General features: G+C 52.7%; 8 protein-coding genes across 13 annotated transcripts; 3 read left to right on the top strand and 5 right to left on the bottom strand.

Annotated features, from left to right (window-relative positions):
• Positions 1 to 2,866: 2,866 nt before the first annotated feature.
• On the bottom strand, positions 2,867 to 4,876 carry LBX2 (ladybird homeobox 2). The gene is made up of 2 exons (XM_012658176.1): positions 4,670 to 4,876; positions 2,867 to 3,323 (listed from the first exon to the last, which is right to left on the bottom strand). Exons 1-2 carry the CDS (start codon positions 4,872 to 4,874, stop codon positions 2,920 to 2,922), a joined length of 609 nt encoding a protein of 202 aa, XP_012513630.1. The 5' UTR covers positions 4,875 to 4,876; the 3' UTR covers positions 2,867 to 2,919.
• Positions 4,877 to 10,808: 5,932 nt separating this feature from the next.
• PCGF1 (polycomb group ring finger 1) lies at positions 10,809 to 13,128 on the bottom strand. 3 transcript variants are annotated; one of them, XM_012658201.1, is made up of 9 exons: positions 13,013 to 13,128; positions 12,477 to 12,582; positions 12,163 to 12,315; positions 11,917 to 11,988; positions 11,686 to 11,791; positions 11,471 to 11,504; positions 11,280 to 11,366; positions 11,056 to 11,136; positions 10,809 to 10,951 (listed from the first exon to the last, which is right to left on the bottom strand). In XM_012658201.1, the coding sequence occupies exons 1-9, from the start codon at positions 13,103 to 13,105 to the stop codon at positions 10,904 to 10,906; spliced, it is 780 nt and encodes a 259-aa protein (XP_012513655.1). In that variant the 5' UTR covers positions 13,106 to 13,128; the 3' UTR covers positions 10,809 to 10,903. The 3 variants fall into 3 exon arrangements, with proteins under 3 accessions (XP_012513655.1, XP_012513653.1, XP_012513654.1); XM_012658199.1 differs by having other exon boundaries at positions 12,974 to 13,116; XM_012658200.1 differs by lacking the exon at positions 10,809 to 10,951 and having other exon boundaries at positions 10,992 to 11,136.
• Positions 13,129 to 19,446: 6,318 nt separating this feature from the next.
• On the top strand, positions 19,447 to 20,896 carry TLX2 (T-cell leukemia homeobox 2). The gene is made up of 3 exons (XM_012658197.1): positions 19,447 to 19,846; positions 20,309 to 20,546; positions 20,660 to 20,896. The coding sequence occupies exons 1-3, from the start codon at positions 19,447 to 19,449 to the stop codon at positions 20,874 to 20,876; spliced, it is 855 nt and encodes a 284-aa protein (XP_012513651.1). The 3' UTR covers positions 20,877 to 20,896.
• A 1,647-nt stretch (positions 20,897 to 22,543) lies between these two features.
• DQX1 (DEAQ box RNA-dependent ATPase 1) lies at positions 22,544 to 29,325 on the bottom strand. Of its 2 annotated transcripts, none has more exons than XM_012658195.1 (12): positions 29,178 to 29,325; positions 28,565 to 28,820; positions 28,114 to 28,307; positions 27,334 to 27,718; positions 26,753 to 26,986; positions 26,562 to 26,661; positions 26,298 to 26,456; positions 26,022 to 26,213; positions 24,143 to 24,262; positions 23,784 to 23,974; positions 23,240 to 23,430; positions 22,544 to 23,023 (listed from the first exon to the last, which is right to left on the bottom strand). In XM_012658195.1, exons 2-12 carry the CDS (start codon positions 28,799 to 28,801, stop codon positions 22,867 to 22,869), a joined length of 2,160 nt encoding a protein of 719 aa, XP_012513649.1. In that variant the 5' UTR covers positions 28,802 to 28,820; positions 29,178 to 29,325; the 3' UTR covers positions 22,544 to 22,866. The 2 variants fall into 2 exon arrangements, with proteins under 2 accessions (XP_012513649.1, XP_012513650.1); XM_012658196.1 differs by having other exon boundaries at positions 29,182 to 29,225.
• A 368-nt stretch (positions 29,326 to 29,693) lies between these two features.
• AUP1 (ancient ubiquitous protein 1) lies at positions 29,694 to 32,982 on the bottom strand. 2 transcript variants are annotated; one of them, XR_001138069.1, is made up of 12 exons: positions 32,597 to 32,982; positions 32,379 to 32,516; positions 32,145 to 32,295; positions 31,766 to 31,950; positions 31,438 to 31,510; positions 31,269 to 31,342; positions 30,986 to 31,052; positions 30,783 to 30,885; positions 30,523 to 30,642; positions 30,294 to 30,409; positions 29,985 to 30,165; positions 29,694 to 29,880 (listed from the first exon to the last, which is right to left on the bottom strand). XR_001138069.1 is itself a non-coding variant. In XM_012658194.1 (12 exons), exons 1-12 carry the CDS (start codon positions 32,644 to 32,646, stop codon positions 29,844 to 29,846), a joined length of 1,233 nt encoding a protein of 410 aa, XP_012513648.1. In that variant the 5' UTR covers positions 32,647 to 32,981; the 3' UTR covers positions 29,694 to 29,843. The 2 variants fall into 2 exon arrangements, 1 of the variants encoding a protein (XP_012513648.1); XM_012658194.1 differs by having other exon boundaries at positions 29,985 to 30,103; positions 32,597 to 32,981.
• HTRA2 (HtrA serine peptidase 2) lies at positions 32,597 to 36,543 on the top strand. Its single transcript, XM_012658193.1, has 8 exons — positions 32,597 to 33,525; positions 33,628 to 33,832; positions 33,922 to 34,116; positions 34,354 to 34,386; positions 34,948 to 35,053; positions 35,211 to 35,280; positions 35,979 to 36,074; positions 36,176 to 36,543. The coding sequence occupies exons 1-8, from the start codon at positions 33,020 to 33,022 to the stop codon at positions 36,339 to 36,341; spliced, it is 1,377 nt and encodes a 458-aa protein (XP_012513647.1). The 5' UTR covers positions 32,597 to 33,019; the 3' UTR covers positions 36,342 to 36,543.
• On the bottom strand, positions 35,801 to 55,266 carry LOXL3 (lysyl oxidase-like 3). 2 transcript variants are annotated; one of them, XM_012658191.1, is made up of 14 exons: positions 55,219 to 55,266; positions 53,531 to 53,855; positions 51,811 to 51,974; positions 50,999 to 51,213; positions 39,768 to 39,987; positions 39,348 to 39,528; positions 39,050 to 39,204; positions 38,636 to 38,803; positions 38,338 to 38,500; positions 37,890 to 38,133; positions 37,672 to 37,787; positions 37,456 to 37,592; positions 37,239 to 37,350; positions 35,801 to 37,036 (listed from the first exon to the last, which is right to left on the bottom strand). In XM_012658191.1, the coding sequence occupies exons 2-14, from the start codon at positions 53,841 to 53,843 to the stop codon at positions 36,963 to 36,965; spliced, it is 2,262 nt and encodes a 753-aa protein (XP_012513645.1). In that variant the 5' UTR covers positions 53,844 to 53,855; positions 55,219 to 55,266; the 3' UTR covers positions 35,801 to 36,962. The 2 variants fall into 2 exon arrangements, with proteins under 2 accessions (XP_012513645.1, XP_012513646.1); XM_012658192.1 differs by lacking the exons at positions 39,768 to 39,987; positions 51,811 to 51,974; positions 53,531 to 53,855; positions 55,219 to 55,266.
• Positions 55,267 to 55,503: 237 nt separating this feature from the next.
• On the top strand, positions 55,504 to 58,914 carry DOK1 (docking protein 1, 62kDa (downstream of tyrosine kinase 1)). The gene is made up of 5 exons (XM_012658190.1): positions 55,504 to 56,189; positions 56,536 to 56,835; positions 56,974 to 57,067; positions 57,262 to 57,446; positions 57,674 to 58,914. The coding sequence occupies exons 1-5, from the start codon at positions 56,130 to 56,132 to the stop codon at positions 58,484 to 58,486; spliced, it is 1,452 nt and encodes a 483-aa protein (XP_012513644.1). The 5' UTR covers positions 55,504 to 56,129; the 3' UTR covers positions 58,487 to 58,914.
• The last annotated feature ends 5,935 nt before the right edge of the window (positions 58,915 to 64,849 follow it).

The following is a 64,849-nucleotide window of genomic DNA, read 5'->3' as shown; positions in this document are numbered from 1 at the left end:
TGGGAAGAGAGGAGTATGAGTAAACTGCTGCTTAAATTCACAAAATCCAGAGTTCCTGGGACTTGTTTTCAAGGGTGGTCTCCAGAGTAGCAACATCAGCATCACCCAGGAACTTGTTATAAATGCAAATTCTCAGGCCACACCCCAGCCCTTCCCAGTCAAAAACTGTGGGAGTGGGGCCAGCAATTTGTGTTTTAATAAGTTCCCAAGGTGATCCTGATGGATACTGTTCTAGGGCCTAGCAGAGCAGACACCCATCTAGAGGCCATTTTGGTGGGACAGATTTGAGTTTTGTTATCCAAGGCTTGAGTACAAAAGGTGGCAGTGCTAGCTGGGCTAGAATTCAGGGAACCTCAGTGGAGGGGGATTATGGTTCGGAGCCAATTAACTTGACTGGAGCCTACCTTCCTAAGTAAAATTATTTGCCCTGGGAGTTCTTTGCTCATCCCTGGTTGGGGAGTGGGCTGGGGGAGAGGTGGTTATGTTTGTTTAAGGGATGAGTACATTACAGTGGCTCTACAAGAGGGCTACCCAACTGGCCTTCCTGTTCTTTGGGGGAGGGGACCTGTGTTTTGGGGACTTCCCTAGGGCTCCTGGCCCCTGAAAGAATGGCCACTACTGTGTGGAATTCTTTCTTTAGGCTGAGCTAGCTCCTTGCTCTTGTATCTTCTCAAATAAATGTTCCCTCCCCAGCACCTCTTAGCCTATCCTGGACTTGAATCTTCTCTAAGAGCCACGTGACTCCTGACACCTTGCCTCTACTCTGCCCCACTCTCACCACTCCTAATGGATAGGGTTCTGACCCAACTGCCTGAGTTCCAAGTCCCCAGGACTGGAAAGTACCATGATCAACCATCCTGGTTTTCCTGGGACTGAGGGATGTCCTGGGGTGTGGAACTTTCAGTGCTAAAACTGGGAAAGTGCTGGGCAAACAGGAAAGAGCTGATCCCCTTACTGGAAAGGTTCTAGAGAGGCAGTCTATAAAAGGTGTGAAGGGAATAAGGGATGGCCCCCAACAGGAGCCAGAGGTGGCATTTGTGTTGTGTAAGTGTATTGAAGGGGCAATACAGTTGTAAAGAGTATTTTTTGTACATAATGGCTGACAGATTCTTAGTTCTATACCAGTGGTCATTGTCTACTTCTGTCCATGATGCTATTTTTCTTCCAGTTGTCCAGGTTTGCTAGGTTGTCACTGACTTATGCAATCCTCAGACACTGGGGGATCACACTGATTACTCTTCTGTTACCACCTCCCTGCCCCATCCCCAAGTCTGACCCTGAATTCTCTCTGCTCTTTTGCAGCGGCCACAGATAAACTCCCTTCCTCGGATCTCTGCCAGTTTGTGGCCCAGCCTGCATGCACAGCCAGATTAGCCTGCCCTAAACATTGCTCTCACCTCTTCTTTCTAAAACCTCTACAAGGACCATGCTCTGTCTACAGTACAATCCCTAAATTCCTCCCTTTGGCCCTTTCTCCTCTCCTTCCTCCATAAATCCTTTGCTTCTTTCAGTTAGGCCCAGCCCCCTTCACAGGGACAGTACCTGTAGTGGCCAAAAGCATGGGCTCCTGAGTCAGACAAGCAAGCAGGTGAGTCCCTGCCCCATGACTTACAAACCACATGACGTGGCCAAGTTCCCTCAGGCTTCTGTGATTCAGTCTCCTTGTCCTTAAAATAAGAATAAAAGTATGTCCCATTGGGTTATTCTGAGGATTAATCCACACAAAGCACTTGGAACTCCTCAGTTAGTGGTAGTTATTGTCTGAAAACGCCAGGTTCCCTTCCGCTTCCAGCCTTGTTCACAGTCCCTGGAATATCCTTTCCTGGGCCCTCCATCTGCAACTGTGGCCCTAGCTGACCCCTCTTGAACCCCTGGAGCATCCTTGAAAGTGGAGTTGTTATCCCTGGGCACAGGCAGAGGAAGGTCTGAGGACAGCCAGAGGGTCTGAGGACTGACAAGGAGGGAAGGGAAGCCCAAAAGATGCGAAGCTTGGTCTCCTGCAGATTGGCTGGGATGGCCAGGAATGCGGAGGGCCTGCAGGAGGGTGATTAATCGGCAGCAGGATAAATGAATGTCAGAAATGTCCCCAGGAGGAGCTAGGCTAGGGTCGCTACTGGGTAAGCCTGCTACTCCAAGCATCACCTCAGGGGGCCAGGCCTTACCTCCCTCCCCCTGCTGTCACTGCCCTGGCGGGAACATTTCCGGTCCAGGAGCCTGGTGGAGGTCTGGGAGATAGACATGTGCCCTCTCTGGGCGTCCATCACTTTGCCTGTGTCTCAGCACAGGGTTCTTTTGGCAGGGCCGGGAGAAGTGTAGAGACTCCAGTAACAAATGACCTAAGGGTGAGGAAAGCATAAAGACTCAGGCACCATTGTCGTCACGCTGGGCCGGCCTAGAGGTTAGAAGCGAGGTCTCCCAGGCGGTGGCTAATCAGAGGCCGGGTGGAGTCCAGCAACTAAAGGCATCCAGTAAGTAGGCCGGACACCTCTGGGCCAGTTGTGTCCTGAGCAGTAGGTTTACAAGCACCGGCTCTGCAGGCTGGCTGGATACTAGATCCAAATCCTGACCTCTGGGTCCTTCCTTTGTAAAATGGGCATAATTATCACCTACCTTATAGAATTGCTATGAGGATTAAAGGAAGCACAGCATTTAAAACACTGCGCACAGCGCAAAGCCCGGAATCTCGGCAACAATCCACAGATTTTGCTGTTACTGGCTTCCGGCGGGCGTCCAGACCCGGGCGCAGTGCGGCGGAGTCTCAATTTTATTCTTAACAACGGGGAAAGGTGAGCATCTGAACTGCAGGCCGGCAGAGGCCTGAATGGAGCGCCTCCCTCCGCCTTGGAACCCGGATAAAACGCAGACCCGGGAAGAGAGGAGTCCGGGACCCGGAGCCCAGGGTTTTCGGCGGCTTTGTCTTCAATCATCCACCTGTATCTCCTCGTCTGACAGGTGGACCCTGGAGTCAGGTCCAGCGGGGCTGGGATCGAGGCCGGGGCAGAGGCTCAGGCCTGGAGCGCCGTCGGGCAGTGCCAGGTTGCACAGGACTCCGGGGGACAACGCGCGTAGCGAGGCGACGTCGGCGCGCATCTCCTCCACGTCGCGCTTGAGTTTGGCGCGCCGGTTCTGGAACCAAGTGACGACCTGTGCGTTGGCCAGTCCGAGTCGCGTAGCCAGCCCGTCGCGCTCGGATGGCGCCAAATACTTCTGGAAGACGAAGCGCCGCTCCAGCTCCAACACCTGCTGCGCGGTGAACGCCGTGCGGGACTTCCGCCGTTTGCGGCCGGCAGGGCCAGGGCCCAGCGCGTCCGCGGCTGCCGGGCCTGCGGGGATAGGGCGGGGGTCAGCCTCCAGCCCACCGGAATCAGGAGGTGGCCTAGGAGGAAGAGCTGGGGGTGGGCTCAGGCTGGTTGCGGGCGGGTAAGGGAGGGAGCCAGGAAGGCGAACTGGGACCAGAACTGTGATCCTTTACCGAGGCGCTCGGGGGTCAAGCTGAGGTAAAGGTAGGGGGCGCAAAGCGGGGCAGGCTGCTGAGGTACTGGAGGCAGTAGGCTGAGGGCGTGTTGCGGAGGCAAAGGAGTGAGAGAAGGGTGGGACAGGCCAGAGGAGACTTGGTACAGGGTCAGGCCGTCTGGGGCGGGGCCTTTGAGGCCTTTCGGAGCCCCAGGCTGAGAGGGCTTGCAGGCTGCGGGTGGCGTTAGACGGCGTAAGAATAGAGACAGCGACCCCGCATGGTGAGGTAACAGGACTTGGATCATGCCCTTCCTTAGATCGTGGATCGTGTTGGGCACTCGGTTTACACTTCCCTGTTGACTCCTCGAGCTCAGAAGGGAGATAGTGTTGGTATATAGAGTAAGGAAAGGTGGAGCGTGGAGTCCCGCATCTAACCTACGCCAAAGTTTTTTTTTTCTTTTCTTTTCTTTCTTTTCTTTTTTTTTTTTTGAGACAAATATTTCGCTCTGTTGTCCGGGCTAGAGTGCCGTGGCGTTAGCCTAGCTCACAGCAACCTCAAACTCCTGGGCTCAAGCGATCCTCCTGCCTCAGCTTCCCCAGTAGCTGGGACTACAGGTGCGCACCACCAGGCCGGCTAATTTTTTCTGTTTTTAGTGGGGACAGGTTCTGTCTTGCTCAGGCTAGTCTCGAATTCCTGACCTCAAGCAATCTTCCCGTCTCGGCCTCCCAAAATGCTAGGATTACAGAAGTGAGCCATCGGCCGCCAAGGACGTTTTGCTCCCTATGCCTCCTGGAGAAGAGAGTGGCTGGGAGCAGAGGTTGGTCGCCCAGAAAGACCCGAGCCTCGCCTCCTAGTGCTTTCTGCGCTGCCACTGCTCTGGCTCATTCGTTACGGCCTGAGGCTCAAGCCTTTTGTCTCCTTTTCTCAGCCTTTGTGGCAATTGCCCCACCTACAGCGAGCAGACCTACAGGTCGCTCAATTCTCAACAGCACGGCCCTTCCCCACAGCGCTGGCGACCTCTGGGAACCGCTGCGGAGCTGGGGCACTAACAGAGACGTGAGGGGCCACAGATACGAGTCCTGGCACGTGGGCTGAGGGCAGGGGGCGGATTAGCGTGGCCGGGCCGAGTCGGGACGAAGGTTTGAGACGGGGAACCAGGAGGAGAAAGGTGGGGAGAAGGCCAAGTCAGAGTCCTCGACTTTAGCCGTGCTATACCTTCGGAGGGCTGCAGAGCGCGCCCGTCAAGTCCGCGGAAAGTTTTACTTGTCAGCTCCTCCAGTGCGCACAGCGGCGACGAGGGACTAGGACCCGACTCAGGAAGCTGGGGCGCAGAGGGTGCTCGGGGGACCATGCGCGGGCCTAGGATGTCTGTGATGCTGAAGGGTGTCCGGGGTGTCCGTTGCTCGCGTCCCGAGTTCATGGCCAGCGGGCTGTTGTGATGGTCCTGCTGCCGGTCGCGCTCGGTGTTAGTCTCCGCAGCCGCCTGGGCCCCCGCGCTCGGCTCCTGATCCGGGCCCCCAGCCTCGGACCCGCCCCCGGCGCTGGGCCTGAGCCCCGTGTGCCCCTCCTCCTGCGCCCCCACCTCTCCACCCCGGGCCGAGGCGGGACTGCAGCCGGTGAAAACCAGGGAGGGGTATTTCTACAGGCGGAATTACCCACCAGACCAGGGCTGCGGGGCACCGCCGGTGTATGCTCCAGCTGAGCCCATTTCGCCAAACTCTGTCGCCGACTGCCCGCCTAGCCGCCGCTCGGGCTCATAAACTCATGGGCGATAAAATTGCTTTTCCCGTTTCCCTTTGGTTGGGGATTTGCAAAGTTCCGAAGAGAGGGATCAGGGCTGACTGTGCTAGGATCCCTGATCCTAGCTAGGACCTCAGTCTTCTAACCTGGCCCCCTTGGCCCCAACCTAACCCTGCGAAAAACTCTTAAAAAGGCTGGAAGTGATTCGTGCCGCAAGGGGTCGGGGGCACTAGACTTCGGAGGACCGGCCTGGCAGAGAGACTGCAACCGGGAATAGTGGGGATGCCACAAGGAAGCAAGCGCAGGTGAGTGGACCCGAGGTCGCCCCACCACAACGTAGAGGCCCCGACGAAATCAAAACACATGGAGAAGCTGCCAGAGACCTGGGCCTCAGGAGAGAAGACACAGCAAACTCGCAGCTGGAGTAACTGCCCAGGAAGGGGTTTTGCCAGTGAGGACTGGAAAAATCAGTTAATTTTGTCTGTCTTTGTCTTTTTATTAAGTTTCTATAGTTCAGGTATGGCTTTCTTAGACTTTGGAGGCTCAGAAACAGCCAAGGGTCCCTGACCAGTGAGGGGTCACTCCCCATAGAAGAGTGACTTGAAGGGCAGACTTCATGGACCCAACCAGATTGTGCCAGCCAACCCAGGCACAAATTCTGAGGCCTGGTCTATTCATTCCTATTTTCTCTGTATCCTGTCTTTCTTCTCTCCCACATTTATTCTGGGCCTGGGCTAACACCTGGGCGAGCACCCCACAGCCATCCTGCATAGGAAGAAGGCAGCTCTGGAGGGTCCAGCAGTGGAGGCCCAGCAAGATACGGGTTTTGTTCCAACATCCCACCCCCAAATAGCTGGAGGATTCACAGCCCAGAGGCAGAGAAGCCCTGCTACTCCCAAGGAACTTGCTAGTCCATTAGTTGGGAAATGATGTGCTTGTAGTTACTTATTTTTTTTTAGCAGTGCCACAAAGAACCAGGCCAGTCCTTCCTGAACTGTCCATTATGTCGTCTGCCCTGTAGGCCTCTGTATCTCCTACTATTTTGTACCATGGTCTTCTGTGTCCACCTATCTATTCTCTGGGGCAAGTGAAGCCTGCAGTTGGGGTGCCCCAAACAGGGCTTAGGATATCTAAGGCACTGGGGCCAAAGACTCTGACAAGGATGGGAAGGCATCTTGATAGTGGGGGTCTTCTTGGTAAAGGGCTCCCTCTAACGACCCCTCATCCCCCAGATACCCCGACATTCACATAGTGCCCTCATGGTGCCCTGAGCAACACACTCGAAGCCTGATGGACCAATGCCAGTTGAAACATTACAGCCAGGCCAACGTGGAAAGCTGAGCTGCCCAAGGACCTTGTTAATTGGTTATTAATGGTGAGGGCAGGGGAGGACCTGGAGAGATCCTACCGGCTGCCGGCCTCAGCCCTTAGAACCATCCTTGTGGTTTCACTTAATCTGCAATTAAAGCAGCTCCCAGGAGACAGCAGGAACTGCCCCACCCATCCCAGGCATGTCACCAAGCAGACATTGCGACCTTCACTCATGCATCCTCTATGTGGCTTTCATGTCTGTCTCTACCTCTGCTTTCAATTACTTGCATGTGTCTGTGAGGAGTGTGGGGCTCTCCTGATGGGCCTTTGCCTTCCTCCCCTTCTATGTCTCCCGCCTACCTTCTCCCCTCTGCAGCTGGGCTCAGGTACTGGGATTGGACGGTCCCCAAATACGAGTTTGGGGGAGGAGAGGGAAGCGGAGACTAGTAAAGGAAGCCCAGGACAGCAGAGGCCCTGCTAAGGTCATCTCGGCAGCCAAGGACTAGTCCAGACAATTGTGGGGCCACAGAAGGGGGCTTTTCCCAGTAAAGTCTGTGGAACTCGAGCTGGGGCGAAACCGGATCCTCCGAGGGGGGTAGGTGGAGAGTGAGTGATTAATGATGAAGATTAAGAGATTAAACCTCAGTTATGGGCTGCAGGGCGGGGGGGGGGGATGGGGGGATGCTCAGCTGTCACATAGGCTTCCCCCCACCGCACTCCAGGTTGGGAGCGCAGAAGCTCGTGAGTGTTCAATCATTATTAGTCTCTTCTGGCTGCACCTCCCAGCCGCATGTCGAACCCTCCCTGCCCTAGGTCCTTCCCAGGAGATCTACGGATTGGAGGCTTCACCCCTGCCCGGCGGGTCCCACGGTTTTCCTTCCCTGTCATTCTCAGGCAATCTCTCATGTCTCCCAAATTCTCGGATTCCTCTCGTTGTTCCTGCAGACATGTCGGGGTCCTGCGCCCTCTCCCCTTGTAGAGATCCCCACATTCCAACCTTTACTCCCTTGGGAAGGTATCCCAATTTCCATCTTGGGATTCTTTCTCACACCTCCCTGCATCACCCCCTTTCAGGTTTCCCATTCTCAGCTCTACCCCCACCTTATGTCTCATTCCCTACACCCCACTTCTCACTCGGCGGGTTCCTCCACCTAGGCCCGCCCCAGCTCGACACCGCCCCCCACAACCGACGCTGGCTCAATAAACGACCTTTAGTCTCGAGATTGCCGGCCCCGGGCATTCCTCTGAACCCTGTGAGACAGAGAGAGAGAGAGAGAGAGAGAGAGAGAGAGAGAGAGAGAGAGAGAGAGAGAGTGTGTGTGTGTGTGTGTGTGTGTGTGTGTGTGTGGAGGCGGGGTGTTGGGGGGAGGTTGGACCCTCAGAATAACCCCCTTGGGGCGGTGGATGAGAAGGACAATCTCAGAGATGTGCTTATCTCCCTCCTTCCCATCCTTAGGAAAAGTCTGTGAACGGGGTGAGAGGGAAGTGGGAGTTTAGGGAGGAATGTCCAGTCCGAGGAGGAGCACGGGGCGGCGAGTCCGTCCATCTCGCACACTTGTGGGATTTTCTCTTTCAGAATACGGTGTTGCAGAGTGAACTATTCAGACACTAAAATTTTAGTTTCGTTACTTTGGGGCTGGCGGGTCTTTAAGTTCTTTTCAGCCCTCTCCGCGGGCTTACAAAGGGCTCGGCGCGCCCCAGCCATCCCGGGCCCCTGTGGGCTGGGACGTTCCGGGGAATGCGAACTCAGACCCCCTCCATCTCCCCCTTTCCTGTGGGACTCGCGGTTCTCAGACTCCTTTTCCCCACCTCCTCCCTCCCCTCAAGCCCTGGGAGAGCCTGGCTTGGCTGAGTGAGGGACCTGTTCTCCTCTGTGCCAAAGGCTGGGGGCAAATCCTTGTGCTCCTCCCCTGGGCGAGCGTGAGCCGCGGAAATGGCAGAGATAAAGAAAGGCAGGGGCAAGGACAGGTTTGGCCCTGTAGGTGAGGACTGACGTCTCCTTCAGGAAGCACAGCGAGGCCAAGGGCGCCCCAGGGAGGACGGAATGAGCCCTGGGGCGACTCTGTAGCCGCCTCTTTTCTGACTCCGCAGTCGCGCGCCACATTGGGGTGCGATCTGGGTCGCGGAGCCCAAGAGAATCGTGGACGTGATCGCCTGCCCTGGCACACATCGAGACCCGAGTGCCCCTGGGTCAGTGTGGGAGGGAGGAATGGAGCCACAGGCCAGGGGCGAGCGGCTTGGAGCCCGCAGCTGGTCAGCATCAGCCACCTCGGGAGACGCGCTGCAGCTGCCGCCACCACCGCCGCCGACAGACAAAACCAAGGCTGCGCGGAGCTGCGCGGAGGTGTGGCGACCACTCCACCCTAGATCCAAGCCCGAGCGCCTTCTGCTGCTCCTTGGCCTCAAGGCATGTGTCATCAAAGGCCTCATGCCGAGATGCTTGGTCTTCAGGTCTGGGGCCTCACACCCACTAATCTTCAGACCTGGCTTTTTCTATGCGGAGCTGCCGCCAAGCCCCAACCGGAGGGCCTTCAGCGAAGACCCAGGCAGGCTGCCCCCAACTCCCACAGCTGCTTGGCCCCTGAAAAGTCCCCAGGAGCTTTTCTACTCTCCTTCCCCCAGCCCACACCACTCGCCCCAGTCACTCCTAGAAAACGCCTTCTACTGCGCCAACTCCGTGAGAACTCCTGGGCACTGCGTGCTCGCAGAGAGTTTCAATTCCGAGAAGAGGCAGAGGGGAGTCCTGGAATGGACATAATTAACCCCAAGTCTCAAGATGTGTGCTGGTGTCCAGGCAGGCTCAAAAGCGGTAGAAGCCCTGATTCTGGCTGGGGGAATGCTTCCTGAAGGAGATGGGGCAGGGGAGAAGCATTCTAGGCAGGAGCCCTGGAAACACAGGAAGCTTTAGTCATCTTGGGGACCAGGTGAGGAAGGAATCTATCCAGGCTGGTGACTCTGCAGGTGTCCCAACAATGGGTCCCCGTCGCCTGCCCCACGCACTGGAGCGCTCTTCCTGGGTGTCTGTGGCTTCTCCCATGTGAGCCTCCTCTTGGCCTACATACACTCTTCTTCAGTGCAGGGGTGCAGACGTTCCCAGACCAGTTACACTGTGACACAAAAGAGCACCCCACTCATACTCAGATTTTTCCCGAGAGTCTAGAGCTTTGTTTTAAATTTATTTTTAGAAAAGGGGTCTCCCTATGTGGTCCATGCTGGAGTGCAGTGGTGCCATCATAACTGCTGCCTCAAATTCCTGGGTTCAAGTGATCCTCCCGCCTCAGCCTCCCCAGTAGTTGGGACTACAGGCACTGACACCACACCGGGCAAGTCAAATCTCGGGCTTTCTTACACAGTTCAGGCTGCCTTTACTGTAACCACTCCCTGTTTCCTGCCCCCTGTCCTTTGCCACCCAGCCTCCATCCATGGAAGTTCAATGTCTTCAGCCCTCACCAGCTGCAGCTAGGCACAACCACCCTCTAGAAGTCCCGGAGTCAGACTTGGGCCAATGTGGAACTTAGGCTTTAAATTCAGGTTCTGGTGACATTTATACTGCCTGCTCCATCCCACTTGTCCCAGATTGGGCAGCACCTCATTTGCTGCCTTCACAAACTCTTTGCCTTGGCCTCCCTCTCTTCCTGTCCCAGTTGGGCAAGTTTCTGGCAACCCCACTGAGAGGCCCATAGGACAGGGTCACTGGCAGCACCCAGTACACAAGACCTACCGAGGACTGTTGGCTGATTGAATCAACGGAGCTCCTGTCTTGCCTCTTCCCTCTTGTTCCTTGAAGCTGCCCTTCTCTCCTCCACATCAGCTCCCTCTCCTCCTCAACTACCCTTTCCCCACCTTGGCTCCACCTAGCCCCAGGCCCTGAGGCTTGCTGAATACTGTATGGACAGCCAGGCCTCCATGTCTGACTATCCCTGTGGCCCATACCCAATCCGTTTTTTAGACTTCTCCCTCCTGTTATAAAACCATAGTGCAATTCTTTGGATTTTTCTTTAAAATATCACCCTTCTTCAGTCCTGTAGCAGCCACTGTACAATCCCAGCCCTCCTCCCACTGCTGTTGAATTTGGACACCTCCACGCAGGCCTGCACATGTGCTGCAGCATACAAGGAGGGCGAGCGCTCCCCTCCAGAATGCCTTCTCTTAACCAGAAAGAGTGGTGTGGGTGGCCTGGTTCACACGTATAGGGTCCTCTACCCTTCTCTTTTGGCAAGACATTGAGGGCTCATGGCCATAGAGAAGAGGCCCTTCTTCACAATGAAACTCAGAGGAGGATAAGGAAAAAGAAGAGATGCTTTTTTAAAGTTTTTATTTCAAAAAATAAAGGCGCAGTTAATTTCACATAAATATCTGGGGAGGGAAGGAGAGTGGGATGGAGGGGGGGCTTGGCCCCTACCTCCTCTTCTCTTTGACACTGTATTGTAAAAGCAAAGGGGATGGCTAAGGAGAGAACAAGGGAAAGAAGTAGTCAGTGGGGAGTGTCCTTAGCCAAAAGGCCCCCTCAGCCCACACTTGCCCTGGGGACTGCCTAGGCACTGGCTTACCTTCCCGAACCAGCGGGAGAGCCATATCTGCTTCATTGTCATGTGATCAGGGAGAATTTCATTGTCAAAAAGGAGCTGCACCTAGAAGGGAGATTGGGGCAGCTTTAGGAACTCTCCTCTTTGACAGGTCTGGCAAGTCAAGAACTACCCTAGTCCACCCTACACTCTGTCCCTCCCTTTTTAGCCTCTTGTCCCTCAAAAAAACCTACGGTGGGTTTACTCACATGCTGAGGATTTAGCATTAAGCGGTGACACAAGACCCTCCGGAGATGGCGTACCTCAGCTCTAACAGAACATCGGACATACTTGTTCTGGGGGTGGGGAAGGGTGGGGAAGGAAGAGGACAAGGTATGTGAGGGAAGAGCCATGGGGAGGTGAGTCTCCTTAGAGAGGCCCTCCCCTCATCCCCTCTCACCTGCAGGACGCTTTTATTCTTGTCTTTGCCAGAACTGAGGGGAAACAGACACAGGTTAGGTAGCCCTACCATTCCTCCTCTCCCCCACCCAGAGCCATGATATTGTCACTTCAAGGGAACAAACACTCCCTCACTGTTCAACCTCTCCCCAAGTCCCTTCCTGGCTTTGGGTCATCAGCACTGTCACCTCATACAACCCCCAATTTGCCCCTCACCTCAGCCGCTCTAGGCACAGGCTCAGCTGCTCATCATAGCGATAGTAGTGGGCTTTAGAGTGGTCGAAGCTGCTGAAGGGGAGGCCAAGGTTGCTCAGGGCTGGCTCTGAGGAAGACAGGGTAGTAAGGAGGATGGTACAGGTTCCACACCCCTCTTTCCCCAGAGGGGAAAACTGGGCAAGAGGAATACTCTGAGGGCTTTAATTTACCCTCCTGCTGCCAGGGACATACCTTCCCCACTGGGCTGGGTGACCCGGTCCAAGCCTCGGGACTGGTAGAATTCCCGAATCCGTTTCTCTTCACCTAGAAGTGGGTGACGTATGGGAGTAAAGCATTAGCCCTCACTCACTCTTTGTTCCTCTGGCTGTCGACCTCTTTACCTACATGATTCCCTCCAAAGCCCTTGTCATCTCAAGCTGCCACTCAGCATTAGTCCTCAAGAGGCCCCTCAAAGTCAGGTTACCAACCACCACTCACTGTCTTGCAAACCAGGCACTAGCTTGTACACGATGTCCTGCATGACCCGGTCCAGTTTGAGGTTGAGCAGTGGCTGTGTCTCGTGGATCTTGATGTTGCACATGGGGCAGTACTTGCTGGTTTGGAGGTACTTCACTATACAACTTTTGCAGACTGCAGGAAGAAAAAAGCAGACTTTCAGGCCCTCTGGAAACTGGATCCATGGGCTGGGTGGGGTGCCTGGATGGGTGAGGTGGACAGCGCAGAGACTGCCAGTCAGCTTGGTGAGGACTAGGGCCTGGAAGAACCAGGCAGGCTCCATCCAGGACACTCACAAGTATGAAGACACTCTGTGATGGTGGTGGCATCCACGAAGTAGCCAGCGCACAGGCAGCAAACGATGTGCTCATTCAAGTCTTTGATCTTCACTCGAACCTCCTCCTGCAGATACACCTTCCGTTACCAATCACCCATCCCCACCCCCAAACCTTGTGCGCCTTCCTGACTTGGGGGTCGCCTGTTTCATCAGCTTCCACGGCCAAGCCCCGCACCTTGTGCAGTCAGCAGGGGATCAACTCCCGGGCGGTGGCACTCCTCCTCCGCCCAGCAGAGGGCTCCGCGCACAGCGGGGACACCCTTCACGTGGACTCGCCTGACCCTCCTTTCCCAGGGGAGACTACAGGACGTGGGTAGCACAATGCGCAGGCGTCCTAGCCTGGAGTTTGGCAACCCGACCGCAATCGCGCAGGCGCATTGGGCGCCCTCACTCTGCGCAGGCGCACAGGGCGCCCAGCCAGCCACCGCCCGTCCTCTAGCCCGCCCCAGTTCGCACCGCTAGCCGACCACAGCAGTAACCCTGCCGCCCTTGCACCTCGTTCCGTAGCGGGTCCATCTTGTACACTGACTGGAGCTGGTTCCGAAGCCTCATCGCGATCGCAATCTGGCCCCCCTGAGGAGACGCCATCTTAAAGGCTGATCCTGGCCTGCCACTTCCGGTGCCGCCTGCGGGGCGGGACTTGTCTCCCAGCAACGAGGGCCTAGGTCTTTTCGGATTCGCTCACCCTCTGTAAGGCCCCGCCCACGTCTCTTTCTCCCCGTGTGCTCACCTGAGCCCCAGTGGCCCCTCCCCCTCCTCAATCCGTAATTAGGGAGTGGGGGGGACTGTGGGGAAGGGTCCTATCTCTTCGACCTCCTGTAGGAATCATCATAATAGATCCTACACGACCTCGGGACTAACTTTTGGAGCCTGCGAAAGACTGCCCCCCTCCTACCCTAAAAGGCCTGGCGGTCTGCACCCGCTACCCGGTAGGGTCGTCGGTCTCCTGTGACGACGACCGGGCTGAAGATGCCCCTCCTGGGTCCTCTTGTAATGCCGTCCTAGTTGGCTGACGCGTCCTCGTAGCGGAGCTTCACCCAGGTGGCAGGCCTTCTCCTGGCCCTGTGACGAGAGTTTCCTGGGGCTTTGCGGACTCTCGGAGAGGAGGGTGCAGGGTGAGGTGGGAAGGGAGAGACCCCCAGGGACTTGGTAGTGATTTTACCCCCCTATTCTTCCCCTGCTGCCGGGGATGGGGGGGGGGCAGGCCCTGTTAATGATGATGATTTAATCATCGGCGCCTGCGGAGGCCTGGGACAGACTAATGCAGAGCAGATGCCGAAGGAGGAGGGGAGGACGACTAGGACACTGCCGCAGACAGACACGCTTGGGCAGCGAGCGCCTGTAGTAGCATAGGCCCAGCCCCGCACTTGGGGAGTAGGGAGGGGGTCCCGAGAGCTTGTACACCGATATCCCTCAGCACTTATAGTGGGATTTTAAAAAGAATAAATGTACTGAGAGGTATTTAAACAAATGCAACTGGAGATTCAAAGGGAAAGATCCCAAATGGAGACCCCGAAAGACTTTCTGGAGAAAGTGGGACTTTGTGTGGGCAAAATTAAGACACAGGAAAGGGGTGGACGTGTGGTGGAATAGAAAAGAAAGAGAGTGGAGGGGAATGACCAGAGAAGGACAGGAAGGAGGCCAAGGTGTGGATTGAGAGTGATGATTAAAAAACAGGGCCTTAGGAAGTTGCCTGAAGGCAATTGGGAGCTAGCAGACCTTTTTGAAGGGAGGATGTTATGCTAAGAACATTTTTATCATATATTTTATTTAACATATTTTATTATTTTATTTTATCCTAAGAACTTTTCAGAGTGGAGTGAATAATCAGCAAAAAGTTTAGTGATTTATTAATCAACTGTTCATTACAGCCACTGCTTACTTACCTCCCTGGTCCAAGCTATCATCATCTCTCCTCTGATTGCGGTGGCTTCTTGACCACTTTCCTTTCGCCTACTTTTGCCCCTCTTAAGCCTGTTTTCAACATAGCAGCTCAGAGTGATTCTGGTAAAACATGAATTAAAAAGGACACAGGAAAATTTTTGAGATGATGGATGTTTATTATTTTGATTGTGGTGATGGTTTCATGAGTGCATACATATGTCAAAACTTATCAAACTGTACACTTTATATGTTACTTATACCCCAAAGCTGTTAAAAATAAAATTGAATGGGGGGTGGGGAGAAATTTAAAAATAAATAAATAAATAAAATTGAAAAATTAGGTTTCATTTTATTGTTTAAAACCCTTTGATAGCTTCTCTTTTCAATCAGAATAGAACCCCAAGTCCTTACAGTCTGCAAGGCCCTGCATAAGTCTCTCCAGCCATACTGGACCCCTCATTGTTTGTTCCACAAACACACTATCCTCCCACTGTGTCCCCAATTTGAAATGTTTGGATAACCAAATGGCTCCCTCCTTCTTTTAGGTCTAGTCTATGAGGCTTCTGTGATCACTGTAGATAAATAACCCATCCACCTTTTCACTTCCTTGCTTTATTTTTCTTCTTAGTGTTTATTTGCATTCTTAGCATTTATTATTTAATATATATTTTCTAATATATTTCTCATATTAGTAATATTTTCTAGTTTTTTAAGAAAATATATTTTCTAGTTTTCCATCTGTCTCTCCCACTAGAACATAAGCTTCTCAGTGGCAGGGATTCTTTTTCTTCCTGTTGTGTTCACAGCTATCTCTCCAGTGCCAGGCATATAGTAGGTGTTCAATCACGATCTTCTGGATGAACAAATGAATGAATCCACGTGGTAGTGATGACAGCTAAGATTAGGGAATTTAGCAATAGAAATGGAAAAGAAGGGCTGTATCTGAAACATTTCAAAGGAAAACATAATAGGAGGAAGTAGCCAAGGACCTTGTTTGGTAGGCCTGGGTAAGAGAGTGAATGAGGAGCCTGGGAGGGGAGCATGTCTTCCAACCTGTTGGACTTAAGGTGGCTGCAGGGAAGGCAGGTGGACCTGGCCAGAAGGCTAGAAGCGTGGTGGGGCTGGAGTGTCAGAACCAAGGATGGAGGTTTCAGAGTTACCTATCTGAGTGTGTGCAAACCTGAGCAGATGTAGAGATTAAAAAAAAAAAAAAAAAGCTTAAGTCTGAGTTCTGAAAAATGCTCACAGTTTTCAGTGGAAGAAGCAAAATCAGTGGAGGAAAGACATAGCAGTGACTGTGAAAGTCTAAAGATATAGAATAAGACAATATTACAGAAACTAAAAATAAAAAGGGACATTTCAAGAAACACTGATCAATAAAGTAGAACAGGTCAGAGAAGTCCTGGGAAAGCGATACAGGATACTAGAGCTCTCTGAGAAAGGGTCAGTGTAGTGAAGCCAGCTTGTATTGGGTTAAAAGAGGAATAAATTGATGGGGAAATGGAGGCAGTGGGTGTGGGCAGTAAAAGGGAAAAGAAAAACATAATTTCTCTTGAAGAGTCAGGCAAAGACTTTGTCCAAATGATACAGATCTGAGATAGTTGGGGTAGGAATGACTAAATCAATGAGAGAAATGATGATATAGGAGCGGGGACCATGTGGAATGAAGAACACTGCATCAACAACAGGAAGGAGAATGAGCCCAGGCCAACAGCTTGGCCTCTTTCTATGCAGCTGCAGGCTTGAAGGACTGAAGACTTAAAGAGTTAAGGGGGGTTGGGAACAACACAGGATATGATAAGACAGATGCAAAGCAGTCATGAGGGGCACTCACCCCAGTGCCTCTGTCTTCAACATGGACTAGCAGGAACCAGCCTTTCCTTGGGAATCAGAAAATCAGAGAGGTGGAGGCAAGAGACATGACAAGCTGAGCCAGGAGTGGTGGTTGGTAGCCCCTGTAGTCCCAGCTCCTTGGGAGGATGAGGGGGGAGGATTGCTTGAGTCCAGAAGTTGGAGGCCAGTAAGATCTCAACTCTTAAAAAGAAGGGGAAGGAGGAAGAGGAGAAGAAGAGGAGGAGATGTTCCCAGGTCTGTGGCTGACAGAACTGGATGCTCTCTGTTCTTTAAGTAAGACACTAAAATCTTTTTCAAAACAAACAAACATCACGCCTGTAATCCTAGCACTCTGGGAGGCCAAGACAGGCAGATTGTTTGAGCTTAGGAGTTTGAGACCAGCCTGAGCAAGAGCGAGACCCCGTCTCTACTAAAAATAGAAAGAAATTAATTGGACAGCTAAAAATATATAGAAAAAATTAGCCGGGCATGGTGGCGCATGCCTGTAGTCTCAGCTACTCGGGAGGCTGAGGCAGTAGGATCGCTTGAGCCCAGGAGTTTGAGGTTGCTGTGAGCTAGGCTGACGCCACGGCACTCACTCTAGCCCGGGCAACAGAGTGAGACTCTGTCTCAAAAAACAAACAAACAAACAAACAAACAAAACTCCCCAGAAGATGTGCACGTACTACTGAGTTTGTGACCATTCTCCTCAAAGGATCAGTTGGGTAGCAGTACTATCTGTGCACACCTCAAAGGGTACGGATGTACAGGTCTGCACAATGTTGCCTTTTTTTCATTCATTGATTCATTCACCCCTTCCCCCTTCAGAGCAGAGAAAGTCACTGGCAAACTCCTTTCTGCAGGCCAAACCCCTTCAGAGGCTATATTTCTTTGCTATCTCCCTAGGGTCTCTGTTCCCATCCTGGGGAGTCCAACCCTTGCTATCTCTCTGAGGTTTTGCCTGAACAGCAGAGGTTTCATGCTTCCTTGTAGTTCTCTTTACTGCTGAGAAAGGGTGCTGGGTTTCTGTGAAGGGACAGGGGAGGTTGTCTGTCTTCTCCACCAAGATAAAAATACAGCTGCCAAATTGACAAGAGCCCCACCCTCTTTCAGAAGGGGCTGTGAGCAGGACTGAGGAAAGGCTGGGGAAAATTGGATGATAGAGGTGGGGGAGCATGTCACATATTATTAATGCCTACTGCTTAACCCCCCACCACCACTCTTGGTTCACCCCCTTCAGACCTAAGGCTTCTGACAACACTGCAGGGCTGGTGGAGAGAGCTCACTCTTCTTTCTCTTCCTGCCCAGATGCCCAAATATCATTCCTGGTTCCCAGGAGAGAAAAGACCCCCTCACCCTGCCCCAGGCACCAGGCTGCTAGTCCATCTGCTGGGGAGAAAGGAGGGGCAGAGTTTTTCCCAGGAGATCCTGAAGAATCAATTGGAAGATCAGTGCTCCCAGGGAGACCCATTTACTAGACTTAGAAGGCATTTCGGTTCACGCGGGAAATCAGCAGGGTGGAGCTGAACACTGGCTTGGGCTGGGGGCGAGGGTCAGGGCTGGCACAGTGGGGCGGGGTTCTTTGGCCACCGCGTGTCCGAGGCAGGCTGAGTTGTTCTTCAGTGCCCACCCGCCGGCGGGATGGTAGAAGCGCCCCCCTCCCTGCGCCCAGTCTCACCGGCTCTGAGGCGCCAGGGCCCCCCCGGGGGCCGGGGCGGGCCGGGGAAGGTAATGTAATTCTGGCCCAGCTAACCCGATTACGGCGGCCTGCACCGGGCAGGGCGGCGGCGGGGGCGGGTCTAAAGCTCAGGGGCCTACCCGGCGGGGGTCCCATCCCGGGAAAGGACGCAGAGTTCACACACTCCAAGCTTCTGGGTCCGCGGCCATAGGTCACAAGGTCACCGAGCGGCTTCGGTCTTTCCCTACCTCCCTTCTCTGACACGCTCCAGGCGCATTTTCTGGGCTTGGGTGGGGCAAAGTGTCTATGGGAAATTAGGTGGCTGAGATCCTCCCAAGGCCTCAGTGAGGTCCCACGTGTCGCCTGTGGGGATTTCGCCCTCCCGCCTTTGTGGGAGGGAAGAGTATGTGAGAATAGATTTCCTAGGCGCAGAATGGTTCCACACTGGGGGCCCTCTGCATTTGCAGCCGAGGGTAGAACGCCAGTCCAAGCTTCCACCCGCCTGAGTTGGCCTGGGTTGAGCCATGGGTCCGCTTTACACTGATTTCAGAAAATCGAAATTCTAAGAAATTCAGGGCACCAATTACTGATTCAACCGGACGGGGCTTCGGGGCCCTACAGGAGAGGCCAGGAGATGCATCAGAATCACCGGCCCAGAGTAGTTGTCCCCGCCCTAGCCCACCCGACGCGCCTTGCCAACCCCTTCCCACACCTGTCCTCTTCCTGGGCCTCCAGCTCGCCGGGCGCCATTCCCCAGCCGCTTCTTACGCAGCCAGGAAACCACAACGAGATTTAGTCTTCGAGGGCACTTAGGCGGGGGCCACAACGAATCCAGGAGTTGTCAAGCAGGATCCATCGGGAGGTGAAGAGTGGGGGCTGGGTAAGGAGGCACCTGCGGAGGAAGCCGGTGAGGCCGAGACAGCCCAAAGACAGAGGCCAGCGAGGATGGATGCGCGGTGAGCATCTCCGCTGATTCAGCGGTCCACTCTGGGGTCCCTCCTGTGCCGATCCTCGTCCCTAACACTCTAGCCCCCTGCCCGCCTCCACCCGCCCGGCACATCTCCGCCCTCCGGTCTTCCCCCGCGCTTGGCACAAACAGGCGTCCCTTCCCCTTTAACGGCCGGGCCCCGCCCCCGCCCTATCCCCAGCCCCCACTACCCACCCGGGGCCGATCTGTCAGTCACTGCCCAAGCCCGAGCTGGCCAACCCTCTCCACCCCGGACTCGGGCAGCCGCCCCGGCAGCCCCTAGTCCATCTGCGCTTCAGAGTCAGTAAGGGAGCTCCTGGGGCCCCAGCTGGCCGCGCTCCCCGGGATGCGAGTCCCCGCGCGGACGCCTGGCAGCGGCTGGCAGGGGCGCCGCTGCTCCCAGTGGACGGGGATGCTGCCGTTCCGGGGGCCCCGGCGCCCCGCCTTGGCCAGCCCATCAGGCCCCTGAGTCTGCCGTCTGGAGCGCGCCACCGCCGGGCTCCTGGAGCTACCCAAGGCATCTTCCCCAACCGCCAAATCTCCCGAGGTTCTCCCTGGCCCGGACCCATGGAGCCAGCGATGCTGGCTCCACACAACCTCCCACACCACGAGCCAATCAGCTTCGGCATCGATCAGATCCTGAGCGGCCCTGAACCCCCCGGGGGCGGCCTAGGCCCGGGTCGTGTTGGCCAGGGTCATGGGGAGAGTGCGGCGTTCTCGGGTGGATTCCACGGAGCCTCAGGCTACGGTCCCGCTGGCTCACTGGCTCCGCTACCCGGCAGCTCTGGAGTGGGCCCGGGCGGTGTGATCCGCGTCCCTGCTCATCGCCCGCTGCCCGTGCCACCGCCCACGGGAGGTGCGCCTGCAGTGCCTGGGCCCTCGGGTTTGGGCGGCGCCGGGGGCCTAGCAGGACTCACCTTCCCCTGGATGGACAGCGGCCGCCGCTTTGCCAAGGACCGGCTCACGGGTGAGGTTGTCCCACACCCCCACACCCAGCGTCATGTCCCACTCTGACCTGTTTCCTCATCTCTTATCTTTCCGCTCCAACTGAAGGATCCCTTTCATACCTTCCCCCAGATCATCCCAAGGCATCATTCCCCAACTCGGATTTCTTGGTCCTGCAGGCAATGGGGAGGGAGCTGCCGTCGGTGCCCCGCGCCCTCCTCTGCAGTCCCACTGTCCACAACGCGGGGAGGGGAGGGTGAAGTTATGGGGGACGTCTCTCCCTCACCCAACGGGGAGGGCCATTTCTTCTGAGGGCCTTTCTGGTCTAGAGGCCTCTGCTGATGCGGGACAGAGGCTGGGGCCAGGGAAGGACCGGACGCGGGAGTGGGAGTTCTGCGGCCTGGGCAGCCGCACTCTCTTCTCAGTGACACCTCCGGCCACCCTGCAAACCCTGCCCTGCTCTGCTCTTTCTTCCTCCCGGTAGCTGCGCTCTCGCCCTTCTCCGGGACGCGCCGCATAGGCCACCCTTACCAAAACCGAACGCCCCCGAAGCGGAAGAAGCCGCGCACGTCCTTCTCCCGCTCGCAGGTGCTGGAGCTCGAGCGGCGCTTCTTGCGCCAGAAGTACCTGGCCTCGGCAGAGAGGGCAGCGCTGGCCAAGGCCTTGCGAATGACCGACGCACAGGTCAAGACGTGGTTCCAGAACCGACGCACCAAGTGGCGGTGAGGCGCGGCGCGGGAGAGGGCGGACTGGGGCCCCGGGCCGGGCCAAGGGCCAGTCAGGTGCGGGGTGGGCGAGGGCCAGCTTCGCTGACCCCGCGTCTTCGCCCGCCCAGGCGCCAGACGGCGGAGGAGCGCGAGGCGGAGCGGCACCGCGCGGGCCGGCTGCTCCTGCACCTGCAGCAGGACGCGCTACCTCGGCCCCTCCGGCCGCCGCTGCCCCCGGACCCGCTCTGCCTGCACAACTCGTCCCTTTTCGCGCTGCAGAACCTGCAGCCCTGGGCCGAAGACAACAAGGTGGCTTCCGTGTCCGGGCTCGCCTCGGTGGTGTGAGCGACGCCTGCCTAATCGGCCAAGCGCTCTTTTCAGGACTGAGGCGCAGCTTAGAACGCTGAGCCCCGAGCGGTGGAGTGCGCGGCTCCCGGCGCCCATGGTCCTGTGGTAGCCGAGCAGCAAGTCTCTGAGGCTATCATCGAGGGCTCCGCAGCCACCGGCGGGCTCCCAGGCCAGCGTTGCGCTGATGCCGGGCGCGCTCAGACATTGCCTTTCCCGCCATTTCCCGCTTCACAGCTGGCACCTGAGGCGCCGAGAGGGCAGGACTTGCAAGACAGTAGCCAATGAGGTGCGGGAAGGGGGACGGGCTGGCCAATGGGAGCTGCTCTCCTGAGGGACTCTGGATTCTGGGAGGGTAGGTCGGGAGCTGGGTTCTGCCGGCTCGAGCTGCGTTCCGACCCGAGCTGGGAAGGGCGGCTGCAGCCGGTGCTGGTTGGGTCTGTACCAGAGGTGTGAAGGAAGGAAAACGCCAAAGACTGCGGAGTAATGGAGGAGGTGCTGGAGCTCAACGGTCTGGCTGATTGTGACAGGAAACAGAGGGTTGTCCACGCTGGGCATTTCACCCTCAACTGTAAAATAATCGCTAAGGATTCCCTCCTGCCTTTGAGCCTCATGTTGTATGCGCTCAGCCTGCTGGCCACGTCCTCCCTCTTGAGCCTCACAACGCGCCTGGGCGGTAGGCGAGACAGACGCTTATCCACCCAACCAAAGAGAAAATCTAGGAAGAAAATCTGGCTCTGGTGTCGCACAGGGAGGGACAAAGAAGGGAGAGGAGGAAACAGTGGATAAAGTTAATGGGCACAGTGGAGTTAGGGTGAGAAGAATTTGGCAAATAATTTGGAAGTGACAAGACTAAGAAGAATGACAGATTCCAAGACTGGAAATGTGGAGGATCAGGAAATCAATGGTGCTGTGGATGATAAAGGGGAAATTGGGAAGATTGGAGCAAAACTAAATGCTAGACCTAGAGAGAATAAATACTGGAAAACTGCCTTTGAGGGAGATCAGTTGACATTCACATATAGGTGGAGATAGATGAAATGATGAGAACAGATAGACTCTCCAAGGAAGGGAACTCTGAGGAGAAAAGAGGAGTTCTAAGGACTAAAGATAAAGCTTTTTTTCCACCATTTTCTACAAACACATTTACAATGTGCGAGATGATGGAGGATACCTAAGTTAATGGTCCAAGGACAGAAAAGGGGAAGGAGTACCCCTCTGGAAAGAAAGGAAAGCATGATGTCTCTGAAGTTGTTAGAAAGACTTCAGCTTGTGGGTGGGCCAGGGGATGTTGAGAAGCTTATTGATGGAAAGTCGAATTAGGAGATGGTTGCAATAGCCTTCAGGTTTTAAAAGGAGTAGGATTTAAGTTGTATGAGGAAGAAAGGGAAGATTTTGTCTGAGTCCTCTAGCACCCCCATTCTTCCTCGCCTGGAGGCTGGAGCAGAGTGACAGAGGGAAGAGAGGTAGGGCCAGAGGCCAACTATAGCCAGTTGACTCATGTTCTGTGCTAGTGACAGTGATGTTGGCCATAGCATGAAGGCCTGACCAGAGATGGGAACCAGGCAAGAGGCTACGGCTGGAAGAATTGGCCCTGGATCTTTGATATAGTGTCATCTCTGACTTATGGGTGTTGTATATGGTGCTGCAGAACCAAACTCAAATTGGGCATCATAGAAAAAAGAAAAATCTTTTATAGACCAAAAGGGGAGTACAAGAATGTGTTTGGCATAAGTTGGGGGGGATAGGGAGCATGTCAGTCCCTCTCCATTAAATTAGAGAATGCTAAGGAAAGGGTCCTACCCTATGTAGACTGAGGCTTATCCTATTCTCTCCATTCTCACCCCACCATTTCTTTGGGCTCAGGTTCTAGGATTTACATTTGATCCTAAAACTTTGGCTTCTAAATCTGGCTGGCTGCCTTGATGCTAGCCTGAGGGAGGATCTAATGCGATGAGATGAGTTCAGCTCCATTCCTTAGGTAGGCAGGTTACTGCAGGACACAGGCATCTCTGAACTCCTGGGCTGAGGAGGATTCACTCCCTGCTGAAGAATCTGCCATTTCTTCCCTTAGTTGGTTCAGGAGGTCTCTGCTCTCACTGGGGGGCAAGTTACTCAGGAAGTATGGAGGGGCCAACTCCACCAGCCTGACAGAGAGAGTCACAATTAGATGATCTGTATCTTCTTTTAAAATTCAGACTCTTAAACTTCTCACCATCCCTTCCACAAATCCTCTCTCCTCAAATTGTATGGTATTATAAACCACTAAGATTCCTTCTTCTTAAGTCTCTCTAACTCACCAGCCATCATTTTGGCCCCAGGGAGAGGAATGGGCAGTATGACAGTGGTGTCAGGGAACTTACATCTGTGGTTGAATCTCAGAAACAATGGAAAGGCAGTTGTCTTTGGATATGGAGAAATTGTGGTAAAGCACCCATGGTGGGGGTCTAGCTGGAGCCCTGCGGCTTCGGTAGCAGCAGTAGGAGGAGAGCTGGGCCACATGCTTATGGATTAGGAGCAGGTAATTTCCAGTCCCATCTGTGTCTCGGGCCACCTCATTGAAAGGCAGAGATATTGATGGAATAAGTAAAACTGAGGCGGCAGATAGCAGATAAAAGAAAAGTGGCTGAGAAAGAATTAGTAAAGGTGGTAAGAGTATTAAAAGTAAAGCATTACCTCTACATGTTGTCTGGTACCTACTATACAATATGGCATTTTCCACAGACTCTTGTACTCCAAAGCCTCAAAGGAAAAGTCCTTCTTGTTCTAAAGAATCTTTGAATGGCCACCTGGACCCCAATTTCACAGGGGGTTTGTTCTTCTGCCCTTTGCTCTTTTTATGAGCAATATTTGTTCTTTCTGCCCTTTGCTCTTTTTATGAGCCTCACCCCAACCCTTTCCCCTAACCTTGAGGAAGTATCCCGACACCAGTGCTTTCTGAAGGTCTCTGCGATTCTGCTCCGAGCCAAAGGCTGGTTGGGACAGGGGAAGTTCAATCCGCTGCATGAGTTCTAGGAGCTCTCCCCGAAGTTTATGGGCTCGGCACAAAGCTGCCCAGTTTAGACCTCGAGCCTGGCACCAAGCCTCATCTGTTCCACCTAGGAGAGGAAAGGGAACAGCTACAACTAAAGTCCTTGAGACCCTGAAAGAACCCAACCCTTGGCCAAAGGGCCACCTCTTCCTGGGCACAGAGATCTGTCAGCTGGTTGTATACCACACCCCTTCTTAGGAAAATCTGTGATTCTATAAGAGGATGCAGAGCTCACTTTGTATGAAGGCTTCATACACCTGGATCAGAGAGCTGTGGTCGCCATCCACGTGCTCCAGGGCCCGACGCAGGGCAGCTTCTTCTGCACAGAGTGGAGGACGGGTAAACCCAGGGGCAGCTGGAGGCAGAAGAGAGAAAGCCAGTTTTGGGGAATGAGAAAGGATAGTAAAGTACAGGTAAAACAACAAAAAGGTGGAAGTGTTCCTTTGGAAACTTTATTCAAAAGACATCGATAACTTTTAGGTGCTATGCACTTTATTAAACATTGAGGATAAATAAATGAAAGACAGTCTCTGCCCTCAAGGAACTTAGAGTCTGGTGGGAGAAACCAACGAGTAAGCAGACTTTATAAGCATGACAAGCATACGTATGTGGTACCATGGAAACAAAGGGAAGGGTACCTAATCCAGGCTTTGGTGGTGGTGGGGACAAGAGTGATGTGGGAGAAAAGGTCAGGGACCCTTGGGCCAGTATTTGAAATTTGAGTAGGAATTAGCTCAGTGGAGAAGGGGTAGAGAGAGCGTTCCAGTCTATGGGGACAGCATGGCACAGAACTTAATAACATGGCATATTTGGGAACTGCAAGCCACCTGGTGTGGGTGGCGGAAATGATATGCAGCAGAATGGCAGAAGATAAAGCTGGAGAGGTAGGTATAGGCAAGATCATGAGAAGCTAGATGTGCTGTGCAAAGGAGTTTACATCTATCTTGAAGGTAAAGAATAGCTGTTAAAGAAGAGTTTTTAAGTAAGAGAGTCCATGTGTTTGAAAAAGTTCACATGACTCATTAGGAAACTACTGAAGGAATCTAGCTGAACAATGACAAGGCCCTAACATTCGCTCTGGCAGTGAATATGGAGAGAAGTAGAAGAATTTTTTAAAAGACATGTAGGAGATAAAAATGAAAGAACCTGTAGAACGATGTCTAAAATGGTGGTAGTGGAGCAGCAGAAATGATAGTATCATCTGAGCTGAGAATTCAAAGACAGGAAAAGATTTTGTGGTTAAGGTGGTGAGGGGGTAGTTTAATACAGTCCTTAAGTTCAGTTCTGAGCTGTGGTGCTGTTGACTATTTTGGTAGAAATGCCCATCAGAAGTTGGAGCAATTTCTCCCGCTCTCTCTCTCTCTCTCTTTCTCCTAGTAGAATGGTATTATTGGCTGAAAGATACAAGGTACAAAGTTTGGAAATTTTAAGGATAAATGTAGCTTCAAAACAGGAGCGTGAATGAATTTGCTCAGAGAGCCCAGGGAGTGAGAAGACAAAAGGGGTAAGAATAGAACCTTGTAGTCCAACTTACAATGCATAGGCAAAGGACAAAGAGCCCACTGAGGAGATTAAGGAAACAGCCAGAGTGGTAGGATGAAAGTCATGAGGAGTGAGGAGTGGCATCACAGACGCTTATGGAGGAGGCAGTTTCAAGGTGGGAGCAGTCAGCACTCTCAAGTGTCAAGAGCGTCATGAATAAGGGCTCAGAAGTGTCCATTGGGTTAGGTATCTGGGAGGTCACTGGTGAGCTGAAAGCCATTTCGGTGGTATGGTGGGCCTGAAGCTGATATTCAGTGGCACACAAGACACTAGATAGAGCAAGATAGAGATTATGCTGGACAGCCAAAGGGGAGCATAGTGTTGAGGAAGAGGGGGGTGTGAGTTTTAGCAGTAACAGATAGGAGAGATTCAAGCATGTCAAGGGACAAGGACCAGCAGAGAGAAAAGGCTAAAGAGACAGGAGAGGGATAGGTGATTAAGCCTGTTTGTTTAGGTGCTGTGAGGGCAGGAACTAGAGCAGAGAGGGAAGGGCTGGCCTTAGGAGGACAAAAGCACAAGGGGAAGTGCTGAAGTGGCTGCAAGAGCCACTGATTTATAGGAATGATTTATACCAGTGAGCATAGCAGCCAGGGTGAGCATCTCGTCCACACAGTCAAACTCGCATGAAGCCAGCAGGGCTTTGGCCAACTCAGGGGGCAGGGGGATCTCTGATAGGATGATACCCAGGTCTGACAGGTTCCCATCATCATCCAGGGCTGCCAGATAGTCTAAGTCTTCCAGGGCCTGCATCAGTGCTTCTGGAGCTGGTGAGGAAACAGGGGTATAGGGTGTGAGGTTTCAGAGCTGGGGGGGTTAGATGGCAGCACTTGGGCAGGAGGGGTGCTCACCAGGCCGGTCCAGGAAGTGACACTCCCCTGGCTCTGCAATCTGTCTCCTCTTTAGTAGTAACACCAGAGGGCTCAGATTCTCCTCACACACCCTGGGTCGGGGCAATGGGGGAGCCTCTAGTTCTAAGAAGGACTTAGGATACAGGCAGAGACAAGATCCTGAGGGGAGAAAGACGTGAGAAAGAAGACCACCGTAGATTCCTCAGGGTTTGCATGGTGATGATTCTCTTTGTGGTTGATCTCAGCAAGAGCAAAGGCTCTTACCTGGTGGGAACCCTCTTGCTCGCAGTCGTCTTGCCTCTGCCTGACACTTGCTGATTGGCCTCAATACTTGAGATTCTGCTCGGATCTGAGGATTGTAAACCTGTCGCCCGCCCCCCAACCAAGGCCAAGACAGATCAGAGTGGGCCATTTTTATCTTTAGCCCCACTCCCCCTTATCTCTTTCTCACTCACACTTCGGAGCTCCAGTCCTGAGTCAATGACATGTTGGATGGAAGGGAGGGAGAAGGAGGAGTCAGCCAGCCAGTGAGTAACCACGACCTTTCGGGCATCCATGTCTATGTCCTCGTACACAGTCTGAATGGCTTGACCACAGCCTGGGTGAAGGGGCAGCACCCGTAGTGGAGGCCCTTGGAGAGTCAGGGACTCCACCTCCCTGGACAAGGATTCACAGCATAGGGAAATTTCCTAAGGAGAAGGGTGGGGCATTAGGGCGGTGCTCACCTTTTGGGGTCATAGACCCCTTTGAACACTGATGAATGGCCCTTCACTTTGAAAAAATGTACATACTCATAAAATTGAGTGTATTATAATTTCAAAGTTTCACTGAGCAACAAACCTCTGCATTAGAGGGAATAAAAAAGTGAGTGGTAGACCTCTTTACCCTGAAATCCTTGAGTTTTTCCCCAGGACCCCAGCAGAGAGTAAACACTACAACACTGCTGTCCTAACAAGCATTACTCCCATTTCCCTGGGACAGGACAATGGTATAAGTGAGTACCTCCTTTTGCAGTCCATATATGTATTTTTTTTACCTCCTCACTAGGTAGGTATATTAGCACATCTCCTGGAGTCTCCTTGCGACACAACTCAAGCACTGCTTGGCAGGCAGCTTCCGCCCGATCGGTAGGGACAGTGTCCGTGAAGACAGGAGTGGGACTGCCTCCGGGCTCTCTAGGTACGTGCACAATAGGAGGATTGCCCCAAAAGGCTTGGAGCTTAGGTTCGAGGGCTGGATCAGTAACCACAACCACTCTGGGCCCCCCTGGGAGGTTTCCCAGACTGGTATCTCGTAGTAGCCCCTGGAGCAAATCTGAAGCCACTGAGCGCTCCTGAGCCTCATCCAGCACCAGCACATCCCAGGCTCCAGTGCCCCGGGTTGAGGCCACCTCCTGCAGAAGCAGCCTGTCCCAGCAGAATCTGTTGGCATTGGTAGTGGGCAGAGGAGTCAGTGTGGACACTAGCCAGCCCCAGAAGCCCAGGGGAACTTCTCTCTAAGGGGCCTAGATTTTGGTATTAAAGGTCAGAAAAAGATGCTGTGACTGACTTCCTTTGCCTGTGGACCCTTAACAATGACCCCATAATCCCACTGAAAACACTTTGTTCACAAGCTACACAGCTAGGAAATGAGATTTTTGTGACAAGACAGGTTGAATCCCTGGCTGGGATTCAAGGGCTTAATTTAGCTGCTGTGCTGTGCATGATTTGAAGGGTGAGTTGGGCTGAGGGAGGGTATGGTGAGATGTTAGAGGACGGGGCTTGTTTCTACTGGATGAGAGAAATTAGCTTCAAGTCAGCCCTGTAGAGGGTCCCACCTGAGCAGGGTGTTGGGCCCTGTGCAGTCCTCCTGGGGGATGCTGTATCCAACCTCATGACCCAGGGTCAGGTCCATCTCATCAGCAACCCGCAGAGCCAGGCTCAGGGCTGCCAGAGGGTAGGGCTGAGTGACAGTAACCTGTCCCTTCCGGAACCCCCTGGCCAGTGCAAACTCTGCACACCACTGAGGGATCTGAGGGAGAGGCAGAGAGGGACAACCAATCAGGGAGACCTAGGACTTCAGTCAGAAGTGCCAGGGGAACTATGGCCAGTTTAATCTTTCGTTATTTGGGGAGTCCCCTAGTCTTTCACCAGTGCCCTGGAGCCAGCCTAACCCATCTCCCTTTGCTTACCTCCCCCATGACCCCATGCAGCCCAGCCCCTACCCTTGCCCAGGGAAAGGACAATCCCCTAGCTCCTCCCCTTGTCCACTCCCAGAATCCCTCCCACCTGCGTGCTCTTGCCAGAGCCAGGCTCCCCGGACACCAGCACGACTCCAGTGGGGTTATTCTCCAGCTGTTCCAAGAAGATAAAGCGAGCAGCCCAGATGGGCAAGGCCCGGCGCTGCTCAAGCAGCTCATAGTAGCGGGAAGAGAAGGGGAGCCCATCAAAAGGGTTCACAGCCAGTTCAGACTCCCCAGGACTTGGACCAGGCTCTTCTGTCAGCCTGAGAGGCTGAGAGGCCATGGTGGCTGTCCAGCAGGACCTACATAAGGCAGGGCACCCAGTAAGGCCTCATGTTTGGTACTGACAACGTCTTCCCACCTCAGCCCTGATCCCTAACCTCTACCCTCAGGTGATAATGTCCTGGGGTCCTTCATCCTTCCCAGCATTTCTTGCCTGCCAGGAAATAGTGTGCTGTGTCTTGATAAGGGACTATCAAAAGTGGACTATTACCCTGTAGTTGGGTAGTATAGTAGAAATCCTGTGGCAGGCAAGGGCCTTGGGGGCAGCAGGAATTATGTGAGACCTAATAACCTGTGGTAAGGTCCTGAGGGGAAAAGGTTAAAGAATATGAAGGCTGGGGAGGGACAGCAGGGCCACAAGGATCCTGGATTCAAACCTGCTTGCAGCTCTGAGACGTGTCAGGATGGCAGTCAGTTCCAGACCTACGCAGCCAGTCACCACTAACGCTGTCCACGTGTAGTACAAAGGTAAATTCCGGCTCCACCCTGGAGCTGGGCTCTAACTCAATCCTGGAGCCTGTTTTTGGGGTGGGGCCATTTGCTCCACCTTATTTAGCCTAGCCAGGAACCTATGGAAAACAGGCTCCAGCCACCACACTGAGCATGTGTGAACTCTATGGATGATAGGTTCTGTGCTTATGAAAGGCATCCTGGGACTTGCAGTTTTGTAGTAGCTTCTTTGAAAACCTAGGCTGAACACCCAAGATGGGGTCCAGTCGATGGTAGGTCTTCAATTCAGTTACACTCTTCTCTTGGCATGAGGAGGTGATTTCAGACAGTTCCATTCTAACCACCCCCCACAAACCTACAAGAGGACTCTCGCCCTGTTCTCTTCAACCAAGGGAAAAGAAACCTGCTCACGAGACTTCTGAGACCCATAGAGACAACAGAGACCTTGAGTGAAAACCCTGAATTTAATGTGATATCGGGGGAGCCTCATCCCTCCCTTTTTACCACCCACCCATCCGGCCTGTTGTGAGTTGGGCCAGGGCTGCCCCCAGTCTCCGTCCTGCGGCTCTGGGTGCCATTCTGTTCCTTTAAGCTCAGTTAGCCTCCTGGGCTTGTCTCTCTGTGAATCTCCTGTAGGACATAGGAAAAGATGTTGCATGGGCTTTACCATATTAGCTCCATATTTCCCTTCTCCAATTTGCCCCTTCCTACTCATTGACCTCTAACCCCCTCACCTTCTTGCATATTCATATAGTGCTTGCTTGCGCTCCTGCAGACTCTCCTGCCGGGCCCAGGAAGACTTGGCAAATGTTAGCGCTGTGGGCTGAGGGGTCACCGGGCCAGAGCTGGGGAACTGAGGTGATCACAATGTCAGAGGGCTTGCGAAGTCATCATCATTAAACACGCATCGAATGCCTACTTTGCAAGAGAGGCACTGTGCTAGGGTCTCAGGATCAAAACACAAGAGACCAGGGATAAGGGGAAGTATGCAGATTGCCCCAACCCAACCCAAGTCTTAGACCTTACCATTTCCTGGGTCTCACCTTGGTGGCAGAGGCTGTGGATAGAGACTGAGTTCCCTCAGTGATGTCTTCAGGCATAAAAGCTACAGCCCCCTCAAGCAGATTAGTGATGGTCAAATCTACACAGCCAGTTCTGGCTAAGAAGAAGGGAGGAGCAAGGAGAAGTCCCTTCCCTGTTCGCCTTCTTCCTTCACAACCCACTGTTCCTCCCTGTGCCTGTCTCCCTGTGTGGGGCCCCTCTTTTCCGTACCCAGGTCTCTCTGGATGACACCCAGTGGCACGTGGGGCAAAACCTCCTTGACTCTCTGAGCCAGAGTTGCCAGCTGCACATCAGGAGAAGGACCAGGGGAGGGAGGAAAAGATGACTGGGCTGAAGAAAAAAATCAGAAATATGGTAAGTAGAGAACTAGGAGAAAGGAGAGGATGACTAACTAGTACAGGAATTGGGAAGAAATCACAACAGGCTGGAAAAAAAAAACCCCAAAAGTTTTCTGTATAGAGACCACATACCTGACTGGGGGCGCAATCTAGGGTGTCTTTGTCGCTTCATGTGCTCTGCTTTGTCTGCTGGAGTGAGCCGTGTCCCTGTCTGCCCCAATTCCTTGGCCAATAGCTAGGGAGAATTGGAAGGCTAGAGTGTCAAGATTTCAAGGCTTCTTCCCCCAGTCCCTAACCCGGGACCCCACCTCCACCCTGCCTGTGTACTCTACTACCTGTTGTACACGGAGTGCAAACTCCTCATTCCCCTCCCCCAGTTGGCGATGAACAGGACGAAGCCACCTGTAAAAAACAATCCGGGACTATGTTGGGGACACTTGGGGTAGAGGCTACCACCCCTTCCCCACCTTGGTACCTCTTCTCATGATAAGGGTGGGGAGATAGTTGCCTCTGTAGTAGAAACTTGACATTAAAAGATCTACAAATGGACAGGGCAGAGGCCACTTGACCTTGAGGTGAGCCTCTCCCCAGCCACCAAAAAGTGAGGGCAGTTAATACCTTACTTGATACACCGTGAAAGGGACGAAAAGTGACCACAGCAGTTCTGAGACCCAGGAGGCATCTGACACCGTCTGAGGGGAGGGCATGAAGTGAGGCCTAAGCCAGGGCCAGGAGTGGGAAACTTCCCCTCCATGCCCCAGAGATTCCCTGTCCAACACACACTCACCACAGAGACCAGGGGTCTCTGAACTTGCAGGGTAAGAGGTTGTACCACATCATGGATAGAAAATGGCCAGGAACTAGAAGAAGGAGAGAGTGGGATGGGAGTCCAGGCAGCCCAGTCAGCAGCTCATACCTGACTTAAAACAGGTAACTGTCAAACTGTACAAGTAGATAAATAGGGAATAAAGAATTCAGGGGAAAGAGCTAAAAGTGGACAGAAAGGAAATGAACTAGGGATGGAGGGGATTAGAGGCTGAAGAAGGTTGTGAAAACCCAAGGGCCCACAGCTTGACTATCTACCCAGTTGGCACCAGATACCTGTGCTCACCCACCTGAAGTGCAGAAGCCCCTCCCGACCATTGGTGGCTTCTTCCTCAGGAAATAGCAGCAGAGGGGTGGGGGGAAGCCTCGTGGAAGCACAGAATCTCTTGAGTGACTCCACCAACTCCCCCCGCCCATCCATCTCCATGAAGCCGCGAGACCAGCACACAAAGCTAGGGGAACTATTGAGTAGAGGCTGGGAATGGGGAGGAGAGAAAGCAAGAAGAAAAAAATGGAGGGAAATGAGAAAAACTGACATGTGGGGTAGAGGAGTGGGGCTGGGCGTTAGGCTCAGTATCCCCTATGGGAAACCCGCGTGGGGAGAGGGGAAGCCTTGAGCTGGGCCCCAGAAAACCGCCCCAACGTGTTCTCGGCCTCGCCCCCACTCACGGTGCTACAGGTGGTGAGCAGATTGACTATGTTGTGGTCGAAAGGTGTCACGTGGTTGGAAATGAGGACCCTGACCCGGTGATCCCGGAGTCCAGAGTCCTCCTGCCGAGCCACGAGCCCCAGCACCGCACACATGGTCCGTACCACGAACCTGGAGACACAAGCGTTGGTAACTGTGCGGCCTCAGGCCGGGCCCAGCCCTGACACTCACTACCCGAGCGTTGGAGTCGGAACCTGCGAAGGACGCTGTCTGGCAGCGCGCAGCTGACCAAGAAGACGTGGATCCCGAGAAAGAGTCGCAGGACCAGGAGGCAGAATCCGACTGGCGCGTAGAGCAGCAGCGCGAGGAGCAGGAAGCCGTCACCCGGGAGCCTGGGGTTGAGGGGCGAGGTGACAGGGCGCCGAAAGACAAGAGGACGCAAGAGCCTGACTCTTCCCGCCGGGGCTCTTACCGGTGGGAGTCAAAGAGCCGCTCCGGCCCCGGCGCTGGAGGAAGCTCCATCGCAGCTGCCTCAGGAGTGCCGGGTCGCCGCCGCCATCTTCGCACCCGGCCGCAGGGGCTCCTGGGAAGGCGGAGTCTTTGGGCATCAGCCCAGTGTACCGGGACCCGAAGTCCAGAGGCGCCCCGGAAGGGCTAGCAGTCCCAGCATGCCCCGCGTCCTCTTGGGTCGCCTCAGAACTCGCGTCCCGCGAGGACCACAACTCCCGGCATTCGCGGGGCGAGGGAGGAGCCGGCCTCCCAGAATCCTGGGTCCCGGCGTGCTCTTCTGGAGGACTTCAGGTACCGGCGTGCCCCGCGTCCTACAGTCTGCCTGCTCGCGTCCTGGGCGCCGCCTCTGAGTAGGGCGGGCGAAGAGGCAGCCGAGGCGGAGCTGATGGCTGCGCTGAGGGCGGGGCGGGGTGCAGGCTGGAGCCTCCGGGGATGGCGGGCTTTGGGGGGAACTCATTGGGGGAAGGGACCCTTGTTGACCCCTGACCTCCGGACCCTGCTGACGTCAGGAAGTTCTGACCCCCGGGCCCGGGTGACTTATGGGACCCCCAGTTTCCGGGCCCAGTTGTCTGTGGGGGTCCCTGAACCCCGGGCATGTCTGACGTCTGGGACCCCGGATCCCCGGGCACGACTGACTGCGGGAACCCCAGATCCCCGGACCCGGGAGATCTCGGGGACCCCCGGAACCTGTCCGCGCGCGTGGCTGGCGGTGGCGCTGGGCGCTGGGGGGGCAGTGCTGTTGTTGTTGTGGGGCGGAGGTCGGGGTCCCCCGGCCGTCCTCGCTGCGGTCCCCGCCCCACCGCCCACCTCTCCCCGGAGCCAGTACAACTTCATCGCAGACGTGGTGGAGAAGACTGCACCTGCCGTGGTCTATATCGAGATCCTGGATAGGTAATGGTGGGGTAGACCGGGAGGCACTCAAACCACAGGCCGGAGGGCAGGCGAGCAGAAGGGGTCAGAGCCTCCTCACATGCGTGCTTTCCCCCATCCTAGGCACCCTTTCTCGGGCCGTGAAGTCCCTATCTCAAACGGCTCAGGATTCGTGGTGGCTGCCGACGGGCTCATCGTCACCAACGCCCATGTGGTGGCTGATCGGCGCAGAGTCCGTGTGAGGCTGCCTAGCGGCGACACATATGAGGCCATGGTCACCGCTGTGGATCCCGTGGCAGATATCGCCACGCTGAGGATTCAGACCAAGGTGGGGAGCAGGGTGGGCCAGGTCTGGTTGGAGCTGTTTATTTGCGCTCATCTCCAAATGACGGGTCTTTTCTACCCATTCTGCTTTAGGAGCCTCTCCCCACACTGCCTCTGGGACGCTCAGCAGATGTCCGGCAAGGGGAGTTTGTTGTTGCCATGGGAAGTCCCTTTGCACTGCAGAACACGATCACATCCGGCATTGTTAGCTCTGCTCAGCGTCCAGCCAGAGACCTGGGACTCCCCCAAACCAATGTGGAATACATTCAGACTGATGCAGCTATTGATGTGCGTCCTGATATGAGAGAAATGACAAACTAGGTTGGGGGAGTGGGGAGAGGCTGTGTGACACAGGCACCAACTGATAAGTGGTGGATGAGCCTGTATGCAGAGGTTGGGCTACAAATGTAGCCATTCATTCATGAGCTAGGAAAGGAGAGAATTTGGAGAAAGTACCTAAGTCCTGGTTATGTCCCCAGGCTTAGGATCCTCATATCTTGTCTATGTTTTTTCCTTGTTCTGCAGTTCGGAAACTCTGGAGGTCCCCTGGTTAACCTGGTGAGTGGGACATCCTTCCTTCCAAGAATTCCTGCCCCAGGTCAGTGTGAGAAGAGTGGGTTTTCCCTAATGCAAGGATGTTGGACAAGTTTCTGAGCAGTCTTTTTTTTTTTTTTTTTGAGACAGAGTCTCACTGTGTTGCCCGGGCTAGAGTGCCGTGGCGTCATCCTAGCTCACAGCAACCTCAAACTCCTGGGCTCAAGCGATCCTCCTGCCTCAGCCTCCCGAGTAGCTGAGACTACAGGCATGCACCACCATGCCCGGCTAATTTTTTCTATATATTTTTAGTTGTCCGATTAATTTCTTTCTATTTTTAGTAGAGACGGGGTCTCGCTCTTGCTCAGGCTGGTTTCGAACTCCTGAGCTCAAACAATCCGCCCGCCTCGGCCTCCCAGAGAGCTAGGATTACAGGCATGAGCCACCGTGCCTGGCCCTGAGCAGTCTTTTGTTGGCTGTCTCCCAGTAATCAACACTCCCTGACACTCATTGATACTCTTGTTCAGGTGCCCCCATCCCCTACCATCTATTTGGGCTAGGGAACAGGGGGCTGTGTCCCTGCAGGATGGGGAGGTGATTGGAGTGAACACCATGAAGGTCACAGCTGGAATCTCCTTTGCCATCCCTTCTGATCGCCTTCGAGAGTTTCTGCGTCGTGGGGAAAAGAAGAGTAAGCCTGACTTATGGGGAAAGGGGTTCCTTTAAAGTGGCGGGTGGGACACAGGGGAGGGTCCTTCATTGGGCCTTGATGGAGGGTGGTCTATTGGGAGGAGAGGAAAGGGAAGGAAGGATGTAGCTGGGTGGGCTCATTTGTTCCTCTGTCATAGATTCCTGGTTTGGAATCAGCGAGTCCCAGCGCCGCTACATTGGGGTGATGATGCTGACTCTGACTCCCAGGTATGAGCATTATAGGTAGTGATATGTTGTATGTCCATTGTAATCAGTGGTGGGCAACTGGCACCTCTCTTGAGCTTTGTTCTCATTTCTGTTTATCTAAGATGAGCTGCCTCACACTTGGAGCTATCACAGGAGCAGACCCTTCTCATAATCCTGACTTTCTTACCATATTTCATGTTGCGCTGTCACCAGATTGATTTCATCCTGTTACTGCTTTGATTTAAAGCCTTTAATCCATTAACCTGGCATTGAAGGGCCACTTTCCATCTATCTCTAAATCAGCCTTCCAGACCTGGCTGCTGTTACTTCCTACGTGAATACTCTGTTTTAGCCAAGCTGATCTCCTGATTTCCTACTGCCATGTTTTTTATTTATGCTGTTCTTGTTTTATATAATTAACATCAGACCCATCCTTTTAGCTTAGTTTAAGTTCTACTCCCTCCTTAAAGTTTCTCTAAGTATTCTAGAATGACATTCGTGCTATTGATTTAACACTGTGTGTCATTTGGAATTAGTCATCTTTTATGTACCTATCCCACTTCATAACTGCTAGCAGGCAGAAAATGAATTGCCGTTGTATCTGTAGAACCTAGTGTATGTCCTGTGCATATATTTGTGTGTCAATGAGAGACTTGAGGTAAATTCAAGGTGGGGAGAGTGCCTGTGTGTGGCTAATAGAGTGATCTGTGTACTTTCAGCATCCTTGCTGAGCTACAGCTTCGAGAACCAAGCTTCCCTGATGTTCAACATGGTGTACTCATCCACAAAGTCATCCTGGGCTCCCCAGCACACCGGTGAGGAAGAGACTGCACTGTGAGGTGGAGATGAGTGAGGTGTGCATGTGTCCTTGAACTGGGCTGTCTGTTCCCTCCTTTCTCTCTGTCTTTCTCCATAGGGCTGGTCTACGGCCTGGTGATGTGATTTTGGCCATTGGGGAGCAGCTGGTACAAAATGCTGAAGATGTTTACGAAGCTGTTCGAACCCAATCCCAGCTGGCAGTGCGGATCCGACGGGGATCAGAAACACTGACCTTATATGTGACCCCTGAGGTCACAGAATGAATGGATTAGCAAGAGTATGAGGCTCCTGCTCTGATTTCCTCCTTGCTGTCCTAGCCTTGGCTCTGAGGGCACCTGGACAGAGGATTAAATGACCCAGTGGGGGGCAGGTCCCTCCAACCACCAGCACCAATCCCTGGGCTCTGAAGAATCACAAAAACACTTTTTATATAAAATAAAATTATACCTAGCAACATGTTATAGTCAAAAATGAAGGGGGGGCTGGATCTTTTCCCCCACCGAAAGGCTAGAGGTAAAGCTGTATCCCCCTGAACTTAGGAGAGGTACTGGAGCTGACCATCTGGACCTCCCTATTGAAGAAAATGAACTGCTGCCATTTGTTGTCCTGGCCAGTTAGTCAGGTGCTGCTCTTTGTGGTTTGCTCTGCTCGGTGCTGGGCCTGGGAGCAAAGATTCCCCATGCTAGGCTGCAGAAACACACAGCTGGCCTATAAAGGAGGATGATATCTTCTGCATGACAGTTTCACATCCATAGTGCACAGCTAGATGAGTTCAGTGGGCCTGCTGACATCAGGGGTTCTGTGGTAAGCTCCTGAGGTAATGGCAGCCTCAGACCCCTGCCATTAGGGGCCAGTGGTGGTTTGCAGAGGAGGGTGGTGGCACTTTAGATGATCTGGTTGCTGGTCTGGCCAGGGTAGCGCTCAAACCTCCTGTTGGCCTCTTCACTGAAGGCATCACCTGCAGAGTGGATAAGCAGTTTTGGAGGCGCCCTGCACAGACACAGGAAGACAGACCCATTGCAGGGGAGGGTGGGTAGAAGTGGAGAGACTGAGAGCTCCAGAGGTGGGTTGGAAGACGCAGAAACAACTTAGGGAAAAGAGAATGAAAGCCTTTCCCTTCCATCCCCTAGTCTTCCTGGGTTGCTCTTCCCATCAAATACCAATGTGGCAGTTGTGCACCCAGATGCGATGTCCATCATATTTGCAGTTACATTTCATTGCGTTGTTGGTGAAGTCACTCTCTGCTACTTCAAAATTTGGGTTGATGACCACCTGTGAGTGAGAGAAAGGCCATTTAACCCAGGTGCAAGCCTCAGATCCAAAGGTGTCTTTAATACTCCTCCCACTTGCCGTCTAGAAGCCTCAGACTCCAGGCACCTGGAGAATGTAGTTTCCTGGCTTCACATCTGTGATGTCAATCCATTGACAGTCGATGTCATGCCGGTAGAGATCCCAGCAACCCACGGTGATGCCCTGCTCTCCAAAGTTGGCACACTCGTACCTCTTGGAGACATCTGCAGGGATTGGCACATGTCAGTGTAAGGCAAGGCTGTGTGATGGAGGTGCCGTAGTCCACTCCAGGCCCCAACTCACCCTCCTGACACTCAGTGTCTTCTAGACAGAAACTGGCTTTGTGGCCCTCAGCCACCTTGGTGCCATTTAGGGTCAGGATATCGTAGTGAGTGAAGATGTCCATACTGTGGTAGTGCCTGTGGGGACAAGGTAACTCCTGTTTCCTGCTCTGCCCCCAGCAGGCTTGCTCCATCCATCCCCGTGGCCTTGCCCTTCTACTTGACCCTCTACCCTCTCACCCATGGCACTCGTGCCACACCCAGGAGTGGCGCCCAGCTTTGGGCCTGAAGTCAGCTCGTCCCAGGTTGTGGATCTGGGAGGAGAATCGGAGCAGACGCCGGTGGCCATAGGGCCAGTTGGCTGAGCGGGCCGAGCTGGCTAGGCAGTTCTCTTCTGCAGCACAGTACAGCATGTGCAGGGGCCGGTCCTCGATATAGGCGGTCTCCTGCACCAGTGCTGAGTGCAGCAGCAGATCTGATGCGGCTGCACCGAAAAAGGAAGGCGAGTGTTAGAAGTCACTGCTGAGGGTCAGGGACAGATAGGGGTGCTTCCATCCCTCCCTAGAGTGTGTGAGATTGGTTTTCCACAGGGAAGGATTACCCCTCCAGATTATAGTCCCTTCTTCCCTACAAAGGGGTGATTCAGAGCCTCCCTTCCTTGGCTTGCATCACCCTACCCTTCACTCACTCTCAGAACAGATGACTCCAGCAGTGAAGCGGGTCTCTGTCCTCTTGCAGGTGATGTGGGTGCCATGATGGGTGCACTGGTCCAGGGACAGCTCAGTCCCTGTGCAGCGCACTCCACTCATCACCACCTCTGTTATGTTTCCGGAGTCCCAGTACCATGTCTCCTGGGGACATATGGAGGTGTTTGTGTGAGGCCCTGATGTCCAGCTCCTGGGCCAAGGGAATCATTTCCACAGTCCTCTGTCCAAAACACAGGCTTTGGAGACAACAGCTTTGGCTCCCCTCTCCTTCCCACTCACCTGCAGGCCGTGGTTGGCATAGCCCAGACCAAGTTGCCTACAGGCCACCATGGCCTCCAGTGTCCCCCAATCATCTCCACAGATGAGGCCCCAGCGAAGGGACCCAGGTCCCCCTACTTGCACCTCGACTCGCCCCTCATGTCGGCTGCGGCCCCCACTGAGTCGGATCTGTAGTGACACAGAATGGAAGCGCTGGGGGAAGATTTTGGAGTCGGGTGGTGGAAGTCTGCAACATGGATGTGGCCAAAGAGTGATTTAGAGGCACATAGAGGGCTAGCAAGTAGTGGGTCAGGTAGGAGCTACAGGATGGCAGGGCCTGGGGCAGCGGGCTGGGGCTATCAGACTGCAGATTGGAGGTCAGGACTGGACAAGGTGCGAGATAGAGACTGAACCAAGGTGGAAAGTATGACTGACCTTGGCCTCCACCCCAATGTAGGGTAGGTTGCATCGGACTGCAGCATCCCGGCTATGGGAACAGTCGTCAGCTGTGATGTTTTTGTGGGGGCACTTCCAGAGGGAGGGCTCCTGTCCAGAGCATCGAACTTCACTCAAGTGGATGGCACCCATGCCTAGGGTCAGAAGTCAAAGATCAGAAGGTTGTAACTAGGCCTTCATTTTATGACCAGGGGACTCCTAGCCTGCCCAAGGAATGTACCCCCCAGGAGTGTGTACCTCCTCCTTCCCTCTCCCTCCCATCTCCATGCCCCCTCACCCTGCCCCATGCGGGCACCACTCAGAGCTTCTCGAGCACTCCCGAAGCCCAGCTCCCGACACACCACGCTGGCTGCCTGCAGGTCCCACTTGCGGTCACAGACTGTGCCCCACGTGCCAGCCTTCAGGACTTCCACCCGGCCCTCTCCAGGGTGGGCTCCACCCTTTAGACGCACACGGGCCTATAGAAAAGAAAGACGTGCCCAACAGAGGTGAATGGAAACATCGGCATGGAAAGGGCTCAGTAGACCTGGGAGATGAATGAGATTTGGTGGGAGGGAGTGGGTGGTATCAGGTCTGTGGCCCACCCCATGGAAGGCTCCTTTCTGTTCTCAAAGGTCAAGGCTGTGCTTAGTCAGGGGGTGGCCAGGCTAGGGGGTTCTCCACCTGGATGGGAAAGGTCATAGTCACTGTCACACACCTCCCCCTGAGGCTTCGACTGTTGTTGCTTCTTCTGGCCACTGGACGCCGCGTAGAGAGGGCCTGGTACACAGCTCACCACCGCAGGGGCCCCCCCAGGGCACCTGGTGGTGTCATTGGCACGATAGAACTCCAGGGAACAGAGGGAGAGGTGGGCCTCCGTGCCCACGCACGCCACCCCATGCAGACCAAAGGAGTGTTGCTGCCGCTGGGCCAGCAGCCTGGGGGGATAGGAGTGAGGTGCAGTAGGGTAAAACAATGCTCCTGCCTCTTGGCCCCACACCCTCCTCCCACTCCATGCCTCCACCATCCCCCCAACCTTTCATAACCACTTTATCCTCTTCTTCCCCCCTTCTATGTTTCCCTGGGGAGAGACAAAGGGATTGCTCAGTTTCCAGGCTGAAAGAGCCTCAACTACCCAGACAGGTGGGTCCTTGGGGACTTTCTGCAGCAGAAGAACCCTAAAGGGAGAATGGCTAGTCTTGACTTGCCTGATGGAAACCTTGTTCCAAGTGGTTTCAGGCTGCTGGCCCTAAAGGAGGCCAAGGCTAAGGCTGCCGTTCAAATAGGATGGGAAAATACCCCGCTGGAAGAGATGGTCAGGAAGAGTGGCTGATGTGACAGGAGGCCAAGGCGAGCAGATCCTTCTATTATGCTGAGACTGAAATAACTGAATGAGTCAGGATGCAAAGGACTGAGGAAGTCTTCAATCTAAATGGCTTCCAGGCCAGAGACTCTGTAGGACAGATTATGCTGGGCAGTCATAGGAAGAACAGACCAGAGGGTGGACCACAGGAAGGACTGGCACTGACATACGCAGGACACACACAATTTGAGGGAAACGTGACTGGAGAAGGAAGGTGGATGTGAATAACTGGCAAAGACAGCCTAGGACCTGAGCTGAGCTGCGTAAGTTTTTAATGAGGTGCTCCATGCTCCTGCAATTTAAACATAACAGAGTGTCCCACAGCCATCTGAGCAGGAAAATGGGACTTAACTAGAGATGTGAAAGCTTGGAAATGCTGCAGAGATGTTTGAGAGACTGAGGGGACTTCTTTGTCGATACCAATGAGATGACAGACTGCAGTGAGGCCTGTGGAGGAGAGAGGTGCACTTTCCCAGAACAGCTGGGTGCAGCCCAGAGAGCAAGGGAAGCAGATGAGGCCTGGCACTGTGGAGTGGGCCTATGAGGCTGATGTGGTTGTGAATTATTGAGTAATGTGCCCCATCACTTGATGTTAGAGGAAGGAAGGAATATGGCGACTTGAAGCCATTGGCTAGGAAGACACGAGAAGGGAAAGTTTACAAACGACACAGACAAAGGAAGCCTGGAGACTTTACAGAATACCTTTGGAAGCTCAGGATAAATGGATCCTGAAGATCAAAGAGATCAGGCACTCTCCCAAAGTCCTGTTTGGCTGAAAATAAAAGTCAAAGAGGCCATCACAGGAAAAAGACATCTATCTTCTAAACACCCTCCTCCCCTTTCCCTACAATGAGCAAAATAAAAACGACAGTGTGTGCTTTAATGTGGGGGTCAGGGAAGGCCAGAGTGTGGCCCTGCTGTGCACAGATGACCCTAAGCCAGAGGGCACTACAAGAGCTCCTTTGAAACCACCAGAGGGAGAAGCTGGGGAATGAGAGTCTCAGGGAACCAGGGCCGAGACTGGACTTTGCTGAGGAGAGGAGGGGAGAAAGGGGGGAACTCTCTCTACTTCAGCCCCTGCTGCAGAAGTTATCAGAGAGACTTTCAATGTGCAAACTGCCTTCAGAAGACAAGTTAGATGTGATCACTGGGGCTGGAAACTTTCCACTCCCTTGAGTTCTGAAGGAGCCCAGGAGGAAAACTGTGGAACTGGGTGCCTAATTGTGTAAACTGAGCCAGAGAGGCAGGGGCTGTCAATCCGACTCCATCCTGGTAAAGGTTCCAAAGGGGAACCTGAGTCTTACTCCATCTGGAGTAAGCTGGTAGCACTTATTTTTTAAAATTAATCAAATAAAAGTAGGATGGGAACACTGATCCCTTAGACAAACTTAACCACTTGAGGAAGAGCCAAATATGGCATCTGAAGGAGCAAAGCACCAGATTATCTCCTAGAACTCACCGGAGAGCTAAATAAACCTGTGGAAAAAGGGTAGTCAGAGGATGAAGAAACCCCCGAAACCCTATGACAAACATAATTCCCCAGCCCAACATCCCCAGGCCAGCCTTACTTAACATCTCGGAACATGATCTGGAAGGTGATTTGTAACAGCTGCTGCTCCTCCACCTCTTGGTCAGCTTTTTGCCAAAGTCCTCTTGGCCTGACTACAGCCGGACTCCCCCACTTCCTAACTCTCTGCTCCCCTCCTTTCCACCCAACCTAAGCCTTATTTACCTCTTGATTGGCCCCCTGCCCACTCGGGGTTTGGGTCTGACTTTAAGCTTGGTGATTGGTCTGCAAAAAGGAGAAAGAAGTTGGTGGAGGTATGGTTAATGTGGCCCGGGGAAGGTAGAAGTTTCTTTTTCTGTTTCTGGGCAGGACTTTTCATGCAGTGTGGGAGGGGGCAAAGCGAAGGATGGCCGGTTTCTCCCCATACACTGCTGAACACCACTGAGCTGTATTTCAGGAACTCATGCTGCTGGATTCAGCAATAGTGGTGGGAACTCCAGTTATGTCAGTGCGGGTGCGGGAGAGGCGAGGGAAGAGGCAAGGTGCAGGGAAGAGAGAAAACAGGAATGCCGGTGAACTAAGGGAGGTCGGGGAGTAGGAATGCAGGTGGCTGAGGCTGGAGTCCAAGCTCTTTGGGGAAAGTTTAAAGATGGCAAGCTTCTCCTCAGCTGTTCTGACATTATTTCCTCCTTGTGTTCCCTAAGATCGAAGCTTGCACATCCCCATGCCTGCTCCCTTCGCCTCCCCCCAGGAACGGCCATTTTCCAGTCACATCCCTAATCCATCAGCTTGGGTTCTGGGATGGACATGGATAGGCTGCCATCCATCCATCCACCTCCTGGGGCCACAGGGGCGAGCAGGAGGTCCCGGGGCTCTTGCCCCTTTACCTTCCAAGGGGCTTGGGGCGTCGGGCCGAGGCTTTGGCCGCTCGCTTCCTCAACTTTCTGTGAGGATAAGACAATAGTAGTCAGGATCAGTGTAGAAGCAATTGGAAAAGGCTGGTGCAGCTAGGACCAGAGCAAGATTTCTCTTCCAGCAGTCAGAAAGGGTTCCTGATGGCAGGATATTATAATGTCAGATACTCCCAAGGCCCTACCCTTCGTAGCTGTTTGGCCTCATAAGCACATGACCAGGTGGGTGAGCAGCAAGTGAAGGCCATGGACTCCGGACATACATGCCAGGACCCCCAGAAATTAGCTAAGGCAGATGGGGCAAAGGCTCCTGGGTCCAGACATTAGTGCTAAACCTCAGCTGAGGGCTAAGGGGAAAGTTGTTAGGATTGTTAGAATTGCCAGACTGACCAAACTAGGAGAGAGCTAGCCTGGGTCAAGTCCTGGGAAGCTGACTGTATCTTTTTATTCTTGGATGCTCTCCTTAAGAAAGGCTTTTGGCATGTCCAGGCCTGAGGCTACTGGACTAGGACCAAGGACCAAGGCTGAATCTCCAAGGATGTTAACTTGGTTTGACTGTGGAGCAAAAGGCGGGCTCCTTAGGATGGCAGCACCCTTTCCTCTCAAGTTCCAAATGAGCTCACCTCTCAAACTTACTTCCAGGGAAATAAATCTTACTTCTTTTTAACTGGCCTAAATAACTGACTTATTTCATTCTTCAAGAGGTTTCCTTAAGTCTAATGTCTTAATGGAAACAGATACTAGGGGTCTGTTTCTCTTCCCATTCTCCCTTTTATTTTGAAGACTTTAATTATAGTCAATTTTTGTCCTGTCCAACCGTGTACAGATGATGTGTCTGTCTTTTTAAATTTATGGAATTCCGTGTTATCATTTTTTTTGGGGGGGGGGACAGAGTCTCACTCTTTGCCCCAGGTGGCGTACAGTGGCATCATCACAGCTCACCAAAACCTCCAACTCCTAGGCTCAAGTGATCCTCCTGCCTCAGCCTCTGGAGTAGCTGGGACTACAGGCACATGCCACCACACTCAGCTTATTTTTTTCTATTTTTAGTAGAGAGAGGTCTTGCTCTTCCTTAGGCTGATCTCAAACTCCTGACCTCTAGCGATCCTCCTGCCTCTATCTCCCAGAGTGCTAGGATTATAGGCATGAGCCACCGAGTCCAGCCTCTCTTTTTTTTTTAAAGAGACAAGGTCTCATTCTGTTGCCTGGCTGGAGTGATTATGATTACAGGCATGAGCCACTGCGCCCAGCCCATTATCATCTTAATTATCCTTTCTTTGAAAGCTGCTGTTTATCTGGAGGAGTCATATTTCAACATAGTACAGTTGGCCCTCTGTATCCATGGGTTCTGCATCCATGGATTCAACCAACTGCAGGCTGAAACTATATTAAAAAATGTGTCTTACTGAACATGTAAGAATTTTTTCTTGTCATTCTCTAAACAATACAGTGTAACAACCATTTACATGGCATTTACATTGTATTAGGTATTACAAGTAATCTAGAGATGATCTACAGTATATGGAGGATGTGCACATATTATATGCAAATACGACACCATTTTCTATCAGAGACTTGAGCATCCTCAGATTTTGGTAGCCTTCGGAGGTACTGTGAACAAACTCCCAAAGGTACTGAATGACTGTTTATGTGTGAAGATGTACTAGGATTTTAATATATGTATGTATTTAAAATAGGTCAGAAGCTGTTTGGTATTTCCTGCCCCAGGTTCTTCCTGAGGATGTAGTTAGTTGGTCTATTTGTCAAAACATCCAATATGGGCCGGGTGTGGTGGCTTACACCTGTAATCCTAGCACTCTGAGAGGCCTAGGCACGAGGATCACTTGAGCTCAGGAGTTTGAGACCAGCCTGAGCAAGAGTGAGACCCTGTCTCTACCAAAAACAGAAAAATTAGCCAGGTGTGGTAGCACATGCCTGTAGTCCCAGCTACTCAGGAGGCTGAGACAGGAGGATCGCTTGAGCCCAGAGGGTGGGGATTGCAGTGAGCTATGATGACACCACTGCAGTCTGGCCAGGGCGACAAAGGGAAACTCTGTCTCAAACAAACAAAAACACATCCAATATGTCTAACATTCCTACCAGAGAGTCTACAACTCTTGGGTCCCTTTCCTGAGACATTACTAAAAGTTAGAACCTTTCATTTTATAAATGTGGTCTAAAACTTAATGTCTTTCTCTCAAACATGCCTAAAATGTCTAAAATGAAATACACTTGGTACCTTCTTTTACTAATCAACCCAGGAAGATCATGTTGATCTCTGGAGTAGTACTCGGAAAAAATTAGTATTATCTGCAAATTTGAAATACTTCCTCTTTATTTAAGGACTTTATATATTGTAAGTTATATTATTTATATGTATACATACATATATAATATTTCATACACATATGAGTTTAGAACCTTTTATCTTATAAGGTATAAGTTATATTAATGACTTCGTTCTTATTTAAGATCAGTGCTGATATTTTCTTTGATTTACATTTTTTTTTTGAGACAGAATCTTGTTCTGTCGCCCGAGCTAGAGCGCTGTGGTGTCAGCCTAGCTCACTGCAACCTCAAACTCCTGGGCTCAAGCGATTCTCCTCTCTCAGCCTCCTGAGTAGCTGGGACTACAGGCACATGCCACCATGCCTGGCTAATTTTTTCTATTTTTAGTAGACATGAGGTCTTGCTGTTGCTCAGGCTGGTCTGGAACTCCTGACCTCAAGCAATCCTAGTGACTCGGCCTCCCAGAGTGCTAGGATTACAGGTGTGAGCCCAACCTTGATTTACATTTCTTTATTCACAGATGTGCTTCTTTCCCCCTATCATTTGTTCCCCCCTTCAACCATTAAACATAAAAATCTGTCTACATCTGCATATCCTTTTCTCATTCCCCCCAAACATCTCTCTTCTCTAAGGCCACTCCCCCAAATGTTTCTGAATTCCACCTCTTATAATCCTTCTCTCTTGCACATAACTGTTCCTTCTCAATTGAATCCTTTTAAATACATTCAAATCACTCCTACCCCCACTCACATACCCTCTATCCCAAATCTCTCCTCCTCTTCATAGCAAAATTTTTCAAGAGTTGTCAATATTCACCATCTCTATATCCTCTGTTTCCATTCATTCCTTAACTCATGTCCTCTGGTTTTCCCTACCCATTTTTCTGCAAACTTCCATGTTGTTAAATCCAGTGGACATTTTTCAGTCTTCATCTGACTGACCTCTCTGCAACATCTGACTCTGCTGCCCTTACTCCTTCCTAGGCTGCCATACACTACAATAGCCTGGTTTTATTCCTATTTCTGGTTGCTCTTTCTTGGTCTTCTTTGCAGGCTCCTCCCCTATCTGGTCATTTACATTTTCGGAGCTCTGTCTTAGGCATTCTTCTCTTTTCACACCATATATGGTCCTCTCTTTATATGGTCTCATTCACACCCAACCTTGTATATTTCACTGCCTTCTTGGTGTTTCTAGGTAGAGATCTTGAAGTCATCTAAACTGTAATGTAGGTCCAAAAAATAAACATAATTTTCTGAGCAAAATCCACTCCAGAAACCTAGGAGTCAACCTCAATTTCTCCCTTCTTTGGCTCCCAAAGTCAATCAATAACCAAGTCCTGTCCATTTTACTTCCTAAATCTCTCTCCAATCCATTCACTCTTGCTCCTCTCCAAATCATTCTCAGAAATGCAGTCAAAATGATCTTTTGGAATCACAAACCTGATCATGTCATCTTACAACCTTCCTCATTAAAACACTTCAATAGATTCCCAACCCTTTTATCACGAAGACCCGAATCCTTAACATGGCCTATAAGGTCTTCTGTGATCTGATGCCTAATTACCTCTCTCATCATTTTTTCACCTTTGTCTTCTCAGCACCTTGCATAATGCTTGGCAAATAGTAGGAGTTCAATAAATATCTGTCAAACTAAAATGAATTAGAAGAATGACTCCTTAAACAGAACTGAAGTTCTTACAGCCTCGGTTTCATTACCTGTAAAAGTAAATAGTTCAATTATCTGTACTTCCTTTTCCTCTTCTAAAATTCTATGACTTTCACATGTTCTAGGGTGGAACTACCAAAACAAGTGTAAAAATGATAGATACTTTCGATTTTCTCATTTTCTAAATCCTACTGGCTTCCTCTAAAAGCCAGAAGATCAATTTGGTTTTCTTTAAGGAGGGGCAGAGTTGTTCATAACTCTCCTGCCTGTTTTTCACAACCGTATTACTTATGAGAATGCTCCCTCTGCTTGGCTTGACCTGGACAGAAGATTCGTGACACGTCCCCACCACAGAATCTCCCGGACTCCTGTAATCTCTTTCCCCACTGACAATGACCTCTGTGCTTTAGTGTATCTCTTTCCCCAGCCTTCATACCCCAGCCTCAGTATGAGATTCCAGTGCACACAGCAAATATTTCTAATCTCTGAAAATTACTTCAGGCTGTGCATACCTGGGGACAACTCCTGTGTCTCAAACTTCCCAAGGATGGCCCATCCCTAAAGCCAGTTCATATCAACTTGAAGCCCTGAGATGCCTGATGGTACCACTCTTCTCTCAGGCAGCCTCAGAATCATTTTAGGTGTCTCTTCTCTCATTCTCTATATCCTATTAGTCATCCTACATCAATTTCACCCTATCTCCCTGATCTCTTAATATTTAAGTTCCCCAAGTTTCAGTCCTTGGGCCTGAACCTCTTTCTCTCTCTCTTTAAAATTTACAGTCACTTCCTCGGTGATGTGTGTCAGGACTTCATATACTTTTATTCAACTGAACTCCAGAGTCGTATATCCAATTTGTCTGACTTAGCCTCACCATTTCAATGTCTTAAAGAACCTCAAATTATACAGGTCCAAAACCAAGTTCCTACCCTCCACCCCAGCCCTGTCTCCACATGAAACATGCTCCACCCGCTATGGTCCTTATCAGATGAGGCCAATTGCATACTTAGCTGAGACCAAAAACCTTGGCATCATCTTAACTCCTCTTTCTAACACCACAATGAATCTATCAGCAAATCCTCTTGGCTCTACCTTCAACAATATGCAGAATTTGATCATTTCTCACAACTTTCACTGGTCATCTTCAGTTTTCACATTCTTTACTTGGCTTTCGGGAGACAATAACGTTCTAACTAGCCCTCTTGCTTCTACTGCATCCACTACTGTCCATTCTTAACAAAGCAGGACTTTGAAAATGGATGTCTAATGTCACACTTTTACTCAAAATGTTTCCTTATCTCACACAGAGTGAAACTGAGAGTCTCACAAATGACCCTGCATCATCTGGCCCCTTATTCTTTTCCTATCACCTCCTACATTGCATCTCCTACGATTTTTTCCTTTGTTCACTCAGCTCCAGCCACAATGGCCTCCTGGAGAATGACAAGAATGTCTTCTTCCCTCCCCAGCCACACACACACACACACACACACACACACACACACACAGTCTCCAGACTATTTTCATTTCTGATCCTTCTTCCTGGAAATATTTGTCTAGATGTCTGCATAGCTTGCGCCCTCACCTCCTTTAAGTTTTTTCTCAAATGATGCCTTCTCAGAGAGGCCTTCCCTGACCACTGTGTTTAAAACTGTAATTCCACTCGCACATCTTAACCCCTTCCCGGCTTTATTTTTACCCATCGCACTCTTTATCATCCTTACATTTTATATTTTTACTTACTTGCTTTCAGATTGTCCCCTAGTCCATGAGATCAGGGATTTTTGTCCGTTTTGTTTGCTGTTGAACCCTAGTGTCTACGACAGTACGGGGTACACAGTAGAGTCTCAATAAATAAATACTGGACAAATGAATCTCTACACCTTTGCTCATGCCATCCTACTCACTTGAAATGATGGCTATTTAAATCCTACTAATCTTTCAGAACCTGGTGTTAGGTAAAAGACAAGCACAGAGAAAGAAATACAGCCCCAAGATGGATGACAGTAGAGGAGCACAGCACAGTTGTTTCAATACAGTTCGAGTCTCCAGACCAGATAAAATGTATTCCTCAGGGCTGAAAGTATTTTCAGATGAGTCTCAGAGCCAAGGCAAAGAACATTTGACCAAGTATGGAAAAGACTGGAGACTAGATAATGTACTGGTTAAAAAAAAAAAAAAGGATTCCTCCATTTTTCAATCTACAGATAAGTAATATTCTAGAATAAGTTATTAAATATGAAGTTTGTGCACATTTAGGAAAAATAGGGTGATCCTTAGAGACTTAAAAGGATTTCAATAAAAATAGGCTCAAACAATTATGATTTCGTTTACTAAAACGATTACTAAATTGGAAAGGATTACTAAATTGGAAAGTTGGAGAATGGCTGTGAACACAGTGTATCTGGATTTTCGCAAAGATTAACATTATAGACAAGAAATATATGTATAGATAAGGTGAAATGTTGGTTACACAATTGTTGTGTTCTGTTTCTTCCCAATTGGTTGAAAAAACATATTTTACAATTGATGAATAGAGGCTTGATGTAAATCTGGAGGAAAGTTTTGCAAGAATTGGACTTTGGTTTTGAACAGTTCAACAACGATTTTTTTTTTTTTTTTTTGAGACAGAGTCTCATTTTTTTTTTTTTTTTTTTGAGACAGAGTCTCACTGTGTTGCCCGGGCTAGAGTGCCGTGGCGTCATCCTAGCTCACAGCAACCTCAAACTCCTGGGCTCAAGCGATCCTTCTGCCTCAGCCTCCCGAGTAGCTGAGACTACAGGCATGCACCACCATGCCCAGCTAATTTTTTCTATGTATTTTTAGTTGTCCGATTAATTTCTTTCTATTTTTAGTAGAGACGGGGTCTCGCTCTTGCTCAAGCTGGTTTCGAACTCCTTAGCTCAAACAATCCGCCCGCCTCGGCCTCCCAGAGAGCTAGGATTACAGGCGTGAGCCACCGCGCCCTGCCAACAACGATTTTTATAGTCATTGCCATGAATGCTTAAGATGCTCATGTCTGTCCCCTAAAGGTTGCTGGAAGGGATGATTGAAAATCACATCAGGACTCAAGATAATCTCATGGGATCATCATGGCTTTTTTTATGGCTTTTAAATGATGGGATAAGCTCAACATGTATTTAGGTTCAAAAAACATGCTCTATCAGTATTAAGGATAAGGGTAGCCTCGAATTGGTTTTAGGTGATTAAAGTTCAATATAAGCAGTGGGATGCTGCCTCGAAAGCAACGCAAACTCGAGGCGTGCTTTAATCAAAGTCGAGCATTTCTGCAGTACCCTACCCTGATGGGACAGCATCTGAAATAGTGTGCCCAGTGGAAAGTCATCTAGACGTCAAGAGGCTTTTCAGCAAAAGATCTAAGGAAGAGCTTAAGAAAATGAGCATTTCTGGCTTGGAAAATATAAGATTATAGAGAGACGGTGTGAAGATTTCCAAATATTTGCCAGGCTCCCAATGGCTGTTTCTCAAAATGACCAAAATTAGATGCTTCAGGGAAAAGAGACGCTGCAAGTGCAGAACCGTTCACCAGGGCGATTCGTTACCCTGGAAGCTGGCGTGTGCAGCAGGGCTCCAGGGCAGGTGGAGACGCCTCGGCAGAGCGCGTTCTGGAAAACTTCCCCGGAGTCCCGATGGCTTGCGCGCTCATAGACGCGCCTGGGGGGCCGCCTGGGCCGAGGGCGGGGTCCGGTGTCTCCCGGCGCCCTCGGCTCCATCCGGGATCGGCACGGTGGCTGGGAAACGCCGCCCCGCCTGTGCCGGTCCCCAGGCCGCGGGCGGCCAGCTCCGCGCTGGACACACCCAGGCACCGCCTCCTGAGGCCGGCCGCGCCCTCGCTGGACCGGGAACCGCTGGCCGCGCCGGCGCCGTAACCGCCCGCGGGCCGGGGCGGGGCCTCGCCAGGCCCGCGCGCGCCGGGAGGCCGGAGGATCTGCCCGCTGATCCGCCGCGCCACCGCGCCACCGCATCCGGCCGGGACGCGCGAGAGCGGGGCCTCACTGCCCATTACAGACCCCATTGGGGAGCCCTTCATGGCCCCGCAAGATTTCCTCCAGCTTCGCAGCGGTCTCCCTGTTTGCCCACTACTCCAGACCCTCGGATCCCCCCAGTGCCCCGACCCTCCCAAAGGCGTCTCAACGCCGTTCCTCCGCGAGCACCCGCCCCCGGCACTCCATTCAGCGCCCGCGGCCCCTCACCTGTAGAAGGCCGTGTTGACCCTCTTTTCGCTAGGGAAGCCGAGCATCCCGCAGACCACGTGGCTGTTGTGGGCGCTCCAGCCTTTGTCACACACTTGCGACCAGCCATCAGGAAGCTTGACCTCAACCAGTCCCTCAGTCACGGGCAGGGGCCGCCTGCCCCACCCGACTCCTGGTCGCAGTCGCACTTCCTCCACTTGCGGGTTATGCTCCACCTGCGGACGGGGCCACAAGCAGGGGAGAGAATCCCAGTAGCACCTTTCACATGTCCTGTAAACCCAGCGGCGGGATGGGACTGAGCCAGGGCTGAGAAGAATGCCACGCCTGCCCTCAGTCTGGGGTGTGTGGACTCTCCTCCAGCCACGGGGGTGGCGGCTATGCTGTGCTCTGAGAAATGAAGGGAGCTGAGGGAGGAACACCCAACTCTGCCTGGAGCAGGAGGGAGGACTTCACAGAGGAAGCGGCTTTGAAGAAGGAGGAGAAAGTAAGAAGGGAGATGTTCCAGGACAGCTCAGTGTCTGAGGAAAGGGAGAGCACAGGACGCTCCCAGGGTGACCAGGCATGAAGTTGGAGAGGCTCAAGTCATTTTTTGTTCCTCGAATGCTAATGTTACCCGCCCCGGCCCCCTCCCCTGCCCCGCAATTTTACAGCACTGAGGAACTCTACCATTTGCTTTTCCATGCCTCCCGCCAATCCAAAGTATTCCACAGGGGCGTATGGGATCCCCTACTTCTAATATCTCCTCTAACCACCCCACAGTCCTCTCTGTCTGGCCATCCTGGGTGGTGTGTCTATGTCTGTGAACTACAGACCTCGATGACATTGGAGTCCTTGAAGCCAGGGAGGCGCTGGTCCTTGCAGATGACCCCGGCATCCTCATCATGGGTACAGTCACTGTTCCCCCAGCCCCGGGAGGCACATTCAGTCACACTCTGCTCAGTCCCAGTGCAGCCCAAGTTGTCCAGCCAGATGCGGCCTGTGGAAGGGGAGATGGGGGGACAGAGAAGCTTGGGGAGGTAGAATGAGGGAGATGGGGAGGTTGGGGAGAGTGAGCATGGGGGCCTCACACTTGGTCATAATGATCCCATTTTTCTCCTATGATGGGGATTTTCTGGTGGAGAAGAGACAGGGGACCCTAGAGGGGAATAGGAAAGAGGGCATAAGATTGACAGAAAGTTGGTGGTGATCTGGGGATACTCAAGAATTTGATAGGGCAAATAAAAACCAAGAATCAACACTGAAGCTCTGATCAGTCCTCATCCATCCAATGATAGCTACAACTGATCAAGTACCTATTATGTGCCAGCTGCTCTGCCATGGTGGGGACATACATGATCATTCTTAGAACAGAGCTGCCAGAGACTGTTTTATATGAAGAAACTAGGGTTCAGAGATGTTAAGTAACTTGCCTAGGACCACAGAGCCAATACATGGGGACTTAGGAGTTTGACGTATTGTGAGACTTGGAAATCGAAGATCCCTTCACCTCAGCCTTGCATTCTCCCACATGCCCGTCCTGTCTGTGCTGCCACTTAGCCCCTTGTTCTCTGTATGGACCCTAATGAGTATGACTGACTGCCTTTCATAATTGGGTGGAACCTCTAAGGTCATCTGTCCCAGCCATTGTGCAGGGACCCCTCATTCATATCATAACAGGATTTACCTAGCTTCTGCTGGGACACCTACATCCTGACCCACCAGACTTTGTAACCATCAGAAAGTCCTCCTACCTCTTGACTTTCCCTTAACAAATCCGATTCAGTCTTTTGATGCCATCCAGAAAAATCCCTCAGCCATATGATTGTCCTTCCCATATTTGAAGACAACCATTATGTAATTGCTACCCAAGGCATTTTGTTTCCGTACCAAACCCCTTGTTCTTTAGCTGTTCCTCCTAGAAACTTGGCTTCTGAATCTTTCACGTTTGGGCAGCTCTCCTCTGAAAGTATTTCCATTTTCTACTGTCCCTCTTAAAATGTAGCATCTACAAATGACACTTTGTTCAGTCTAGCCAGTGGGAATTGGGTGATCAACTGCAGGTTGCATCTGCTTCTGTCCACCCATCCCACTGTGGGCTCCCTTAGTCAGTTTTAGCTTGTTAGTTTTAGCTCTGGCCTGTAATCTGATTTTGTCAGCTCCAGTATCTGTGATGCCTTGTGGCTTTGGGACATCCAGACATTTACCTGTTCTCAGCTTCCCATGAAACCAACTCTAATCATACAGGGCTCACCTGTATCTGGGCTATCCTTGCTCATGGCTTTGTAGAATCATAGTGTTGTAGCAGAAAGGAACTTAGGGATCATCTAGTCATTTTGCACACAGGGCATCTGAGGTTCAGAGAAAGCACTGACTAGCCTAAGGTCACACAACTCTGAGAGTAACTATGGTGGTTGGTTTGTCATCCATGGGTACACTTGACACTGGCTGTTTTGGAGTTCTGTGTCCCTGTGTCTGTCCCATCCTGGTGTTCCTTCTCCCTGCACTTAGGTCACACTTAGGTAATACCTAGGCTATGCCTGGATCATGGCTCACCTGTTCCAGGGCCATATTTGGCACTGTGAGTCCAGCCTGTGGCCTCTGTAAAGCCCAGCTCTCGGCAGAGGACGTGGGCAGCCTGCAGCGTGAAGTCATCATCACAGATGGTGCCCCATTCACCAGCTCGCTGTATCTCCACGCGGCCCTCGTAGGGCTTCCTGGGGAAGCCAGCCAGCCGGAACCGCAACCCCTGGCTTCCGGCCCTCTTCTCAGGGTCCGTGGAAGGGGATGGGGACCCCAAGCACAAGCTGCACAGCAGGCACAGCCGCAGCCCCCACGGGCTCCGCTGCCAGGCACTGACAGGTAGCATGGCAGGGAAGGCCTGGGTGCCCCAGAGAGAAAGTATGTGTGAGAGAAACAAATTGAGCAAGGCCCAGAGTCAGAGAGAGAGAGAGAGAAATCATGAAAGGAAGACACTGAGTCAGACCAGAGACAGAGAGACAGCATGAGAGATAGAGCCTCAGGGACTGAGAGACATAGTGAGAGAGAAACACTAAATAAGGGCAGAGAGAGCGTCAAAGAGGCACAGCCTGAGAGACCCAGATTGGGGTGGAGGGAGATAGCTATGCTCTCCCTCCCTTTTGTAGATGATAAAACCCTCACAATTAGTTGTTCTGTCCCACATCTGTCCCTAGTTCTGCCATCATCATCTCCGTTACCCCCACTCACCAGAGATAAGACAGTGATTAGAGACCAAGGGTTGGAGAATGGTCAAGATAAAGAGAAAGAGACTGAGCAAGAGACACCCAGAGAGGACGACCCAGACAGACAGGATGTGAGAGGAAGGGGGACTGTGGGAACGAAAGGGAGAAAACCAAAAGAGACAGCAAAGAGACAGACAACGTTGAAGATGACAGAAGGTGACAGCAAAAGAACCAAGCACACAGTAGTGGGGAGGGAACGAGAGAGGCAGGCAACAGGTGAGGGGAGCGCAATTGACAAGAGCTAAGGAGCAGGCTGGGAGGGACCCAGATGACCCCATTTAGCCAGAGAGAGGACAGACAGCTGTACTGATTGTGGAGAGAGGCAGGCAAGGGGGCCCTAGGAGATCCTTGGATCTCGGATGCCCTGAATGGGAGTCCAGCCCCGAGTCCTATCTGGGCAGATTCCTAGGCAGCGAGGGTGACATCGAAGAATGTGTGGAGAACCCGCTGCACACCCTCCCAGGCACACAGGCTTTCAGATGCCCTTCGGGGTCAAGGGGCCCAGGAGGGCCAGGCCTCAAGCTGGGCGGGGGTGGGGTGGGGCTGTCTGAGCCTCCTGCCAACTCCACCATCGCTGTCTCCGGGCAACCGGAGGCCAGGCCGCTATGGGCTCCTTAGCCAAGGCCTGCTCTGTCTGGGGCTGAGAACAGCCCCTCCACAGCAGGGGCCTTCCTGAACATGCTTCCCCCAACCCAGACAAACAACCCAACAAGACAGCTTTGTTCTGGGGACGTTTTGGCTTGGGGGCCCAGGGGTAAGGCCTCACAGAGGAGCCCCCCCGCCTTTGGGCTCTCCTGCTCGCCCTTTTCGGAACACTCTGCTGCAGCCCCCACCCCCAGTATCTGCCTCCTCCCTCCACTCTCCTTGCGTCTCACTCCCCTTTGACAATAATCAAACTCGGTTAGTTGGCTTTCCCTCCCCTCGACTCCATCCCACACCACCCCATTTCGCTGCTCCCTCTCCATCCCCAGCTCTCCCTACCTTTGGTTGAGCAGGACCCTAAGGTCTGGGAGAAGAGTCCTGGTCCTGAAGACCAGTCCTAGGACTTCCAAAAAAAAGTCGTCGGCTAGGGGAGACTGGACCCCCCTCCTCTCTCCCCTCTCTGTTCGCCCCTCCCACGTCCCCTAGAGCCCTCCCACATTCCGCCTTCTCCCTCCATTCCTCCCCAGCCAGCTCCCTCCTCTCGTCCTCCTGGTCCTCCCCTCCCCGGTGGAGCTGGCCGCTGCCGCGCCCCCTCCCCCCTCCCCGGACCGTCCCGCGCTGCTCAATGAAGCTTTCTTTTTCCGCGGGTTGGAGGCCGGGCAGCTGCGGTCAGGGAGCTGACTTGCAAGCGGCCACCGGGCGGTGGAGCTGCCCGGGCGGCGGCCCCTGTGGTGGCGGGAAGGCTTCCAGCCCCCAGCCCCCAGCCCTTCCTTCAGGTCCCCGGCTCGCGGACAGAGTAAACAGCCCAACTCGGGCGGGGCTGGGGGAGGGTCCGGCCTGGGGAACTGAAACCCTGAAGGCCCACTTGGTCTCTCTCGTGTCCCAGGGTGCGTGCAGACACTTTCGGGGTGATGCCACGGCCTTCGCTCTGATGTCACTTTGGGCATATGACATCACACGCAGCCCCCAAGCCCAGCCGCTAGGGCCTCTGGCTGAAACTGAAAACCTTCTCCCGGTGGAGCAACTTGTGTGCCCCCAGGGCTGTGGGTAGGGGCCTGGAGGTGGTGCACCGCCCACTTATCTGGTGACCTCTACCCCTTCTTCTTGCTCCTTTCCCTCACCCCACCCCACCCAAGCGGCCCGCAGGGGCCGGGGGGGAGGGACAGAAACGCCTCAGGCGGCCAGGCCCCGCCCCCAGCCCCGCCTCTCGCCCTCTGGGCCAGGAAGCGCGGAAGGAACCTCCGGGGGCCATGGACGGAGCTGTGATGGAAGGGCCGCTCTTTCTGCAGAGTCAGCGCTTCGGGACCAAGGTAGTGGGGGGCAGGGGATGCTGAGCCCCATCTGGGCCAGTGGTGGGTGAAAAGGCCCAGAAAGAGGGAGGGCGCCGGCAGCAGGTTGGAGCGTGGCTCCGGGAGTTGGAGAGCCCGGCGAGGTTCCCGCGAAGTTGCTTTGCACACTCCGGAGAAGCGCCTGCAGTCTCGGGGTATCCCCTCCTTGGTCTTGGGGAGACCGAGCAGCATCATCCTTGGGAAACTTCGCTCCCCGTCGGAAAGCCCCAGATCCCAAATCGGCCTGCGCCACTTCTCCTTCCCCGTCGGGGCCCGGGCCGCCCGTGCACGCCGGCTCCCTCTCCAGCGTCTGTCGCTCTCTCGCTAGAGGTGGAGGAAGACCTGGGCTGTACTCTACCCGGCCAGTCCCCACGGCGTTGCGCGGCTGGAGTTCTTTGACCATAAGGGGTTGAGCTCTGGAGGTGGCCGAGGAGGTTCGCGCCGCCTGGACTGCAAGGTGATTCGTCTGGCCGAATGTGTGAGCGTGGCCCCTGTGTCCGTGGAGAGCCCCCCTGAGCCCGGCGCCACTGCCTTCCGCCTGGACACTGCGCAGCGCTCGCACCTGCTGGCTGCCGACGCACCGTCCAGCGCTGCCTGGGTGCAGACGCTGTGCCAAAACGCCTTTCCGGTGAGGGGTCAGAGCTGCCAGCGAGGGGCTGGGGTGCAGTGGGGGCGGTTACAGAGGCAGAGAAGTGGGCCTGGCTCAGACCCCTCGAGAGCCGCGTTGAGGGAATTATAGGGTCCTCAATGCTCTTTTTTACTACAGAAAGGAAGCTGGGCTCTGGCGCCTGCCGAAAACCCACCTAAACTTTCTGCCCTGGAGATGCTGGAGAACTCCTTGTACAGCCCCACCTGGGAAGGTAGATGCCTGAGAAGCCCGGGAAGGGATGGAGCGGGAAGGAGTGCCCTTGGGAAGCGGGCGGGTACGGTGGGGAAGAAGGAAGCCCTTGAGATCTAGCTTCCAAGGGAGTGCTTGGACACTCTGCTCCTGAGACTTCCCGGTCCCTACCCCTACCCCCAGTCAGTTGTCCATCTAATTGTGTATTCCTTCCAGGATCCCAATTCTGGGTAACCGTGCAGAGGACCGAGGCCGCTGAGCGCTGTGGCCTGCATGGCTCCTATGTGCTGAGGGTAGAGGCAGAGAGGCTGACTCTCCTGACCGTGGGGGCCCAGAGTCAGATACTGGAGCCGCTCCTGTCCTGGCCCTACACTCTGTTGCGTCGCTATGGCCGGGATAAGGTGCAGGGGCTGTCAGGGGGGCTTACTGGGTTGGGTAGCTGTGGGCGGGTTAGGGCAGGACAGTGGGGGGAAGGTCTGACCTCTGGATCCCCCTTCCATGCCTACTCCGTTACCCTGCCTCCATCCCCAAGCAGTCTGTTCTTCGTAGATACCCTAACTAGTTCAGGCCCTGTGATCATGTCCTCTGATGGCTCCTGGTAACACGTTTCCCTCCACACTCTCCTCAGGTCATGTTCTCTTTTGAGGCCGGCCGCCGCTGCCCCTCGGGCCCTGGAACCTTCACCTTCCAGACGGCACAGGGAAATGACATCTTTCAGGCAGTTGAGACTGCCATCCACCGGCAGAAGGCCCAGGGAAAAGCTGGACAGGGGCACGACGTTCTTAGAGCTGAAGCCCATGAAGGGGAGGTGGCAGAGGGGAAGTTGGCTTCTCCTCCTGGCCCCCAGGAGCTCCTGGGCAGCCCCCCAGCCCTGTATGCTGAGCCCTTAGACTCCCTGCGCATTGCTCCAGGCCCTTCCCAGGACTCGCTATACTCAGACCCCGTGGACAGTACCCCTGCTTGGGCAGGGGAGGGGGTACAGTTGAAGAAACCTCTCTATTGGGACTTGTATGAGCATGTGCAGCAGCAGTTGCTGAAGGCCAAGCTGACAGACCCCAAAGAGGACCCTATCTATGATGAACCTGAGGGCCTGGCTGCAGCCCCTTCCCGGAGCCTTTATGATCTACCTCAGGAACCCAAGGATGCGTGGTGGTGCCAGGCTCGGGTGAAGGAGGAGGGCTATGAGCTCCCCTACAACCCTGCCACTGATGACTATGCTGTGCCACCCTCTCGGAGCACAAAGCCCCTCCCAGCTCCCAAGCCCCAGGGCCAGGCCTTCCCTGAACCTGGTATTGCAACTGGCAGTGGCAGCAAAGGCCACAGCTCAGACACTGTCCTGTACAGCCAGGTCCAGAAGAGTGGAACCTCAGGGAGCTGGGACTGTGGGCTCTCTGGAGTCGGGACTGACAGGGCTGGGGTCAAGTCAGACGGCTCCACCTGAGAAGAAAGGCAGGGCTGGGGTTGCTGATAGGAGGACCATGGGAAGGTGGCTCCAGGGATCAAAGAAACCTGTTAGATCCAGTGGGTGGGAGGGGCCAGTGTGACCAGAAGGATTAGGGGAGTCAAGGGAAGGATGATCAATCCCAGGAAGTCCTAGGAAGTGGAAGAGATGGCACGGCTGAGGGATGGTTTCTGGAGAGGGTCAGCACCCCAAAGCCATCCCTTCCCTACTTCCCAAAGGAAGGGACAGCTGCTGGACCAGGTCAACAGAAAGGGATACTTGGTCAGAGTGGGCACAGTTTGAGGGGCCTGTACGGAAGCTGTAGGGAAATGCTGGATTGTGCCTAGATCCTTACCCTTGCATTGTTCTTTGCCCAAGATATATTTAAAAATTTTTTAATTCTCATTAAAGTCAGCTTGGGTTTAAGAGGTCTATGTGTGTGAATAGACAAGGAGGGAACACAGTGGCTGGGTGGGTGTGGAGGGGAACAAGAAGAGAACCAGGAATGTGTTGGAAGCCACAGAAAGAGGAAGGGGCTCCAGGGAGGGGAGCTGAGCACGTGGCGGCTCAGAGCCTGGGTGTCAAATTGGACTGACCTGGGCTGGCCTCTAGCTCTGTGACCCTGGATGAGTTGTAGAACATCTGCAACCCTCAGTTTCCCCTGCTGCCCCTCTGTAAAACAGGAAAAATAGTAATGGGCTCCACCTCACAGGGTTGTTTGTATGAAATCAGGTAAATTTCTCAGGTACTTAGTGTAATTTGAAGCACAGAGTAAGCATTTTTAAAATGGTAGCTATTATTCCGTGAGTGGAGCAACAGGAAGGTGGGCACGCATGGGGAGAGGGGAATAGGAAAGGAATAGGTCTTTTTCACACCATCCTTTCTCCTGCTCTCAGCTGTGACAGCCCCTGTCCCCCAGCACACACACTTTGCCTGTAGGTACCAATCACCTAGCGCTTGTCTGTTGGAGGCTGAAGGGAACTGCGGTGTGGTGGGTGTCCTGGGAACGGCACCAGCTCTGGAATGAGGATTGGATTTCAATCCTACTTGTTTTTCATGAGCTCAGAAAACCTTACCCTTGTTCCTGAGGGCTACTTTCCCAAGGGTGACCTGACCTCATCCACCTGCTTACACAGTCTCAGGATTAGGATGGGGACAACAACAACAACAAAAAAGAAATTCTGGGCATGGCAATGCTCCTAGCAACGATGGAGGCCTGCTGGGTTTTTAATCTTCATCTGTGTTAACAGTATCAAATGATCCAAAAGAAAATGAGAGTCCTGCCAGAGAAGGGACAGGCTTGGGTGTGTTGCTTCTGACCTGAGGAGTGAGGCCATGGCAGCACTCAGAACAGAGGAGGGAAAGGCCCTGTTTCCCAGGCAGTCTGAGCTCACAGAGGCTCAGATGGATAGAAGGCAGGTCTGACCACAGATAGCCATTGTGTGAGCCTTAGCATAGATGTGATTAAGCGGGCCAGTTGGGCGCTGGAGCTGGCGACTTAGGGCCCTGAGGGATACTCCTCCTGCTCGGAAGGCAGGAAGAAGGCTTCTGAGGAAGGTTTGCTGGCTGCTTGCATCTTGGGGTCTCTTCCTGGGGCAGGAGTCATAGGCAAGGGGGCCACTGTGGCTCGAACTCGCTTGGTCTGCACCTGCCCAGCCTGCAAAGACAGCAACCAGAGCTTTTTCTGAAGACCAGAGTTACTGTGCTCCTAATCCTGTCCCCTGTTGGGCTTTTTATCTGAACTCTCTCATAGTCCCATCCATGGAGTGACAGCCTCAAGGCCCAGGGCAGTGATCATGGAGTCCCCTGGGCTCCATCCTCTATAGGGCATGTCTCCTTGCCAGTGTCCCTCCTCTGTCAGCTTGCCCATCAGCTAACTTGTGGTGGGCTCTGCTCCCTCTTCTAGATTGACTATGGTTTGGAAACATTCTTTTCCTGTAATTTTAGCTAAGACAAAATAGGAGTTTTTCTAAAGGCTCTGTTATTGAGGAACTAGGAAAAAATTAGTAAGGGCAAAAAGGAAGCCCAAATATTATAGAATATGGATCTCATAAAAATACTTCTCTATCCTCAATTAGTCTTCTCTCTTCCACCCTTGTCACTGGAGCCCTGTCTTTAAGCTACTAACCTGGTCAGCCTCCCTTTCCTCACCTGTAAAATTAGCACAACACTTACCTTGCAGGGATGCTGTGTGGATTAAATGAGAAAAATATACGTGAAAGTACTTATATAAATTGGCAAATGACTGGTGCTTTATGAATGTTAATTTCCTTTCCCTTGGGCATTTCTTTTTCCACCTCCCTTTAGCTTTTTCTTTCAAGGAGAGGGCTGTGATTGTAGTTCCTGTATAGCCAGTTTGTTTAGTGGGACAATGGTCTGTTAAGTGACTAATGAGTTATCATAACACTACAATTAAAACACCTAAACCTTTTCCTATGTAAATGCCCAAGCAGACCAGACTCCCTACCCAGTAAGGGTTCTGATTTCCTTTGTCTGTGTCTTCCTCCCTGTTGGCCCTGTTCTCTGGTGCTGGAGGAGGGCTACTCCCTGGGATGGGGGCAGTGTTGGGGATGGGGCAGGAGGGCTCTCTTGGACTCTGGGCTGAAGGGATGGAAGGAAGGGCAGGGAAAGAGGGGAGTTGTACCTTTTTCAGGGCCCTGCTCTCCCAGCTTGGGTGGAGCCGTCCCTGAGGCTTGACCAAGGTGCTACTCAGGTGTGAGTACAGGTGGCTGCAGACCTGCAAAGGATTGTAGGTGGGCTCCAGCTCCAGGTTGTCCAGCATACTCTGAGGAAAAGAGAGGAGGGGCCTCACCCAGGGAACTTGAGGTCATAGAACACAAGATGTCAGGCAGTGACCCTTGAATGTGAGAGGCTGGAGGAGGTATGAAGCCCCAGGGCTGCCAGGAAGGCCATGAAGTTGATGCTGTCCCACTGGGTGTTTTGGCCCGAGGTCCCAATGCTTGCGAGGTAAGAGGTAAGCCTGAGGCAAGGGTAGAAGTAGGAGCAACCCCACGTGATTAGGAACACTGAACACTCCGGCCCAAGGAGTGTGGAAGTCCAGGGGTTCTGAGAGGGTTACAAGGGCTCCAGTGTGAGTGCTGAGGGAGGGTGTGTCAGAGGGCTACACGGCTGGGTGCGGGTGCTCACAGTCTGCAAGGTGAGTACACGGAGTTCTCTGCCTGCGAGGTGAGCTGAGCTGAGTGTAAAGGGAGAGACACAGGAGCACAGCATTCCTGAGCAGTCAGGTTTTCCTGGCCACAACATCCTGTGCCAGGAACCACTGGCCCCAAAGTGAGACACTAAGCGAGCCATGGTCACTCGTGCCCACCTCTCAATGTGTCCCCGTGGCTGCCAAGCCCAGAGAGTACAATCACAGGCCTTGTCCTCACTGCTCACAAGCCAGTGAGCCAGCAGTGATGTGGTTCCAGTTCTCCCTGTCCAGAATGGGGGAGGGGCTGCCTTCAGAGCTTCGGAGGAGGAGGAGGAGGAGGAGGAGGAGGAGGAGGAAGAGGAGGAGAAAATGGCTTTTAGAACTGTTTGCTCCTTTGCATCTGAGTCTCATTTTGAAACCCTTCCTATTCTGGGTGCCTACATTGCCTGCCTGTTGTATGTCTTCTCGGCAAACAGATGCACACAAACATAGGTATACATACATGCACACATATAATGCAGAGAATTAGACCCATAAGAACATGCCATCACACAGATGTGCACAGATGTACCTACACACACTGCCACCAATCTAGAGACTCAAGCACATAGACATTCAGGGACATAAAAATAAACACTCCAAGACAGGAAAACCCATACAAAGGTTCCTATTTCTTTGTCATCATCTTTTACTCCCTCCTCCTTTCTTCTTTTTTCTTTTGCCTTCCTCTGTGTCTTCTCCTTTCCCTTCTCTCCCTAATGTGCTGCTCTCCCTTTTCTAACCTTAGGGTTTCCTCTCCAGGGTGGCAGTGGGGATGGAGGTGGGGGCAGGAGAGCCAGCCAGTGCAAAGACAAAACCAGAGCAAACCCAGTGAGAATCAGTGCATCGCCTGGAGCTGGAACTCCTGGACTGCGGCTTCCTCCCCTGCCTCCAACCACCCTTGTCTGCCATGGGGCTTCCCTTCTGCAACACTTTCCCTTCTCCTTTGCAGCTAGCTTGAATCAGATTTCAGGTGCGTGTGTGTCTTATGCATCCCCGGGATGGCTCCGATTCCCAGTCATTCACTTATACCAATGACCTTTTTGGTTTTTTTTATTTAAAAAATTTTGTTTGTTAGAGACAAGGTCTTGCTCTGTGGCCCAGGCTGGAGAGCAGTGGTGTGATCATAGCTCACTGTAACTTTGACCTCCTGGGCTCAAGGGATCCTCCCGCTTTGGCCTCCAAAAGTAGCTGGGACTACAGATGAGTGCCACCATACCCAGCTAATTTTCTTTTTCTTTTCTTTTCTTCTTCTTTTTTTTTGTAGAGAGAGGGTCTCACTCTGTTGCTCAGGCTTGTCTTAAATTCCTGGCCTCAAGTGATCCTCCTGCCTTGGCCTCCCAAAGTGCTGGAAGTACAGGTGTGAGCCAGGCACCCGGCCTCAATGACTCTTTTCTCTTCCAGTTCTCTCTTCTCAAACCTCATTTCCCTGAAGCCAGTCTCCTTTCTACTTCATTCCTTAACCTGCTGCCTTAATCTAAGCTTTTACTTTCTTCCTCCAGCCTCATTTTCTCACCTTGCTTTTTTCTCTTACCTTCTTACCACATTCCTCCTCTGCTGCCCCATCCATTAGCTTATGGGCTTACTCCTCTCCCTCATCCCTTTTTGGAATTCCATTCTCTTCTCTCCCCACTATCTGTCCCATGACATCTGGGCTCCACTTGCCTCCACAATCTTAAGGCTGTCATCAGGTGGGTCCTCAGGTAGCAGGGGGAAGGGGTTGGGCAGTATCAGTTCCCGTGTGGCTACTGCCTTCACCAGCAGCGTGAGGGAGCGTGATGGCATGATCACGTAGAAGGTGCTGGCAGGGATTTTCTGGCTGTATCCTGGGCTCAAGAATTCCCCTTTGGCCAACAGCAGCCATTCTCTTTTCTGAAACAAGGACATACATAAATACTGGTTCATCTTCAGTCTTTGGTATGTTTTGAGGATCAATCCCAATTGGGGCTTCCCTGAGTTCCTCTGGGAGTGTTGGGGAGGGCTGAGCCATTTTCCCTTTGGCCCTGGGAGGGAGGGGCTTCCTGCCTGAATCACTAGAACCACAAGATACTACTCTTCCTCCCTGATTGGGGATGTGCCAGGGAGAGTACACAAAAGGGTTAACAATGGAGAAACAAGTTGAGAAATGCCCTGCAAGTTGAAGTGGGTGTTCACCCCAGAGGGGGCTACTACAGTCAATGGTAAAATGTGGACTTTAAGAATTATAATTCTTAAAAACAGAGTCTTGAAACTGAGACTTGTATGGGGTGTTGTAGAAATTCAGGTCTTATTTTGAGGGTGATAAAGACTGGTTATGTTGCTAATGACTGCAGTTAGAATGGGCTGACTGGGGAACATCCCTGGAATGCCCAGTGAGGGTTAGGAAGGTGGTGAAGCAGCCTGCACAGCGAAAGGAGGAGGGGAAAGCAGGAAGAGGAAAGCTGTGGTACAACAAGGAGGCCGGTAGGGGACAGGGTCCTGGAGATCGATTCAGCCAGTCATAGGACAAAAAGCAGGGGGCAGTCAGAATTCTGGGGGCAGAGACTCTGTGGATGAAGGTACAGAGGAACAGATGGTAGCACCTTTGCCATTTGCCATGGAGACGACAGAGGTTAGCACTTGGGTAAGAAGGGACAAGCAGATTTCTAAGCAGATTTTGTAGGTGCACCCTTTTTAAATGAGGCATGGAAATGAGGCAATTTTCTGTGGTGGTTTTTCAAGGAAAACCACAGAACTCCAGGAAATATGGAGTCAGAACTGTTACAACCATCTGTAAATTGTGTCCTCTTGTTAGGGGCGATCATCAGTTACATCTGGTATAAAGTGTAACAGTTTCCCTGCTATATAAGATGAAAGAAAACACTACCTACTCTAACTTATGTGAAAAGTTGAAAGAAAATAATATAAGAGGAAAGGCAATAAGGGAAAAAGATCTTAAGGGGGGAAGAGGAGCATCTGTCTGGTGGAAGACAAGTAGAAAGTGACACAGTGAGGCGGAAAATACCTGCTGTAGCATTGGAGTTATACCCCAGAGGGAATGTGCTGGAGTGGGGTTGGCGGGTGCTATGAACACTTTAGAGCAGTATCATCATTCTGTGCAGCATGCAACTCAGAGGAGGTCTGGTAGGCACCAGCGAGGGGTAGAAAACCTGCTAATGTCTCCAGGAAAAAGAGGTGTACACTATCCCTGTGGT

This window comes from Propithecus coquereli, unplaced genomic scaffold (assembly GCF_000956105.1).
Source record: "Propithecus coquereli isolate 6110/MARCELLA unplaced genomic scaffold, Pcoq_1.0 Scaffold578, whole genome shotgun sequence".
Lineage (NCBI taxonomy): Eukaryota > Metazoa > Chordata > Mammalia > Primates > Indriidae > Propithecus > Propithecus coquereli.
This window is presented reverse-complemented; position numbering and strand designations above follow the sequence as displayed.

Coding starts and splice junctions, on each gene's coding strand:
- LBX2 (XM_012658176.1), bottom strand. CDS start 4,874: ATGAACTCGGGACGCGAGCAACGGACACCCCGGACACCCTTCAGCATC. Junction 3,324..4,669: donor CGCTCTGCAGCCCTCCGAAG/GTATAGCACGGC, acceptor CTATCCCCGCAG/GCCCGGCAGCCGCGGACGCG.
- PCGF1 (XM_012658199.1), bottom strand. CDS start 13,105: ATGGCGTCTCCTCAGGGGGGCCAGATTGCGATCGCGATGAGGCTTCGG. Junction 11,989..12,162: donor AGTGCCTGGTTTGCAAGACA/GTGAGTGGTGGT, acceptor ACCCACTTCTAG/GTGAAGAGAAACGGATTCGG. Junction 10,952..11,055: donor TCTCCCGCTGGTTCGGGAAG/GTAAGCCAGTGC, acceptor TTCTCTCCTTAG/CCATCCCCTTTGCTTTTACA.
- TLX2 (XM_012658197.1), top strand. CDS start 19,447: ATGGAGCCAGCGATGCTGGCTCCACACAACCTCCCACACCACGAGCCA. Junction 19,847..20,308: donor TGCCAAGGACCGGCTCACGG/GTGAGGTTGTCC, acceptor TCCTCCCGGTAG/CTGCGCTCTCGCCCTTCTCC. Junction 20,547..20,659: donor AACCGACGCACCAAGTGGCG/GTGAGGCGCGGC, acceptor TCGCCCGCCCAG/GCGCCAGACGGCGGAGGAGC.
- DQX1 (XM_012658195.1), bottom strand. CDS start 28,801: ATGGCCTCTCAGCCTCTCAGGCTGACAGAAGAGCCTGGTCCAAGTCCT. Junction 28,308..28,564: donor GCTCTGGCAAGAGCACGCAG/GTGGGAGGGATT, acceptor CCTCTCCCTCAG/ATCCCTCAGTGGTGTGCAGA. Junction 23,431..23,783: donor TGTCGGGATACTTCCTCAAG/GTTAGGGGAAAG, acceptor CCTTTCAATGAG/GTGGCCCGAGACACAGATGG.
- AUP1 (XM_012658194.1), bottom strand. CDS start 32,646: ATGGAGCTTCCTCCAGCGCCGGGGCCGGAGCGGCTCTTTGACTCCCAC. Junction 31,951..32,144: donor TGCTCACCACCTGTAGCACC/GTGAGTGGGGGC, acceptor CCCCATTCCCAG/CCTCTACTCAATAGTTCCCC. Junction 30,104..30,293: donor CCACAGCCTCTGCCACCAAG/GTGAGACCCAGG, acceptor TGATCACCTCAG/TTCCCCAGCTCTGGCCCGGT.
- HTRA2 (XM_012658193.1), top strand. CDS start 33,020: ATGGCTGCGCTGAGGGCGGGGCGGGGTGCAGGCTGGAGCCTCCGGGGA. Junction 33,833..33,921: donor CGCTGAGGATTCAGACCAAG/GTGGGGAGCAGG, acceptor ATTCTGCTTTAG/GAGCCTCTCCCCACACTGCC. Junction 34,387..34,947: donor GAGGTCCCCTGGTTAACCTG/GTGAGTGGGACA, acceptor GTGTCCCTGCAG/GATGGGGAGGTGATTGGAGT.
- LOXL3 (XM_012658191.1), bottom strand. CDS start 53,843: ATGCTACCTGTCAGTGCCTGGCAGCGGAGCCCGTGGGGGCTGCGGCTG. Junction 38,804..39,049: donor ACATTGGGGTGGAGGCCAAG/GTCAGTCATACT, acceptor GTGTCACTACAG/ATCCGACTCAGTGGGGGCCG. Junction 37,593..37,671: donor AGACACTGAGTGTCAGGAGG/GTGAGTTGGGGC, acceptor CAATCCCTGCAG/ATGTCTCCAAGAGGTACGAG.
- DOK1 (XM_012658190.1), top strand. CDS start 56,130: ATGGACGGAGCTGTGATGGAAGGGCCGCTCTTTCTGCAGAGTCAGCGC. Junction 56,836..56,973: donor TGTGCCAAAACGCCTTTCCG/GTGAGGGGTCAG, acceptor TTTTTACTACAG/AAAGGAAGCTGGGCTCTGGC. Junction 57,068..57,261: donor GTACAGCCCCACCTGGGAAG/GTAGATGCCTGA, acceptor TATTCCTTCCAG/GATCCCAATTCTGGGTAACC.